Here is a 70,839-nt window from a genome sequence, read left to right as displayed (position 1 = left end):
TCAAAGCAGCGTTATTCATAATAAACCAAAGTGGAAAGAGCCCAAATGTCCATCAGTTAAGAACTAAATGTGTTACATACATACAATGGAATATTAATCGGCCATAAAAAAGGAATGACATATGGCAGCAACATGGATGGAGCTAAAGATAGTCATACTGAGTGAAGTCAGAGGCAAATATATATCACTTATATGTGGAATCTACAAAATTGGTACAAATGAACTTATTTGCAAAACAGAAATAGTCACAGATGCAGAAAACAAACTTATGGTTACCAGCAGGTAATACACTGGAAGATTAGGACTGGCAAATACACACTACTATATATAAAATAGATAACTAATAAGGACCTACTGTATAGTGCAGGGAAATTGTCTCAATATTCTGTAATGACCTACATGGGAAAAAAATCTAAAAAAGGAGTGGATATAGGTATAAGTATAACTGATTTGCTTTGCTGTACAGCAGAAATGAATACCAGCTTCCCTGATGGCTCAGCAGTAACGAATCCATCTGCAATGCAGGAGACATGGGTTCAATCCCTGGATCGGGAAGCTCCCCTGGAGGAGGAAATGGCAACCCACTCCAGTATTCTTGCCTAGAAAAAATGCCATAGACAGAGGAGCCTGGCAGTCCATGGGGTCACAAAGAGTTAGACACAACTGAGCAACTAAGGAGAAACACAACATTGTAAATCAACTATACGCCAATAAAATTTTTTTAAAAAGGAGTGACTTACTGACATGTTACAACAGATGAACCTTGAAAACACAATGCTAAGTGAAAGAAGCCAGTCATAAAATAGCACACGGTATATGATTCCATTTACATGAATTGATCAGAATGGACAAGTCCACAGAGACAGAAGGTCAATTAGTGGTTGTCAGGGATTTGGGGGATCTTGGAAGGAGGGGTGGGAATGACTGCTTATAGCAGCACTTCTTTTGTGATTGATGAAAATGTTCTGAAATTAGATAGTGGTGATGGTGGCCCAAACTTGTGAATATACTAGAACTCACTGAATTGTATATTCCAAAAGAGTGAATTGTATGGTATGTGAATTACATCTCAATAAAACTGTATTAGGTCTGGAATCCTGCAGTCCATGGGGTCGTAAAGAGTTGGACGGGACTGAGTGACTCAACAACAAAAGCTGTATTACAAAAATAAAATAAAAGCCTCAGAAAGCATTCTCAACTCAGAACAGGAAGTACCAAATGGAGGTTGGGGACTGGTGTCAAGAAGCTTCAGGGAGCCCCTCAGCTCAGTCTAGTACACTGTGAGCTGAGAGCAGCCAGATCTGCAAGTGGCAGTGCTGGGGACAGAATGAACGATGATCCAAAACCCCCCACTCTTTTCCTCGCCCAAGAGGGTACAGTTCAGTTCAGTCACTCAGTCGTGTCTGACTCTTTGCGACCCCATGGATCGCAGCATACCAGGCCTCCCTGTCCATCACGAACTCCTGGAGTTCACTCAGACTCACGTCCATCGAGTCAGTGATGCCATCCAGCCATCTCATCCTCTGTCATCCTCTTCTCCTCCTGCCCCCAATCCGTCCCAGCATCAGAGTCTTTTCCAATGAGTCAACTCTTCGCATGAGGTGGCCAAAGTACAGGAGTTTCAGCTTCAGCATCGTTCCCTCCAAAGAAATCCCAGGGCTGATCTCCTTTAGAATGGACTGGTTGGATCTCCTTGCAGTCCAAGGGACTCTCAAGAGTCTTCTCCAATACCACAGTTCAAAAGCATCAATTCTTTGGCACTCAGCTTTCTTCACAGTCCAACTCTCAAATCCATACATGACCACTGGGAAAACCATAAACCTGACTAGACGGACCTTTGTTGGCAAAGTAATGTCTCTGCTTTTCAATATGCCATCTAGGTTGGCCATAACTTTTCTTCCAAGGAGTAAGAGGGTACAATGGTGTGTATATCAGGATAACAGCATATATCCTAACTTACCTCCTCTAAGAATAAATAATTTCACACTTTACTACTAGAAACCAATTGTTTTGCAGCCAATTAAGCTGATCATGGGGGCCTGGTGCAATGGCTGCAAACAGCAGCCTCCTCGGCAGTGTATGCAGCCTGTGCAGGTTGCTCAAAGGGATCCTGGAGACAGCCCCTTCCAGGACCTTCAAGACTGGCATGCTGTCCCCAATCAAGGTTCCAGACAGGTAGGCTCAGTGTCTTTGGAAGGCCCCAGTGGTCAGGGTCTACGTTGGCCAAATTATAACGTCTATCCGCACCAAGCAGCAGAACAAGGAGCATGTGACTGAAGCCCTCCTCGGGGCCAAGTTCAAGCTCCCTGGCCATTAGAAGATCCACATCTCCAAGAAGTGGGGATTCTTTAAGTTTAATGAGGATGAAAACATGGGCACAGAAGAGCGGCTCACCCCAGATGGCTGTAGGGTCAAATACATCCCTAATCATGGCCCCCTGGACAAATGGCAGCCCTTGCGCTCGTGAGAACCATGGCGCTGTCTCCTCCTTACTCATATCCACCAGTAAGTCCTACTTCCCTGTCCAAAATAAAACTGCGAAAAAACACCTCTCACCTGATTGTCAAGGGGGATGATATGTAAAGTGATTCATGTTCATTTTGGACAAGGAGTAAACCAAAATGTATTCTTAAATCCTTCCACCGAAAATAAGTCTTGGGTCAGTAAGGAATAGGGAAGACTTAATGTTCACCAGAGCTAAAATGATTAATGATAACAACAACAAAGGTTAATATTTGCCTAGTAATTACTATGTGGCAGGTAATGCCTATAGGCTAGGTGCTAATATCCCATTTTACAGATGAGGATACTGAGTTAACTAACTAGCCCAAGGTTATATGGAAGTAATCTGGCTCTAGAGTCTGCACTCTTCAACAATGCCAGTTTCAAGCATCTCTTCTTCTGGGATACTACCATGGAAGGGTGGTAGTTTGGGCTTGAAATTAAACTTGTGTGCCTCACAGCAACTGGCCAAGAGCTCCAGGCCACCTGCCTGACATTCTCGAGGGGACCACAAACCACTTCTTTTAGCAGATGGGCAGGCATTTCTACCCTCTTCTGGCTACAGGCTCACTGCCCTTGGGTGAATCCTGCTCCACAGCAAAGGGAGCAACCAGTTTACAGACAGGGAGGAGACCTCTACACCTTTGAGGAAGTAAACTGAAATGTTCTCCAGGAGCCTGTGTTAAGAATCAGAAGACATATCTTCAAGGATAAGCAGAAGCTGCAGGTGAAGAAATGATACTCATGTGTGTGGGGAAGTAAGCCCTACTAATGGGAATGTGAACTGATACAACCATGTTGGGAAGCAACTTGTCACTCTCGGCCCTGAATTCCAAATGTCCACACGTTATAACCCCATAACCCCCAATTCCACTTCTAGGAATCTAGCAAACTGAAGACAGAAATAAGTGCAACAATGGTCACTATAGCACAGCGTGAAAATGCAGAACCTTGGACACAATGTATGTTCATTAATGGAGGGGTGGTTAAATAACTTATGATCTCAAACTGTAACATACAGGCATTTAAAAAAAAATCACGAGGCATAAAGAAGTCTGCAATATATTTGGATATATGTATTTGTAAAACTGATTTGCTCTGCTATACACCTGAAACTAACACAATATTGTAAATTCAATAAAATTACATACTCCAATAAAATTTAAAACACAAATGAAAGAAAACAAAGAATGCTACCCATACCAACAATTTCATGTATTTTATGTGTATGTAACTTTATACATAGGAGTTACATTACTGTATCTATAAATATGCAGCATAAGCAGAAAAACCACCAAAAATATACACCAAACCACAAACTTTCAATTTCTCCTCTAAGTATTTTTGTATTTCTCTGTTACTTACCATTGTTATGAGCCATTGTTATTTTTGTGTAATTAAAAACTGATATGAAAAGGTAATTTAAAGCCCAAAGAAAAGCAGCAATCGGGTCTAAGAAAGGCAACGGAGAGACAGCCAGAGTGGACCTTCTGCCGCATCAGGCCAGAGCAGGTTTTCTGCTCCTTGCCCCATCCACTGCAGCCGCAGCAAGGGGATTTGCATATTTAAAAACAAGGGACCTAAGAAAATAGAAAGAAGTATTCTTACACTATTTAACTCTATATTTAAGTCCCAAAGAGCTACAGTGCTCCGACATCCCAGAGCAGAAAGCCACATATTAACTTTCTCTCCCAAATAAACCACAAATATGTAAATCCAATTGATAAACTAAGCTATGGTGCTTTCATTCTGTGTTTGATTGGTTTTTAACACAACCAGAGTGAAATCGCCAGGTGAAATCTTAGGTGAAGGATATAATTTTTAAATGGCGAACAAAGAACAGTTATGAAAAATGATTATTTTCTCCATGAAAGGCATGCCTCTGATCTATAAGAATGTATAATAAAATAGTGTTACAACACAATCTGTCTTGCTCCATACTTAAAAATCAAAACAGATATTTTTTCATAACTTCACTCTAAGATCCACACTTCCGAGCCACAAATATTCTTACATTTTACATTCACTCTCATCTCTTCAAAAACAAATTTAAATTCTTTAAAACAAGATCGTGAATCAAAACTGAGCCGTGACACTATGAGAGTGACGATGGCACCAGGAATAGAAGATACACAGCTCATCTGCTGTCCCACAGACGAAAGTATGGAAAGATGAAAACCAAAAGTAAATAAATCCGGCTATGGGAATGCAGCTGAGTGAGTGAGAGGATCCAAAAAAACCCCCTCCAGGCAAGACTCACAAGTATGAGAGGATGACGGACTTTAATTCCCACACTGGGAAAGCCCAGAATTGTATCAACAAGCTGCAGAATTCAATAGAATGAGATTTGTTTCCCTTTTCCTTACCTCCCAGGTTGCAGTATTCTGGATTTATTTGTATTTCTTTGTTTGTGGTTTCCACATTGCATGTGGGTTTTTGGCCAGACTTTGCTCCACCTAGTGGATCTGTAAAGGATGGGCCAAAAGGGCGGTGCCCACGGCTGTCTGTTGTCTGCTGCTGAGCAGACAGGTCAGAGTAGTGGACCCAGATCCACTGTCACCACTCCTTGTCCCCCAGTGGCCACGCTGTGTGGTCAGAGTAGGCTCGGTGGCCCCAACAAAGCCTACCATTGAGGCTGCGGGGCAAGGAATGAACCCGCGTCACTGGACTACCCGGTCTTCACGGTCCCTCAAACATCAGTCCAGCTACTTAGGCAAGAAAGAGGTGCGTGACTGGGCCAGGCATTCTATCGGAGTTGGAATTTTAAATCCAAACCCATCTAAGTTCCCCACAGCACCCAGAGTAGTCAGCCTGTGCCCGGCATCCACAGATGAGCTGCGTCCTGGGGCCTGGCAAAAAGGACTCTCCTCCAGACACAGCCCCGCTGAGGTCCAGGACCGTGAGCTTCCACTGTGGCGACCGGAGGACATCTAATGGTTTCTGCAGGCTGAGCGTGTGTGAGAACTAACATTTGTGAGGCCAAAAATGAGAGGAAAGCGAAGACTTGGAATGAGCAAAGGAAAAAGTTCTAAGAACATGACTCAGTTCAGAGTGATTACGGGACCATGGAGGACACAGAAAAGGAAGTAACTGGCCATCCCGCTTTCACTGGGGCGAAAACAAACATGTTCTTAAAGTGAAACCACAAGGGTAGACCAAAGTGAGAGGAAAGAAAGTTCAAGATGGGGTCACTGAGGGAGGCTCACCTGCTTACTGAACCACAGATTGAAAAAAATGTGCTTCTGTCAAAACTGTTGATGTTGGCTGACTGGTAAGGTATGTCAACAGGACAGAGAGTAATCAAGATTCAGGACATCAAAGCTTTAAACTGTCCCACCTGAAATTTGTCAGAGGTTATTTCACACACATCTCTTCATAGCAAAACTGACCTCAAAAATCCCAAGATTCTGAACAGGAGCCGGTAAGGGGACCGCAGGTACCACACAAGGGTCCCTCCTACCTTGGCACTACTGACATTTTGGGCCAGACAATTCTCTCTTGTGGGGGGACTACCCTCAACGTTTAGCATCACCCCTGGCCTTCACACAACAGATGCCAGTAGTGCTCCTGAGTTATGACAGTCACATGCTTCCAGGGACTTTCCTGGTGGTTCAGTGGTTAAGAAACTCATGCAATGCTGGGTATGTGGGTTCCATTCCTGGTCAGGGAACTAAGATCCCACATGCCCTGGAGCAAGCCCACATACCACAATAACTGAGTCTGAGTACTTCAACAAGAAAGCCAGAGTGCCACAACTAGGCCTCGATGCAGCCAAAAATAAATACTTAAAAAAAAAAAAAAAAAAAGATTCCAAACACTGACAAATGTCCTCAGGAAAAACTGTTCCCATTCCCAATTGAGAATACTACTCTACACAGGTTCACCATGAAAAGTTACCTACACAAGTAAAAGATCAGAATCAAACTTAAATTCAAATAAAGAACAGGATCAAGGAAGTCACTTCAAACTCCCCAAATCTCAGTTTCTGAACCTAGTTTGAGAGGTAACACCAACTTACCAATCACAATGAACTCTGAGGACCCTCAAAAATAATAGTAGTGGTGAAGTGAAGTCACTCAGTCGTGTCTGACTCTTTGCAACACCATGGACTGTAGCCTACCAGGGTCCTCTGTCCATGGGATAAGTATTATTATATTTAATAACCATTAAGTATACTCCAAAAGCTTTACATACAGTATGTCTTTTCACCTCCCAACAAATCTATAAGGTATATGCTATTACTATACCCATTTTACAGATGAGGAAACTGAGGCACAAAGAAGTTAAATACTTTGCTCAAGGATAGTAAGTGGAAGAATCAAGTTTGGAACTCACGTAGTCCGCCCCCACAGCCCATGACTCCACCACTACATTAGACCATATTCCAGCTCCACACGGGAAAACTGTTAGATCTGCATTATCTAATAGGTGGTCAGTAGCCACAATATCATACCATATCAATCCAGACTTCTGGAAAACAGTCTGGCAGTTCCTCAGAAGGTTACACAAAGACTTATTAGACCCAGCAATTTCACTATTAGGTATACACCAAAGAGAAATGAAAACATATCTACATAAAAACGTGTACATCCATGTACACAGCAGCATTATTCATAATAGCCCAAAAGGGAAAACAGCCCAAATGTCCATCAACTGATGAATGGACAAATAAAATGTGGTACATTCATACAACTGAATATTGGCCATACAAAAGGGAATAAAATGCAGATACATGCAAAGAAATACCAATACATCAACATGGAAGAAACTTGAAAACATGATGCTAAGTGAAAGAAGCCAGTTACAAAGGACCACATGGTATATGACTGTATTTATACAGAATGTCCACAATGGGCAAATCCAAAGAGACAGAAGGTAGATTAGCAGTTGCAGGGGCCGGAGGAGGAAGGGGTGTAATGGGGAAGGGGTGCTAATGGTTATGGAGTTTTTGTGTGGAGCGATGAAAATGTTCTAAAATTACATAGTAGAGATGCTTACACAACCCTGTGACTTACTGAAAAATACATATTTTCTGTACCCTTTAAAAGGATGGAATCCTTTGCCAAGTGAATTATCTCTCAATAAAGTTGATATGAAAAAATTAAATGTCTTTAAAAATTCAGTTTCTCAGTTATCCTAGTCACATTTTAAGCGTTTAGTAGCCACACATGGACAGCACAGATACAGATGATTTCCAACATCATATAAGTTCTACTGGACAGCACTGCTTCAACAATGGATAAAAGGCCTCCTTAACCATCTAACTGCAGCCCACAAGTCTCAACCTACTCTCACAGTCCTCTGCACACCCACAGGCAAAGCTTCCACCACAGACTGTGTGCCTCTTCCAAAAACTCCATTCCCACTCTTTCATACTGGAATAATCACCACCAGTCCCCACCTCCTGGTCCACAGACATCCTACTTAATCTTATCAACCTAGAAAGCCCTGTCCAAATGCCTCTCCCTCTATGAAGCACTCCCTAAATCCCCACCTTCCCACAGTCCTAGCCATGGTTCCCATAGTCCTTTGCATGTACTCCCATTATAGGGACTCGTTACATTCCTTAAGACCCTTGGACAGCAAGGAGATCAAACCAGCTGATCCTAAAGGAAATCAGTCCTAAATAGTCACTGGAAGGACTGATGCTGAAGCTCCAATACTTTGGCCACCTGATGCAAAGAGCTGCTTCATTGGAAAAGACCCTGATGCTGGGAAAAACTGAAGGCAGGAAGAGAAGGGGATGACAGAGGATGAGATGGCTGGATGGCATCACTGATTCAATGGACATGAGTTGGAGCCAACTCTGGGAGACAGTGAAGGACAGGGAAGCCTAGCATGCTGCAGTCCACGGGGTCGCAGAGTCGGATATGACTGAGCAACTGAACAACCATGACAGCATTGATCCCTCCAGATTACAAATCAGTGTTTGTTATCTGTCTTTCTCACAAGATTATCATCTCCTTGAGGACAGGGAGCTGGTTACTCATTTGAGGGTTCCCAGTGCCCAATGGCACCCCACTCCAGTACTCTTGCCTGGAAAATCCCATGGGCGGGGGAGCCTGGTAGGCTGCAGTCCATGGGGTCGCTAAGAGTCGGACACGACTGAGCAACTTCACTTTCACTTTTCACTTTCACGCACTGGAGAAGGAAATGGCAACCCACTCCAGTATTCTTGCCTGGAGAATCCCAGGGACCGGGGAGCCTGGTGGGCTGCAGTCCATGGGGTCGCACAGAGTCGGACACGACTGAAGCGACTTAGCAGCAGCAGCAGCAGTGCCTAGGAATAATAATAGCCTGCTGCAAAGAACGAACGTTTCAGTAAATGTTTGCTGGAGTCTACTGAAAGGATTTACATAAGCAACTCATGGTGTTGATTTTAGACAACTGCTCACTTTGGTGTATAAAATAGGCTAAGAAAGAGAAAGAAAGAGGATAAGAATTTGTAAGTCTCATAACTCACTATTCTACAAGAAGGAATGAGTGTGGTCACACTATAATGCTGTATTTAGGAAACAAGAGTGGAGCAGGGCTTCTGTACTGAGAACTAGGGCAGCAGAGATTAAAGGTGGGGGGAAGGGATACACTATTGCGGGGTGTGGTGGGAAAAAACAAATCATGAGCTAGGGCCCCTGTCCAACTCAAAGTTTGAAGCATGGCAGAGGGAAGGTAAGGACCACATCTCTACAGATTTGTGCCCAACCCATCAGTTTGATCACTTTATGGAAAAAGACATTTCTACTAAAACTTTAAATACTAGTCAGACTTTTCCAGTTGAATCTAACCAACAAGAGAAAGAAAGAAACTCTGTATCTCCATCATAATTCAACTGAAAAAGACAAATGTCAAGGCCTTTCTGTTTGGAGACTCCACGGCTTTTTTTTATCCTTCATAGATTCACAGAATCACATCTGAGTTGCAAGGATCCACAGGAGAATTAAGTCTAAGTTCCTAATCACAGAGGGAATTAAACTGATGAACTTATCTGGGCAGGATGGCAGGAAATAATTGTTCCAGTGCAGAGCTGGAACCAGAGAAAGAAAGCTGCCAAATATTATCTGATATGAAATGCAAGTTTTTAAAAAAGAGATTGTATTATGAAAAACAATTTATCTGTATATACATATATACATGTATGTTTATATACACGTAAGTATATACACATGTGTACACACAAATGTACATACACGGTTATGTGTATATATGCACATTTCTATACACACATATGTGTGTGTTAATCACTCAGTCTTGTCTGACTCTCTGTGATCCTATGAACTGTAGCCCACCAGGCTCCTCTGTCCATGGAATTCTCCAGGCAAGAATACTGGAGTGGGTGGCCATTTCCTTCTCCAGGGATCTTCCTGATCCAGGGACTTGGGTCTCCTGCATTGCAGGCAGATTCTTTACTGTCTGAGCAACCAGGGAACTGAGATACACACACATATATACATAATTGAATCACTTTGCTGTACACCAGAAACTAACACAACATTGTAAATAAGTTCAGCTCAGTCATGTCCGACTCTTTGCGACCCCATGAAATCGCAGCACCCCAGGCCTCCCTGTCCATCATCAACTCCCGGAGTTCACTCAAACTCATGTCCATCGATCCAGTCGGTGATGCCATCCAGCCATCTCATCCTCTGTCGACCCCTTCTCCTCCTGCCGCCAACCCCTCCCAGCATCAGAGTCTTTTCCAATGAGTCAACTCTTCACATGAGGTGGCCAAAGTATTGGAGCTTCAGCTTTAGCATCAGTCCTTCCAATGAACACCCAGGACTGATCTCCTTTAGAATGGACTTCAGTTAAAAAGATTGTATCTGATAAAGCCATGGCAAGAGAAAAAAAATGCAATGAGGTACCCATACCACTTTCAATACGGAAGGAGTACAGAGAGTCCTCCTCAATTCAGAGCTAGCCAGAAGCTACTTGTTGAAACAAGGACAGCGAGTACCTGAAGTACATTCTATACCAAGTGGTCTCTAATTTTCTTTGTCTTCACTGATTTCTGTAAACTAAAAAAAAAATCAACAAAAAACAAAAACTAAATTGACTAAATTGTGGGGGATTCAGAGTTAATTATTATAGAGTAACTTCCATTTCAAAGGTTAAAATTCACAAAACAATTCTCACCATAGATACTGAGAAAGAGAGTCTATAAGATGAAGGCAGTAGTGTTAGGGGGAAAGGGTCAGGGGGATAGACTACTCATTTCAGAAACTTCCCCTTCTCTGCAGGACCTGTAACAACCTAGTAGCTGCCGTCCGGCGTTAGCATCCATCCAAACGGAACAAAGTACAAAAGCCGCCCTGTCCCCCAGGTAAGTATCGGAAGTGCCAGAGAGATGATAAGCAAACAGCCTGTGATCCACAAACGGCAGCTAGGGCATTACACTGACGACCCCTCCCATGTCTTCTCTCCACCTCCTAGGCTTCCATGACCCGGGAAGGAACCTCCATTTTCCATCCGGTTCAAGAAACGGCTCTGGTTCCCACCAGATGCCAATCACTGCTCTCCACTAGGGAGATGCAGTTCACAGGCCCAGGGAACCCAGCTCCAAAGCCTGCACTGTTCCTAAATCAACCCCCTAGTAATGCTAATTACTGGTTATTGGGAACAGTCTTTAGAGACACTTAAGTACAGGTGTAAAGGAAAAGCAACAGTTTGTTCTATATTTTGCTCTCTCAATATCTACACTTTTTGACCAGTCCTAAGGGTAGTAACTTTTCTAATAAAGAAAACTTATTTCTCCTGCCAGTTTATGATTTTAACTGAGAAAAGAAAGAACCCCAACAAAGCCTCGAACAGAAGAGTCCCAGCCCAAGAAAAGGGAATGTGCTGGGCCAGAAAATGAGCTCTACTCCTTTCATGTTATTTCTAATATACAAAAATATAGCCTTTGAGAAGAGCAGGTGATATTTCCACAGACAGATGAAACAACAAATTCTGAAAGAGCCACAGAATGGAGTATTATTCACCCATAAAAAAGGAAAGAAATACATGCTACAATGTGAATAATCCTTGAAAACTTTATGCTAAGGGAAAGAAGCCAGATACAAAAGGTCATATATTGTAAGATTCCATTTACATGGAATATCCTGAATAGATAAATCTATAGGTACACAAAGTAGACTGATATTTTCCAGGGGCTCCGGGGAGGCAAAACAGGAAGGAACTGCTTAATGATAGAGGGTTTTCTTCCCAGGTGATGAAAATACTCTGGAACTAGATCGAGGCAGTGGTTGCTTAACACTGTGAATATACTAAATACCACTGAATTGTTCATCTTAAAATGGTCAAATGGTTTTAAACGATTTATGTTATATAAATTTTACCTCACTTAAAAAAAATTAATGTTTTAAACAGAGGATACTAATGGGCATAACATGATGCTCATAAATTCCTAGGAAAACCGATAAGTATTTTTGCTGGCATTCTGCTTCTACTCTTGACCACACCAAGTTCAAGTGCTAAGCTATACTATATAGATTCTGTCATCTTGCTGTGTGTGTGTCTGTGTGTGTAGGGCTTTCTGAAGAGACAGAGAAAACAGAACGGTAAAGCCTTGCCAAATGCAAAGAAGGGAACGAGGGTGATTCCCCCCACTGCACCCCACCCAACTTGGCACCAAGAGTAACGCTCCCATTAAGAGTTTCGAAATGCCAGCAGCGGCTGAAATCTGCACAAGCCACCTAGCAAGAAAATCTAGGGTGCTCCATTTGTTGACCACATTGGCATCAGCACCACCCTTTGCTCAAAACTCTGAGCTGGCCCAGGACAGCATCAGTCACTGGCTTCCCCAGTCCAGTCAACCTAATAGTAAGAACTTGTTAGAGCTCAGGTGTGCGCTGCTGCTGAGGGGTTCCAGGCTACTTCATCCCACCTGCCTTCCGAGAGCAAAGCCTCCAACACCACTTAAAATGGGGGTAAGAGGCCCCTAGAACATACCCCGATCCAGCTGGAAATAGATATCCTCTCAGGCCGGCTCAATAACCCACGGACCCCTACCCGCACCGACAGACACGCGGCACCGCTGCCTCACAGACCTGCTCCACTGGAGGACACGAATGCGCACCCCACACACGCCCCGCTTGATACCACTATCCATTCACAATCACTCCCGGCCCACCTGACTGAACTGCCACCTCAAACGCCCCTCAACTCACTTGGCAGCATGCCTCTGCCGCCTCCCCGATACCAAAACCGTCACAGGTGCTCCTCGGCTAAACACCGACGCCCCCTCAGATCCTGTCCACTCAAGCATGGGTGACCGTCTCAGGAGCCTGCAACTCTTGGTGACAATGTTCCTTTAGGCCCTGTCCAGCCACGCCTCGACGACCCCGAGGCCCCCAGCCTGGCCCCTCAGGCCGCCACACGACCCTCCCCCTTACCTGCGGGGGTTCAGCCCTGACTGACAGGGGGCCGGGCAGCGCCTGGAGGAGCAGGAGCGCCATGCCACCCAGGAGCCTTCTCCTCGCCATCCCCCTCCTGCTCCTGCTCCTCCGCCACGGCGCCGCCACCTCCCTCCTCCTCCTCCCTCTCCTCCTCTTCCCTGTTCTTCCTTCTTCCCTTCTTTTCCTGTTTCACTCTCCCCTCCCGTTTCCGGCTCCGCTTCACCCCGCCCCAGCCCAAACGCCCTCCCAGACACTGGGGTGGTTCTCCAGTTCCTACGCCTCATTGGCCCTTGCCCTTCGTCCATTGGTTAAAAAAGCTGTCGATCAAATCGAAGTTCCGCCTCCTTATGAAGACGGAAAATCGGAGAAATTCAGCCAATGGAAAGTAGGAGGAAGCCGGGCCATCTTGAGTGCTGGGAGGCAGTATAAATGCGTCCGCTCCGCAGAGCGTGGCGGAAGTACCTCCGACAGGGGGCGGGACCGTCCAAAACGTGGGTTGAAAAGTCTAAGTCTGGTGTTTACCATCTTGAGTGTGGCGGAAGTACTAGATTTCCACGGTTTAGCAAAGAGAAGAGGTTTGGTAATTCTAAAGAGTGTTGGAAAATAAGTTACTTTTAGAAAGTAACCGGGCGCTCTCAAACAACGCTACTGTAATCTAAAAATGTCTTGATGTCTTTTCAGCACAGCCCCAGTACCAGGGTCGGTCCCTCTCTTGGTCTCAAATTGCTCAAGCAGCAGCTTGGGTCAATTTGAATTCCATGTCAGATATTATCTTTACCTAAGGCACAGTGCTTTGTCAACCCAAGTTATCGAGGGAGGAAATTCTATTGACTCTACCTCAGAAATAGCTCCAGTGTTTCAACCTGTTTTCTCATTTTCTGGCTAAATAACAGACAGGCTTCCTGCTGCCCAGCCAGTTGCTAATTCTTCCCGCTTGAATTTCTTTCACAGGTCAGAACACGGGTGCTCTACTACCTAAAAGCAAATATCATTGTCTCAGGGCTTCCCCTCTCAAAATATTTCAACTACCTACAGAATTTATCATCCAAACTTATCAGTATGGTCCTTTCTGTGTCCCAGCCCCTGCATACTTCTTTATCTCACTTACTGCCATTGCGTTTTCTGCACGCTCTGCTCATTCCCCACAGTTAAGAGATCCTCAGCGTACTGTGCTACACAGTACACTTAACTTCATTTACACATTCAGTTCAGTTCAGTTGATCAGTTGTGTCCGACTCTGCGACCCCATGAAATCGCAGCACACCAGGCCTCCCTGTCCATCACCAACTCCCGGAGTTCACTCAGACTCACATCCATCGAGTCAGTGATGCCATCCAGCCATCTCATCCTCTGTCGTCCCCTTCTCCTCCTGCCCCCAATCCCTCCCAGCATCAGTCCTTTCCAATGAGTCAACTCTTCGCATGAGGTGGCCAAAGTACTGGAGTTTCAGCTTTAGCATCATTCCTTCCAAAGAAATCCCAGGGCTGATCTCCTTCAGAATGGACTGGTTGGATCTCCTTGCAGTCCAAGGGACTCTCAAGAGTCTTCTCCAACACCGCAGTTCAAACGCATCAATTCTTCAGCGCTCAGCCTTCTTCAGTCCAACTCTCACATCCATACATGACAACTGGAAAAACCATAGCCTTGACTAGACGGATCTTAGTCAGCAAAGTAATGTCTCTGCTTTTGAATATGCTATCTAGGTTGGTTATAACTTTTCTTCCAAGGAGTAAGTGTCTTTTAATTTCATGGCTGCAGTCATCATCTGCAGTGATTTTGGAGCCCCCCAAAATAAAGTCTGACACTGTTTCCACTGTTTCCCCATCTATTTCCCATGAAGTGATAGGACTGGATGCCATGATCTTAGTTTTCTGAATGTTGAGCTTTAAGCCAACTTTTTCACTCTCCACTTTCACTTGCTGTGCTTATTAGCTCAGTGGTGTCCCCCTATTTGGGACCCCATGGACTGTAGCCCACCAGGCTCCTTTGTCCATGATGATTCTCCAGGCAAGAATACTGGACTGGGTTGCCATGCCTTGCTCCAGGGCATCTTCCCAACCCAGGGATGGAAGCCAGGTCTCCTGTGTTGCGGGCTCATTCTTTACCATCTGAGCCACCAGGGAAGCCCAAATACACACCCAGTTTCCCCATTATAAATTCCCAGTTCCCGCCCTCTTGTTTCTTCTGAGTTCACAAAAGAACACAGTGTATCTATAGTTTCTACCTGCCTGACCCGTCCCACTAAATTTATAGCTTTTTGTATGGCCATACCATGTCTTACTTTTTTTTTTTTTTTTAAAGAAATCCCTACAACCATGTACAGGGCCCAACCATGAGCTCAATCAATATTGGGAAAATAAACAAATGAAGACTCACAGCAGACAAGCCAGCTTCCTTTAGCTGACAAGTTCCTCTCAAAAGCCTGCCAAAGCATTTTAGAGCCTGGCCGCGTCTAGCCCACAGCTGAGCCCAAGGGAGTTTGTTCTTGGCTTAAATGGTGGCAAAGCAGGAAACAAGTAAGTGAAGAAATTGGTTCTGTCTCTATGTTGATCCTACTTTCCCAAGTGCTGCAAAGAGTGACAAGTATTTTTGCCAATCTTAAATTTCTTAGAAATGCATCCATTCCACAATCAAACTCCCTGGAGGAGAAGAAAAGATCGAATAACAGGCAGGGGCCATATTATTCTCTTAGCAGAGTCTCAATCCCGGCCTCAAGGAGTTTTAAGTCCTCCACAAAAAAGTCAGTTATCAATCACAGGTGGCCAAAAAGCACACAAAAAGATGCCTGACATCACTAATTGTTAGAAAAATGCAAATCAAAACTACAATGAGGTATTCCCTCACACCAGTCAGAATGATCATCCAAAAAAAAAAAATTTACAAACAAAAAATGATGGAGAGGATGTGGAGAAAAGGGAACCCTCTTATACTGTTGGTGGGAATGTAAATTTGTACAGCTGTTATGGAGAACAACATGAAGGGTCCTTAAAAAACTAGAACAAAATAATGCCACTTGCAGCAACATGGATGGATCTAGAGATTGTCATATTCAGTGAAATAAGTCAGACACAGAAAGACAAATACCATATGATATCACTTATAGTAGAATCTTTAAAAAAAAAAAAGGGGGTCCAAATACTTATTTATAAAACAGAAGTAGAGTCACAGATGCAGAAAGCAAACTTATGATCAATAGGGAATATGCAGGGGAAGGGATAAATTGGGGGATTGGGATTGACATATACACATTAGTATATATAAAACAGATAACTAATAAGGACCCACTGTATAGCAGAGGGAACTCGACTCAATACTCTGTAATGACCTATATGGGAAAAGAACCTTAAAAAAGAGTAGATACATGTATAACTGATTGACTTTGCTGGACTCCTGAAACTAACACAACACTATAAATCAACTATACTTCAACAAAATTTTAATTAAAAAAAAAAAAAAGCCAAACCTCATTATCATTAGGCAACTCCAAAGGTTTCAATTTGACAAACAGAAAGGAATTCTGTCCTTTCTCAACTTCCTTTTCTCTCTTTACCTGAGCTTGAACTGAGCTCCAGGACAGGACAAACATGATACCCTGCCCAATTTGAACTAGAACTTCTCACCCTGAGACATTTTAGTCACCCTCATCACCTCGTTCCACACCTATAGGAGCCAACTCAAAGAAATGGGAGGCTTTTACAAGATAGAACTGAGATGCAGTTTGAATGAACTTTTTAATCTGCCTCTAAACGGCAGCCACTCTCTACTCCAGACTTTTCCAAGAGTAATCGTCTATGAAGAAAGGAGGAATGCCAGGAGGCTTAAGGAGCTGGAAAACTAAGACAGTTGCAGATTCTTGAAAGAACCTCAGCTCAGAATTGCTGCCGAGTTTCGGCCAGCTCTGGTAATGTTTTTCCTATTTGCCTTTGGAACTGAGCAAAGCTGAAGGCAAATCTCCTGTCCCAAGGAAGCCAGCTCCAAAGACATAGGTTTTTCTGCTCAGATATCAGCCCAAATTAAGTTGCACATGTTACAGAATAGCTTAACTTTGAAAATACTGAGTGAAAGAAGTCAGACACAGAAGACCACATACTGTATGAGTCCATCTATATGAAATGTCCAGAATAGGTTAATCCATGAAATGTCCAGAATAGGTTAATCCATAGTGACAGAAGATAGATGAGACGTTGCCAGGGACTAGGGGATGAGGATATAATGAATGACTACTAATGAGTACAGAGCTTCTTTCAGGAATAACGAAAATATTCTGGAATTAGAGAGTAATGACAGTTGCATGACATTATGAGTATGCTAAAAACCACTGAACTGTATCTTTCAAAGGATGAATTGCATGTTTTGTGAATTGTATTTTAATTTTTTTTAATGGGGGAAAAATCAAACTGATGTCAATACTTTGACCTCAAGGAGGAGGCCCTTTCTCTTCAGAGCAGTGGTCCTTCAAAGTGCTCTGCAAACTAACAGCATCAGCATCACAATTACCAGACACACAAAGCCACAGGCTCCATCCCAGCCCCACAGAATTAGAAATTCTAGGGAGGGTGCCCTATAACCTGTGTTTTGAGAAGCCTTGAGGGTGAATCTCAGGCATGTTTCTTCGGAACCATTACTCCAGAGTAGGGGACACTGTGTAGAGGCCCAAATAGTAAATATTTTCGATTCTGCATGCCACCCACTCAGGGTCTTACACAGCCTTCTTTTTTCACAACCTTTCAAAAATTTAAAAGTCATTCTCAGCTCCCAGGAACATAAAAACAGGCAGATCTGCCCCCTCAAGCCATGGTTTGCCAGCTCTCGCCCTCAAGCAACACCTCCAGTCCAGCAAACACTCTAGAACCTCCAGCAAAGGCAGGTAGATTTCTCCTCCATAATAACGGAGACGAACAATGGCCTCTAGGCACCAGACAGGTTCCCCTTAGAGTTGTGATACCCTCCTCCATGCCAAGGCCAAAGAACAGATCTTGCTTTCCATCTAGGTTTTATTAACTCAGTGTGCAGACAGTTCATTGTGCTCTTTCAAGAAATGTATTCGATTGACAGTGATACCCTCTGATCAGTCAGTAAATTCTGCTAGACAAAACTCATAGACATTGGCCCCAGGTTGGCTACAGCAGCCCCCTCTCCCTCAAGGGCTTCCAAAATAACCTAGAGCACCCTGGCAGGGAAGGGTGAGTGGCTGTACTTAGCTGTGTGTCCTTTAAGGCTCTTTGGTCCTGGTTGGTTTCCTCTCAGAGGCATCCAAATAAAACTTCCCTTTCCTATTCAGTCCACACCAGTCTTTCTTTGGTGTTTAACCAAATAGGCTGAGGAAGGGAGGCAGCCAGGAAATTATACCCACTAAAACATGCAGTTAATGCTTACCTACGTCCTTTTTACTCACAGTCAGTGGTTTTATCTTTCAGACACAGAGAAGCAGAATCAGATACGATTTTAGGAGAACAAAGCCAGTGTCAACAGATAGGGTTTGAAGCACCATGAAAACTGTGCTGCCTCACTATGTCCTGTTTTTTTTGGGGGGTGGGGGGGTGGGGGGGGTGGGCGGTGCTTTACACTAAAAACTCTTGGGTGCCTGATAAAAACTCTCAAGTTTAGCAAGACTCCCAAAGAAGCTTTCTGCCCAGGGGGCCCTGGGGAGGAGAGTGGGCAAGAGCAAAGAGGAGGTCCAAGATGGCCCAGCCTCTCCCCTCCCTCTTCCTGATGGAGCCAGAACCAAACCCCCTCCTGACAGGAAGGGTGCCCTTGACTGAGAACAGATGAGGAAGAAGAGAAAGGGGGCCCTTCCTCAACCCCAGATGGAACCAGAATCCCAGGTTTCCTAATTTTTCCAAATGGTTTACTTGAGTGTCACCCTCAGGACCTAACACCTTCTCCCTGAGCAGGGGTCTTAGCTCCTGGTCTCCAGGAGATGGGGGTTCGGGGAGAGCAGATAGAAGCCTTGGCCTCTCTCCCCTTGGTTGCTTTTATCCCCTGGAGTCCAATAAACCCAGGAACCTGGGTAGAAGCTTGAGGCATCCTCCCACTGCCACCCTCGCCACCCGAATCCACGCTGGCCTGCAGGCCCTGTCGGCAAAGAGGAATGAGGCACAGGAATCCACAGCAGTTGAGGAGGAGCTGGTGTATGGACTGGTCCGTGCTGGGGTGAGCCCTTCAGAGGCCCTTATTGAAGTAGACATAAGGCATGGGTTCTCTGTACTTGGCCTTGATGGTGTCCTGGAGCTCGGGTTCCAGATAGGAAACCGGCAATTCACTGAGAAGAGAGAAGGGTGTTATGAGCCTGCCACCTGGACGAACAGCAAATTACCCTGAGATAAAATCCAACATAGTTGCCACCTCTAAGAAGCCCTTGCCCATTTTTTCCATCAGAATTACAAATCGTTTCTATACAGCACAGTATGTTGCTTTTTACTTTTTTTTTTGCTTTTTACTTCTGTTGAGCTCTGACTTCATTCTCCCTAGTGCCAAACATCTACCTTCTCAAAGATTGCAAGCACGGTGATCAGAACACAGGAGAGGTGTAGGTGACTACTGAGCTGGGAGTACTAGGAAAAGGGAGATGGGCACCTTCTCTGTATCCATTCAGGCTACGCCTGGTCTCCTGGAGTCAGTCCTCTCTGCCACCCTGCCCCCTGCCCCTGACACCTGTCTAATGCTTCTCTGTCCCTTTGCCATCATCTCTTCTCACCCACCCCCTGCACCCTTCCCAGGACACCAAAGGGAAGCTGAGAGGTCCAAGGCATCCACCCTTCAGCAAACATCAGCCAGAGTAAGTACCTACCCTCTTGTTTGATTTCAAAGACCAGATCCAGCCAGGGGAGATGGGTCTAACAACTCAACCAGCAGGGACAGGAAGTCTCTTACTGTTCCCCTACCATCTTTCCAAGGCAGCCTGTGCTCCACTGGGAGTGAGCGACATCCCTCTGCCCCTTGGAGGTCTGTTTTGGTTTCCCACTCAACTGGAGGCAAGAGGCCCAGAGTTCACACAGACAAAGTTCACACTTGTTCCCGAACAGATGCTGCCCTGCCTGCCACTCCCTCTCCTTCAGGAGAGTGGGCCGGTCAGGAAGAGCAGGGACAGGCAATTCAGTAAAAACAAGTGGGAAATGAACAGCTGATACCATTGCTGCGGGAACAGCCCACACGCCACTGGCACCATGAAGATGAGACTGGAAGAAAGGAGAAACCAAAGCATCAGGGGGTGTCTGGCATCTCACAGACCCACCCACACCCCATGGCTGAGATTCCCCACAGGATGGGGAGCTGAACCCGAAATTCCTCTCCCTCCAATCCTGTTCCTGGTCTCTTGGCGCCTGGAGACTCACTCCAGCACAGGATAAAACCAGCCCCCTGCACCCCTCACCCCTATCCATCCACTGTTCTCACAGATGAAGATGGGAATGGAGACACCAGGGGAGTGTGAGCAGCGGCGCTCATAGCCACAGGTGCCCTCTGGTGTTCAGGGAAAGCAGGAGGGGTGTGAACTCAGGGTCAGGCTCCTGTACTTGCTGAACCCCCAGGTTGCTGGAGAACAGTGAGGGCAGAGCCTCTGGAACTTCATGGGGCACACAAGGAATTCTAGGAGCTTGTTCAAATGCAGTGCTAATTCAGCAGGTCCAGGAAAGGGCTTGAATCTTTATTCTCACAAGTTCTCAGAGGATGTGGGCCCAGGACTGTATTTTACAGAATCTGGGATTCTAACAGACCTGGGGTCGAGTCCCAGCTCTGCCACTTCTTAGCTGTGCCATCTGGGGCAAGCCCCCTCTGAGCCAGCGGAGGGAGGGCAAGAGTGCCTACTTGGCAGGGTTACTGTGAGGGTTAAACAAGGTAACACATGGGACACATTCAGCCCATGGTATGTAACCGCTCCCTCAGTGGCAAATCAATTCGCAGAAGACACTCTGGTGGGGACTTCTCTGGTGGTTCAGTGGTAAAGAATCTGCCAGCCAGCGTAGGAGACATGGGTTTGATCCTCGATCCAGGAAGATCCCACATGCCTTGGAACGACTAAGCCCAGGCACCTCTGACTACCAAGCCTGTGCTCTAGAGCCCAGGCAACTACTGAGCCTGCTCACCCTAGAGCCCGTGCTCCGTAACAAGAGGAGCCACCGCCATGAGAAGCTCGTGCACTGCAACTAGAGAGTAGCCCCTGCTCACTGCAACTAGAGAAAAGCCTGCACAGCAGGAAAAAAAGAAGACAGTCTGCCATAATGTTAGACTTATTAAGGATCCAATCTCAGCTCCAGAAATTACCAACTAGAGATGCTTGGGCAAGTCTCTCCATCTGGGAAAGGAGACGCTGACAGTATATATACCTCGAGGGCTCAGGGAATCAGGTGAAATTATAGACGTGAAACATCAGCACAGTGGGGGCACACAGGAAACATCCAATACACAGGAGCTTAGGTTGTGGTCATTAGCTCACGGCCTCACAAAGCACGCTGAATGCTGGGACTTGTCCAGTCCAGGGCAGGCACCTAAGACCGCTGCCGGGAGTCATGGTGCTTTCTGCCCGTGTGAGCCTGAGACACGTGACAGGCCTAGGCTGTGTCATTTTCACATCTCACCGTATCCGGATGTACTGAGATATAACTGACATGCGCATGCGTGCATGCTAAGTCACTTCAGTCATGTGCAACTTTTTGCGATCCTATGGACTGTAGCCCACCAGGCTCCTCTGTCCATGGGATTCTCCAGGCAAGAATACTGGACTGGGTTGCCATGCCTTCCCCTCCAAGGGACCTTCCCGACCCAGGGATTGAACCCGCATCTCTTATGTCTCCTGCACTGGCAGGCAAATCCTTTACCACTGGTGTCACCTAAATTCACCACTGGTGTGAGCTGACCCCTCTGTCACCTCACATAGTTCTTATTTCTCTTTTGTGGTGGGATGATCTTATCATTGTTGTCTCTTCTCTAAAACTACTGCAGACCTAAGGTTGGAGGGGAGACCCCGGGGATAGGAGGACATCCAAGGGTTCTCCTTTCCACCCCAATGTGTGCACAGGGCCAGCCCAGTGCCCTTGGAAAGATGGGACAAGTCAGAGGGGCCACAGGTGTTCAAGCCTGGGTGCTTTTGAAGTCAGGTAAAGGAGTACATGTCTTCCCACATGGGTGACACAGGAAGACAGATCTTGAGTGCCCCACCACAGATGCCAACTGAGAAAACACGTTACTCACAAGCATCCAGACAACAGAACCTGCAAAGGCGCGTGCAGAACCTGGATTCTCTGTGCAGAAACAAGACGAAAGAGAGACCCACGTGACTTACATACTTAGAGGTGAACCCCATCGGCAAGCCAGCTAGAAACCCACAGGCAGGAAACCCTGGCTCTGCAGCAGAGGTGGGAGTCTCCTTGCTCTTAGCAGATAAGGCTGAGAATCAGACAGCCAGGGTACTGGAAGGGGCCTTCCCGGAGTGCGGTGCGGGGATGGGAACGAGATGGAAGGGTGAGAGGGTCAGGAACTCCCAGCACAGGTGTGGTTGGGGCCACCGGGCAGTGAAGGTGCAAAGCAGAGTCCACTCACCTGCATGAAGCGCAGCTTCTCCAGTCTTTCCATGAGGACCGGCAGCAGAACTAGAAAAGGCAGAGGAAGGGCTGTGATGCTTGCCCTTCTGAAGTCAGATCACAGACTGAGTGGTTCCCCCTCCTCACCCAGAAGTTCCAGAAAATACTTTTCACTGGGGAGAAGGATGTATAGGCATGGCCACACCCACTTCTTCCCCAAGTCCCAGAAGAAGGTGCTTCCCAGACTCCTCAACCTGCAGCCCTATAACCACAAGAGGATGGGTACCATGGGCCCAGAGCACCCTTCTTACAACCAACCATCTTTCAAGCAAGTTTTGTATCCTGCTCCGTAACCTGTCCCTGCTGGAGGCAAAACCAGGACAGGGAACTTATTTTCTCTACCACTATCTCCCCAACACATTGAAGGAACTTAAGGAATATTTGTTAAATGAAAACAACTTTCTCCACCAAATCTTGATTAACTGACATTCCAGGATTTACGGTGTGACTCTCCAGTGGCTCTCGACACTCAAGCAAACCAGTTTGAGAAGAATTCCTATAGAGGCTGGGGTCCCACCCCCCACCCCAAGTGTGGCTGAGGTCTCCATCACATGAGCCACGGTCCCCCAGGATGGGAGGGCTTCCCCGTCTTACTCATGCCAGGGGCTGCCATGGTGATCCGAGAAATAACCACTTGAGTGATGCCTATGGCTGCAGCTCTCTGAGGACAGAAAAAAGTTAGTTGTCAGTTATGACTTTATGCAGAGTCAACAGGCTGCACCAGAGAGCTGGGCCAGGGTCAGAGTCACGGTCAAGTCTGAGCTGGTAAAGGGGAAGGGATGGACCTGTCAGGGGTTAAGTGACCATACCTGACCCTCTCCCACCCAACCAAGTTCTTACAGCTTCAGGACCAGAAATGACATGAGCAGAGATATAGAGGGAAAATCGATGAAGAAGGAGGATGGCTCCAGGGAAAAGGTTTTCAGCCCAGGCCTGCTCTGAGCACTAAGAACAGGACAGGGTCCGAGAGGGAACTCCCTCCTCCCACCCCCAGGGCAGGCCTCTGCTCACCCGGGAATCACCGATCTCATTGTGGTTCCTGTCCTTCACACAGATTCCCTGGATGAGTTCCCTAAACACAGACAGGAGGTGCTGGATGCGGGAAGGGGGTGTGTTGGAAGCCCGCCAGCGATGTGACACACGAGGGGACCGGGGCCAGGCCATTCCAGCTCTAGGGAGCCACCTCCTGCAGCCTGGCCCTTGGAGTGGCCTTCCCCACTCCAGAGAGTGATACCGATATCTAGGGGAGAGGCTCAGAAAGCGAGCGCCAGGTCCCAGCTGCCTAGGCTGGATCTGGAAGCTGCAGAGCAAGTGTATGCTCCTGAGCAAGTTCCCTAGTCCTTCTGAAGACACAGTTACCCTCATCTGCAAAATGGGGATAATCATGGCGCCCCTTCATAGGACTCAGTGAGGATTAAACGGGATGATGCCTGCCAAGTGCTGGGTCCAGTGCCTGACTCCATGACCCAGCCAGAAACAGGAGCCGCTCTGGCTGTTATATTCAAGCCAGCACTCCATCCAAGACCAGGTGGGTGGTGGGGACTCATTCATTCGTTGGAAGGAGCAACTGGATGGGGGAGGGGAAGAGGAGTCAAGTAGAGTGTATGCGTGGCTCTTCCGTGGTGTGCTCTTTCTGCAAGGGTGATTGTGATCACTTTCCATCGACTACTAGTCCTAAGAAAATGTGCCTTACGACATCAGTGATGACCAGGAAGCCATCGATGGCAACTGTGGCAACAGTAGCTAACGCTTAATATTACATTCCAGGCGCTATTTTGAGCGTTTTACATCTATTACATCATTAAATTTTGTAGCAGGGGAACATCTTTGCTTTCTCTAGTCAAGGAACAAAAGCTGTGAGACATAGTGGGTTTCTCCTTTCCCCTTTCCTGCTGTGAAGTTTAGAGTCTGGCAGCTGGAAAACATCTATCTACTCCTCTGGCTTCCCTCAGAGCCTCTTGGTTCTGTTTTATCTTTGGATACCTTGCTCTGCTGCATTTCATTTTGTGAGCCATCCCCAGGGCTCTGGAAGTAGGCCAAGTTCACGACTTAAATACAGTTGTAGTTGAAAGGACGTCAGCTGGTGCCAAACCCCGCAGGTCCACACTAAACCTCCAAATCCATTCAGAGAATGACTCCCACAGCATTCATCACAGATGAAACCCAGGTCACCCATCCCTCCTGCAGCCATCACTGCTGGAGCCGCCCGTCCTCGGAGAACCTTTGGAAGTGCAGCCCGCCCCAGCCCCACCTCAGCCGCCAAAGCCACCCTCTGCCTTGGTCTCCTGCCCTTTCCCTGCTGGTCCTTGCGGTTTACAGAGAGGAAAAAGGATCCCTGTACTCACTGCTGGCGCATCATAGGGATGTTGACACAGTTAGCTGCAGCCACGGCGGCAAAGGGCACCCAGCGGCCCACCAGGGCCGGAGCGCTCTGTGGGGGAAGAGGACAAGGGGAGCAGGTCAGGTCCCTGGAAGATGGGGGTGGAAGGGGCTTTAGGACGATAAAATAAGAAGTCAGACCTCACTACCACCACATATCCTGACACCCAGCCAGGGCACCCAAATTCCCTCAAAGGCCCAAGAAAAACCAACGTGGGACAGCCCTGCTGAACCTCCCACTGCTTGGCTAGGCTCTGACCCAAACCCAGCTCTTCCAGTCTGGGAAACCACCCATACCTGGGAGAAAAAAAGTTTTCTCTAGGACTTTGCTGCCCCCTTGTGACCACCGTGTCCACAGCAGCCCCAGACCGTACCTTTGTCAACATGTTCACGCCCACAGCAGTGGCCACTGCAGTGGTTGTGGCTGTGATGTAGGAAACACCCATCTGCCTAGTGGAGGAGAGAGATGTTTGGGAGTGGGGACTCCAGGTGGCTGAGGGCAGGACCAAAGCTTGAGTGATAAAGGCTGGAATTGTGGCTTCTTGCCTGAAAACCTCGGCTTCAGCTTGGGATCTCCCTCCAACTCATTCAGATGCTCCTTTCAGTATGTTAAACACACCAAGTGCCTGCCTGCTCAGAACCTCTGCACGCTGCCACTCCCTCTCCTGGGAATCTTTCCCCGGACTCTTGCATGGCTAAATCCTTACCTTTCAAAACTCAGCTGAAATGTCAGCTCTGCAGAAAGGACTTCCCTGACCGGCCTATCTGTACAGAGGCCCTTCTGCTGTTCTCCAGCATGTCATCTATTTATTTCCTTACTGGCAGCTATCACAGACTGAGATCATTACACTTATTTTCCTAAAAAGACCTTAAACTCCAGAGACCACACGTCTTACTCAAAAGTATCCCCCGCCCCTAGAGCTCTATCCAACACCTAATATACACTCTAGACATAATTGTAGCATGAATGAATGAGTGAATGTTGAATTCATCTAGGAAGAAGATACTCTCCTAGTCCGCCTAATACTTCCAAACCCTGAAAAGAAACCTGGTCACCCACCCAGGGCAGGCCCCCCCGCCCAGGGAGGACAGACGGCCCCGGAACTCCTTAAGAAGGGCTGTTCCCCCTCAAGGCAAGAAGGCAGCCCCAGGCCCACATAGACAGCCAGGGGTTCAGGCCTCCTACCTGACCGATGTGGGGGAAGCCGCATTCCTGTTGGTATAGTTGACTAAGGCATTGAAGGACTGGTTCACCCACTGCCAGAAGATCACTGCCGGCATCGTCCTACCAGGAGAGAGGCCGGGAGAGGCAAAGAGGTGGGAGGGCTTGGGGACACCAATCAAACCTGCCACTCCCCAGGCCATTCCCAGGCTGTTTCCTGCTCTTCTGCACTGGCTGCCCCTCTGCCTGGAACATCCACACCCCCAGCCTCTTGGTATATGGCTGAATCCTGCTCTCTGGAGAGATCTCTTCTTCCTTGGAACCTTCCTGACCCCTTCCACTGTCCTTCCTGAGACACAGTTAGTCATTCTATGATGTCTGATCCCACCACCCCATATTCTGCCGCCAGCCTACCACTTGGCAAGCTAGACTAACTGTTTCCTTCTTGGTCTCAACAAAACTGGGTGCTCCTTGAGGGGTGGGCTTCCCTGGTGGCTCAGACAGTAAAGAATCTGCCTGCACTCTGGGAGACCCAGGTTCTATCCCTGGGTCAGGAAGATCCCCTAGAAGAGGGCATGGCAACCCACTCCAGTATTCTTGCCTTGAGAATTCTATGGACAGAGGAGCCTGGTGAGCTACAGTTCACAGTATCACAAAGAGTCGTACACAACTGAGAGACTAACATTTTTACTTTCTATCTGGTCCAAGATCTGGCTCGACAATTGGCTAACCAAATGTGTCAGGGAGGGAAGAGGGGCAGGGAAAAGAGGAAGGGGAACAGAGAAAGTGTTCTCTCTCCAAGTGGACTGAAAGTGTCTTCCCATTTTTTAATTTTTTGAATATTATGTTATAAAAATACACTAAATTCATTGTTGAATAAGTACTTTTTAAAGGAGCAGAAGAGTTCAGTCATTGAGTCCTAGAGAAAACTGCCTCAGTTCATATAACCAGGCACCACTATCTCCTGGCTGGTGCACTTGGGCAAGTTACATAACCTCTGTAGAACTGCAGGTCTTCATCTGTAAAGTGAAGATGAAAACAGTACCTCTCTGTAGGGCTGCTGAGATTAAATGAGGTGATATATGCGAACAATTGAACACAGTGTCTGCTATCTGGTAAGGAATCAATACAGACGGCTATTACTATTATCCTCCTACGGCTCCCTCCTTAGCAGGTCTAAGTGGTGCCCCTGGCGCTGCCTTGCTCCCCAGTCGCACCTGTAGAACTGGAGCATGAAGCCCGTGATGATCATGCCACCGGGGACCTGGAAGGACATCCGCCCAATGACGTTCATCTTGTCCCCAGTGTCAGGGTGGAAGGCTGAGTCGTACAGCTTCTTAGCATAGAAAAGCTGCTCCACCTGGGTGCCCGGGGGCACAGTCCCCATCCTGTCACCCAAAGACAACAAGCTGGTGTTACCTCCCAACCTCCACCCTGAATCATCCTGCTCTTGGCTCCCCCACCTTCCTGAGCTCTCTGACTACCCCCTCATCTTCCATTTCCACCTCTCCCCTAGGGCACCCACCGATGCTGCCCCGGTGCACCCAGCCCGTCCCCCAGCCGCTCACCTGCTCTGCTCCACCATCACTTTGGCCCAGTCTAGCTCCCGCTCTGGTACCAAGATGGTGCGGGGGTCTGTGATATTGAAGAAGTGCTTCACCCGCCCCAGGAAAGTGCACTGGTCCCAACGGGGGGCATCGATGTTAAAGTCAGACAGATCAGCCTCCATCCTGCCCATACACAAAATTGTGAACTTCAGAACAGAGGAAAAACGAGGACTGTCCCCCAAATCAAAACCTTCCCCGGAGGCCCTGAGGACCTCCCACTATAGGAGACGGACAGCTCACCCCAGCCGCTAGCATCATCCCACTCAGGTCAGGAAGAGCCCAGTGAACTTTCACCCATCTGTGCCACTGGACACCAAATGTTTCCTGAGTGCCTGCCAGTGGCCAGCCCAGGGCATGATCATGCTGGGGGCAAGACAGGGGAAAGGGACAATACAGGGTCTGTCCTTGGGGAGCTGAGTCTGACTGGGGAACAAGAGCCCACCTGGGGAACAGCAGATAACACGGAGGCCTACGATAAACACAAGATGAGAGGAGGCTGAGTTGGGGGCGGGATCACAAAAATCAAGGGGGGGCTTCCCAAAAGAGGTGGAATGTGGGTGAAGCCCCAGAAGGTAGGAGAGATCTATCTGCAGGAGAAGAGGCATGGGGTCACATCAAAAGTAGAAACAGTCACAGATAAAGACAGAAATGGGGTCTTCCCAGGTGGTCCAGTGACTAAGACTCCTGTGCTCCCAAGGCAGGGAGTCCGTGTTTGTCTCCTGGTCAGGAATTGGATCCCATATGCCACTAAGAGTTTGTATTTCACAATGAAAAGTCCTGAATGCCACAACTGAAGATCCCACATGGTGTAACTAAAGATCCACATGCCACAATGAAGACCCAGTATAGCTGAATAAATAAATAAATGCATATTTTGAAAAACTGAATGTGAGTTTCCCTGGTGGTCCAGTGGTTAAAAGTCCCCCTGACAATGCAGAGGATACAGGTTCAATCCCTGATAAGGGAAGACCTCATATGCTGTGGGGTAACTAAGCCCATGCACTGTTAACTACTGAGCCCGCATGCCTTACAGCCCATGCTCTACAGTGGCACAGCAATAAGAAATCAGTGCACCACAGCTAGAGAGTAGCCCCTGCTTGTCACAACCAGAGAAAGCCTGTACACAGCAATAAAGACCCAGTGCAGCCAAAAATAAAATAAATAAATCTTTACCTTAAAAAAAAAAATGAAAGAATGACAACAATGCTATATAGATGGGATGGAGAAGCTGGGAAGACTCTAAGGTACTTGGACTACCCGTGACGTGGGACAGTATAATTTGAAAGTGGGCTTGGATTAGTTGTAAATATATACGGCAAACTTTTGGGCAACAGCTAAAAAAAATTTTCAAAAGACATATGATCTATATGCCAGAGAGGAGAAAAAAGTAGAGTCATGTAAAAAAGCTATGGCTTTTGAACATCTGCCTGAAAGTGTCAGGAGGCCACTAACAAATTTTAGGAAGACTGAGAAGATTAGATGTGTAGTTTAGATAGATCAGTCTAGGCAATTACATGGAAGTAAACAGGGTGAGGCAAGACCTCAGGGGACACAGAGACCAGCTGGAAGGGAACCCCCAATAATCCAGGCAAGAAGAAATGGGGCTCCAGTGAACCGGATGCACCAGAACTGGAAGGAAGACCAAAAGAAGAGAAGCTTTTAAAGTAGCCAAATCTGAGGATGTGCCAAGTGACTGGGTACAGCAGGAATTCTATCAGTCAGGGCTCAACAGAAACAGAATCGATAGGAGATCCGCCTACCTGTCTGTCTACCTACCTCTCAGAATTCCTAACCTCAGGTAGGAGGGGGCCCAGCCCTTTTTTAAAGGGATTCCATCTGATTAAGTCAGGCCATCCAGGATAATCTCCCTTTACATTAACTCAAAGCCAACCAATTAGGGACTTTAATTACTTTTGCAAGATCCCGTCACCACAGCATGTGAATCAGCACAGTATGTGAATCAGCCTTTGGTCTAATAACCAAAAGAAGGCATGGGGATGTTACAAAGTGACTACTTCTCCCTCAGCAGCCCCTCAAACTGGAAGCAGAGCAGAGAGGGAGTCCTGGCGAGTTCCTCTGGCCATCCCAAATACCTAAAGTGATACCAGGGTTTCTGACTGGAGAATACAGAAAAACTGGCTTTAAGGGAGAAAACATTGAGTTAGACTTTCCTCATGTTGAGTTTCAAGTGCTACGAGACTTCCTCAAAGGCAAGAGGCTGCCATCTCTCTCAGAAAGTGAAGTCGCTCAGTCGTGTCCAACTCTGCGATCCCATGGACTGTAGCCTACCAGGCTCCTCTGTCCATGGGATTTTCCAGGCCAGAATACTGGAGTGAGTGGCCATTTCCTTCTCCAAGAGATCTTCCCAACCCAGGGACTGAACCTGGGTCTCCCTCAGTAGGCAGACACTTTTTACCGTCTGAGCCACCAGGGACGTCCTCATGCTTCTTCTTTGCAAATGCCCGTCCAGGATGCTCTTCCTCTCCCTCTTCACTAAATAATACCTGCTCATCTGTTGTTTTTTTTCCTTAAGGAATACTTTTTAGACTTAACTTCTATATCTTCTTCTACTATGTCATTTGTCTTTTTTCTTGGAAAAAAAAGAATGACCTGACAATCTTCCATATATATTGAATTACAAGTTCACAGGCATGCCTTGAGCAAGATTTAAAAAGCAGTCTTCTGCAAAGTTTGCTGAGGTGCTGCCCCCTGAAGGGCTGGCAGGCGGGAAACTGGATGCGCTGGAATGCTGAGTCGGAGGGCTGATGAAACTCACCAGGAAGCCACTGAGATTCTGGGAAGCTGCGTACCGGGATGCTGAGGGAACTCAACCGGAAGCTGGCAGGTGGGGTGTTGTTGAAACTTGACAGGAGGCAAGCACCAGGCACCCGGAAGACTACCCCTTCCTCATCGGTGCTCCTCCAGCGCCCTCTACTGGTAGAGCTTAAAATCATATCAGAGGGCAAAGGAAAAAGGTTTACAACGTACAGGATCACAAGACATGATGAAGAAGGGTAGATCTGGAGCTAAGGAGCAATAAACTAACTGGCACTGATACACAACTGACTTTTTTTGCTTCATATCTTAGAGAATTTTCCATTTTATATATATAGCTCCATCTCCCTCTTTTATATTATTACATACTATTCCATGTGCCTTGATTTCATCCTTTGGTAGACATTTGGGTTATTCTCAGTTTTTCACTGCTGAGAGTATCCTTATACACATTACTTTGTGTATATGGCAACTATATCTTTTTTTTTTTTTTTTGACTGCACTGTACATCATGTGGGATCTTAGTTCCCCGGTGTATGTGCAAAGTTGCTTCTGTCTTGTCCAACTCTGCAACCCCATGACCTGTAACCCACCAAGCTCCTCTGTGGGATTCTCCAGGCAAGAATACTGAGTGGGTTGCCATGCCCTCCTCCAGGGAGTCTTCCTGACCCAAGGATCAAACCCACATCTCTTATGTCTCCTGCACTGGCAGGCAGGTTCTTTACCACTAGCGCCACCTGGGAAACCCCTTGGTTCCCTCCCAGACCAGGGATCAAATCTGCACCCGCTACATTGGAGGTGTAGTCTTAACCACTAGACAATCGGGTAAGTGCTACAACTATACCTTTAAGACAGATTTCTAGAAGTGAAATTGCTGGATCAAAGGACGTACATGTTTTAAATGAAATCTTTATAAATATAATTCAAATTGATTTTTCCACCAGTTGAATATGATAATGGTCCCTTAGTCAAACTTTTACCAAAATGGATAAATAAATCTTTTCTTTCCAATATGATGGGCAGAAACAATATTGTTATTTTCATTTATATTTCTTATTAAAATTTATTTAAAAAATTTGGGGGGGGGCAGCACTGTGCAACATGTTGGATCTTAGTTCCCTTACTAGGAATCGAACCTGTGCCCCCTGCAGTGGAAGTACAGAATCTAAACCACTGGACCATCAGAGAAGCTCCTAAATTGTATTTTCTTGATTCTTAATGAGATTAAGCATCTACTCATATGTTTTTGGCCATTTGTTTTTCTCATTCTGAAAACTTTAAGTTACAGAATTTTTGTAATAATTCAGTGCCAAAGTATATAAAGTGAAAATGATAGTGGTTAACATGTTTTTTAAAAAAAAGCTAGGTGGACTTCCCTGGTGGTTCAGTTTAAGACTTCACACTTCCACTGCAGGGGGTGAGAGTTCAATTCTTGGTTGGAGAACCAAGATCCCGCATGCCATGTAGTGTGGCCAAAAGAAAATAATTAAAAAACAAAAGCTATCTTCTTGAGTTATACAATCATGTAGATCCAAGGCACTCACAACAAAGCCAGGATTTCATATTAGAGAAACACATGGCTGACGGAAGCCACAGACCTAATAACGAATAAATGTTTTATATTATATCGTAGAATGAAAGGGAACTTCCACTCAAGACATTACCTCAGTAAAGACCCATGGGTTATTACAGCTGCAAGGGAAGTTACAGCAAAGTCACCTCAGAATAAATAGTAGCCTTAAAAACAGGTGCATTAGCAAGTAATCTCAAGGACTCCCCTGCCCTCCCCGCAAAAGTAGCCTTTTGCTCTGCAGAGACAGTCTGAATGATAAGCACCTACCCATCCTTCAGATCTTGGTTGAAACCTCCTTTGCTCAGAGAAGTCTCTGAAGGACCCCTTCCTCCCTCTCATGCACTGCTATGAGTTCCTGGCTCTGTACTTGTCCTTCAGAGCCATGCCATGTGTGATACGCTGTGGTTTTACCTGAATTAATGCCCACCGTCCCCCACTAGGCCATAAGCTCCTTGAAGCCAGAGTGTGTCCATTGCTCACCACCGTTGCCTCAATGCCTAGCATAGCAATTTGAGTATTTGCTAAAGAAGAGGTCTAGTCAGTAGACAATTGGATATTTAGGCTTAAAACCCAGCACGGAGATCAGGGTTAGAAGTAAAACACTGAGGGAGCAACATGGGGGTGGATTAAGATAAAGTTTTCCAAAGAGAAAATGCAGACTGGGAAGAGCAGTGATCCAAGGAAATACCCAGGAAGACCACTATATTTAAGAGGTAACCCATCAAAAATCTGAGAACAACTAGAGAGGGAGCAGGCAGAAGCAGCCAACAGATGAGGCAGAGCGAGAGCAGACATCAACTCTTAGACTGTTTGTTAAGGTGGGGGAGACGTCCCCCTCTCACACCCTACCAGAGCCCAGGAGAAGCTCCAGGCTCTGTCCTTTAAGGACAGGCTGACGTGGCTCCTGCAGGGGGGCTGGTCCAAAGACCAAAGGCATTTCACCCAGTCCCAGCTGAAGCCAGGAGGGGGAAAGAGTTTCATTTATTCTAGAGGAAAGAAAAACAGTAAGCCTTGACTTATAGAGCCCCACACTTGCACCAGATGGAGACAGTCCCAGTGCTATGCCTCCCCTTCAACACACACACACACGACACACACACTTCTCAGCCATCCCTCTCCACTCTCAACTGAACAATCCAACACTGGAAAATCCTCTTTCTTTCACAGTGAAAGCACTTCTACCATGAAGGGGTAATCATTTGCTAAGTCATGTAAGAATCTTTGCCTTCATTACCAAGGAACATCCTTGTCCTGTCTTATGTAAAACATGAAAGGAAAAAAATCTAAATTCTATGTCTTAACATTTTTTCCCATTCCATTGGCCCCTAAAGGGGACAGTTCTGTGATTCCTTCAGGGCAAACTCAAGCCCTTCGGTTACATAATCCCATATTTGCAGCACGTGGGGCTTTTGTAATTGTCACTTTCTTGATGTTTATTAGTGTAAAATCTGCCTCCCCTGACAGACTGTAAGGTGCATGCTATAGTCCTCATCTACCCTCTAAAAACACTTACTGCCTGCCTGGAAAGCATTCCAACTTATTCTTGGGTTCTCCAGGCATCAAGGATGTCCCCTACATCTTGTCTTTTTTTGTCAAACTCAGAACCTGCCTTCTTTACAAAAGTAATAACAGGCTTTCTTTCATGAAGATGCAAACTGTCTACCCCTCCTATACTGAGTCCTACTGGTCGCTGAGTTTTCAGCAGTTACGCTCCCTCTTCCTACACAAGCCATATCTAATACTTCCTAAAAAGGTGACTATGATATGATATCCAGGGTTCCCCTACAGGGAATGGGGGAAAGGTGGAAATCAAACAGGTGACTGATCAATACTTCCCTTTCCTTCCAGGATTAGAGAATGTCACAGCTCAAAAACATTAGGGATCCAAGATCTCAGCTTACAGATGAAGAAACTGATGCCGAGGAGGTCCCCATGCATTGAGCTAGCATGGTGAGCGTTTATGGCATACATGGTCCTGCACTGCGGCAGATACAAATGTGAGCAGGAAACAGATCTAGTCCTATTTATCCAATAATCCAAACATTACAGCTAGGGCCGTATTTTCCCAAGGTTATAAGACTTAGATAGGAATTCCTTGACGGTCCAGCAGTTAGGACTCCACCCTTCACTGCCGAGGGAGCAGTGCAGAGTGGACAAAAAAAAAAAGAGAGACCACAAAGTCATAAGACTTAGTCACCTAGACAGGTCCTCCTATCCACTAAAAGGTGCTTGTCTCAAGAAAGAGAGAAAAGGAGGGAAGAGGGGAAAATATTGAAAAAATTATGTAACCTACTACCTCTCCTTAAGCAATGCTTGTCCTTCCAGGGAGAGGTGATTTTCTCAAGCAGATAGTATCAGAGTTTGGGAAACATGCTTTCCAAACTCTTCTAGAGTATCCTTTTGCAAGGGCAGAGGAAGCACCCAAGATCTCCTATTTGAATCCCCTACTAGGGGAAAAAACAAAACATCATTGCTAGTACTCCCATCAGAGGAAGATCAAGGCAGTCCAAGACTCAAACAGTTCAAACACAAAGTCCACTGAGATGTCAAGGGCTGGTGTCAAGGCTACCTAGCTCAACCTGGAGAATGAGACTAATAATTAAACCAGTAGGCCCTGGTAGTATATGCCTATGTACAATCAAATGACTCCCTGGCAGCCATGATGTTAGACTCCAGGCAATTTTGGAAGAGAAGTCTGCTTTGCCTTTTTCACAGAAGAATCGGCAGGCTAGAGATAGGTGGAAACTTGACTTGAATGCATAAAATGTTAAGAACCATTCAGGGAAAAACTGCCTTCATTCCAACGATCTTAACTAGGCTGAAAACCTGCTGGTCTTAAAAGCAGCAAAGCCCAAAACCTGGAGGAAACTATTAACAATAGCTAAGGACTTTCCAGGCATTCCAGTGGTGAAGACTCTGCTTCCACTGCAAGGGCACAGGTTCGATCCCTGCTTGGGGAGCAAAGATCCCCACATGCCACGCATGGAGCAGCCAAAAATAATAATTCCTCAAGAGTCAGAAAGTACTGGATTCAAGTCCCCACTTTAACCCTTAAAATAATCAATTTCTAGGGCTGTGAGAATGAAATGAAATCTTGTATGAAAACCATCTCACTAGGAAGGATGTAATTTCCATGAGGGCAGATTTAGCCCCCTGCTGTGTCCCCAGAGTCTAGACTAGGACCTGGCACAAATATGGTAATTCTTCTCTGCACGGGGAAGGGGTGGGAAATAGCACCCAGAATCTCTCATTCTTTCTTGTCTAGAAGTGGAGGCCCATTTTTGCCCCCTTCAGGGCTGCAGACGGCGCACCGACCCTGCCAGCTTAGTTCAGCAAAACCATCCATTCCAAACGCCTTTCACCCCCGTAAGCGATCACCTCATCCCAGCCCTCACGGCCAGTCCTCAGGCAGCTTCTTGCCCTCCGGTAGGCAGCCTCCCACCACCAGGACTCCTCCAGCCTGGATTCTAACACGGATGTGTGGAGACGAGTGAGCAACCCATGACGCCCCCGCTCCTCAGCCTGGCACACGAAGGTACTGGAGGCCATAAAGAGGTCCACAAGTAGCTCCTTCTCTTGCCACGTGGCTTTGGCAGGTGCAAGCCCAGCCCGCGCCGCAGCCTCGCCAGGGCAGAGTCAAGACAGAAATGCAAACTCCCTCCTGGGATGTGGGGAATAAAATCTGGCACAGATGTTGCAGAAGGCCTCCTCTCAAGATCCTTACCTGGACCCGGGAGAAACAGACTGACACAGCTGCTTCCAGAAGCAGACCGCTTTGGCAGCCAAGCCAGGATGCACTTCTGGCCTCCGCCCGGGAACCTCCCCTCGCCCCGCCCTCACGCCCTCCCTCTGGACCAATCACAAGCCGGGTGGCCCCCGCCAGCCACGTGGGCGAGGTTTCACCATTCCCCAGGTCTATGCAGCCCGCCGCCTTCTCCCGCCGCTCCAGCAGCCCGCCTGCGCAGTGGGAGGGCACACTGACGCGCTTGCGCACATTGGGGAAAGCGGCGCTGGACCCCGCCCCGTTCTGCTGCTTTGCTCCTCTGCCGTGCGTACGGGGGACGTCGGGGGCGGCGCCGTCGCAGTTGCCCCTGGTAACGGGGGAGGCAGGAGGAGGAGGAGGAGGGACTCGGCGGGAGGATGGTGAGTGTGGGGGCCTGGGTCCCTCCGGAGCTGGTCGGTCACCTGCCTCCCTTCCCCTGGCCCAAGGCAGGGCACTGCGCTTAAAGACGGGAGGGAACGGACTGGCGCTCAGCCTGATGTCCGGGTCCTGGATTGGTTTCGGGGGGCGGCAGGGAGCCCCGAGTGTGGGCCCTGGAGGGAATCTGGGCCTGGGGAGGAAGGCGGAGCTTGCAACCTGTCCGAAACTAGGGGAAGGGGCTGGAAGGGTGCTGGGTTGTCGCGGTACGGAGCCAGGGCTCCATCATTACTCTGGGGATTGGGATGAGGGCGGATCCAAGGAGCTGCGGAGAGCAGCTTCTGCACGCAGGATTAAATCTTCCCAAGGAATCGGCCTCCCAGTGCCGCAGGAAAGTGGGGTTCACCGGTGCCCGGCTAGAAGCGGGGAGAAGGGCCAGCGCTACTGTCTTTGAGGTCGCGCTGGCAGTACCAGGGGAGATGGTAGCCTAGCTCTCCTGTTCCTCGCGGTGTGAGGGCCTCTGGGGGGTAAGGGTGTAAATCCCCGGACACAAAGAGGTGCCGCTTGGAAGGGATGTCTGGTGTATTTTAAGCCGTCTCGGTGTCTGCGTGGCGGGCGCGCTTCTGCAGTCCCGAGTTTTTTATTTCCTGAGGGTTCTGCAAGGTCTGGTTGTTGGTGATAGCCAATCTCCTGTTCAATACGTGTTGGTGGAGGCAGATTTGCTGCCTGATCCTTAGTATTTACTTCGGACCTGTTGCCACCTTCCTTTGGATATGACCACACCAGAAGCAAAGGCCTTAATCTCAGTTTGGAGTAGATTAAAAAGGGAGAGTGGCCATCAATTTGGGGCTAGACTTGTCTCTGTCAGGCCAGAATAAAGCTTTCCCAAATACGTAAATTATGTGACGTATTTGACGCTTGACACTCTGTTCCTTGTTGATTTCTCTGCACTTAATTGGAGGGTATTAAAATGAAATTGAGTGGTTTTAAAACTAGTGGGAGAAAAAATTTATTTCGGAGCGTTTGGAGCAGACTGATAAATTTACCAGCTGCAGAGAGCTAGCACTCAAGCTTACAGTTCCTTCCCTGTCCCAACTCCAGTCCCTTTTTGACTTTTATAACTGTTGAACCACTTCTATTGATTTATGAAGTAAGAAAAAGCTAGATGTCCAGAAGGAAAAAAAAAACCACATGTACACTTGGTTAGATTATCCAGTGAGTAAATTTTGATAGGAAAAATGTATTTCAATTGATTTAAAATTGTCACGTTGTTAAAGAAGTAGCATTATTGGATCTGAAGTTGCCAATCACATTTCAACACTTGCTACAGTGCAGTTTTATTAACCTCAGGCTAAACAGATTTTTACATGTTTGCTTTTTATTAATCGTTTATACATGAGCTGTCCATTTAAAGGCTAAGTTTTTCTCAACAAATGAGTACAAACATAAATATTTACACAGAAAATAACTAGAATTGAAATGAAAAAGGCATGCCAAACCAACAGAGAAAGGGATGGCATCATAAAGGAGAAACGCATGAGAGCGGGCTAACTTTTCCCAGTTTGTTTATCAGTGAAGTGGACTGTGTAATTTCATGATTGTTTAATGTATAATTACAAGCCACAATAAATTAACCACTGTTTATGTTTCCAGGTACAGAAAATTTATACAACAAATTGACAGTGTACATAACACTATTGTATACAACTGTTGTATTCAGTGATCAAGACAGATTTTATTTTTCTTTTTTCAATTTTTTTTCCTACAATAAACAATAAGGAATTAGGGCAGATTATTCAGGAGTCTTCATCTGGTTTCCAAAATACACTTTTTTTCTATCTCCAAAAGTATGAGCTATTTTTAGAACTTGATAAGTGGAACATGGAATTTAAAGGGTCAGTGGTATGATTAAGTATGTCATATCTGATATCCATGAGTCCCCATAGTAACTCTATAGGAGTTCCAGGTTTATTTATTGTCTTAATCCTTCAGCTATGACTAATACGTATTTATTCTTTTAAAATTTGGAATACAGCAACAAAAACCCATTATTGATTTCTCTGAACCCCTAGAAGTTCAGCTATTTTACCCCTGCCTTAGGATACCAAGTCCTTGGTGAAATACTAAGTTGACAGTAATTTTTGTGCATAACTAATCACTCTTGCCTGGAAAATCCCATGGACGGAGGAGCCTGGTCCCTGGAGTCACTAAGAGTCAGACACGACTGAGCAACTTCACTTTCTCTTTTCACCTTCATGCATTGGAGAAGGAAATGGCAACCCACTCCAGTGTTCTTACCTGGAGAATCCCAGGGACAGGGGAGCCTGGTGGGCTGCCGTCTATGGGGTCGCACAGAGTAGGACACGACTGAAGCAACTTAGCAGCAGCAGCAGCAGCAATCACTGTTATTTAATAGATGAGTCCTCCATTCAGGAATTATTTATGGAGTAATTTCTGAATATATAAAGCTAGTGATATTTATCAAGCATGTTTGACATTTGAAGATTGTTCCCAAGATTATGTTTTCTGGTCAGAAATGGTCGGTGAAAAGTAGAAACATATAAACACAACTGTTTTGAGTTCCCTCTATGTGCATGCTTCATACATCATCTGATTTAATCTTCATAGCATTTTTCTTGAGATATAAGTATTGTTCCCATTTTCTAGATGAAACTATGCTGGAGGTTACCCATCGGGATGTTGAATAGAAGTCTATGAAACTCTAAAGCCCATAATGTATTTTTCATTAAGACTCTGATGAAGTAAGAACCCACTCCAACTGAGGAGATGCCAGTATTTTGTTCCTCAGGGAACATTGTATTTATTTAGTAAAGAGATGAGAAAGAAGATTTGGGTAAAGTTCTCCCTAACAAAGCTATAGGAGTTCCTGGAAATTAACAAGCCCTCATTGGGCAGCACCAATGTTTTTTTGGTGAGGTAAAAATAAGTTGAAGTCTGTTCCATTTAAGCCAGTTATGAGGAGTGCATGTACTTGCCAGTTGGCTTATTAATTTTAATACTTTTAAGTTTTAGCTACTCCTCACAGCCACATATTATTTTCCATGTACCAACATATTCCTCTCTCCCTCTCCATCATCCCAGTTTCTTTGAATGACCTAGTTTGTATCATTTTAGGTCAGCACACCAGGCCTCTGCCAGTTGCTGAGTTTAAACTGAGGCAGATAAAATATCCATCGTCAACGCATATCTGTTCATGATTTGCCTACAGAAAACTGTTCAAATGTTTTGTGGCTGAGTCAGACCACTTCTGTCCACCAGGGTGCAGGTAACTTGTGTGGATACATTGCTGATAACCCACAATACCCAATTAACTAAAGTTCCTCTTTCTTAAATTGCCTTTATTTCATGTCATAGGAGTATACATCCTACACAGAGATCCTATCTCTGTTGCTCGCCATTGCACTTGAAGCACCTTATGGGTGTTTAAGATAAATGAATGAATAGATTATGTTGACCAAAAGTACACTAAAAATTCATCTCCTTGTATTTCAAGTTGGTAATGGGAGGGAGGCCTGGCATGCTGCAGTCCATGGGGTCGCAGAGTCGGACATGGATGAGCAACTGAACTGAACTGAATACCTCGAAACTCAGCCCCATAATAAAATTAACTTATAATGGCTGTTTCCTGTTGTTTGACATTAAAATATAGATATATATGAATAGAAGCACAGAGTAGACTTATTCTTCACTTTTGTCCAATCTCTTAAATCGGCTTACTTTGTCCCTTTCAGGCAGAACCCTGATATCTATAAATACCCCCTTCCCTATTTAGCAAACCCTGATAATCCTGTGATCCCCTGTCCTCAGGAGTTGGGTTAATATGATGCTGTATTGTATTTGCATTTGTCTTGCTGAGACCATGCTTGAGATGCCATTTGTCATTTGCTGGAAGAAAATATTAGCTGAACTTTCCATTTCTCTATAATTTCATTTAAAAGTGAAACATGTGAAGTTATTGTCTTCTGATGAAGAAAAATTGCTCATTGGGAATGTCAAGATATTATTTTTTTATACCATTAGATTAATAATGCTTAGCTGTAGTTGGAATGTTTTCTTTCTCACCCATGCTTTGCTTCTCTCCTTTCAAGATGAATAGAAATTATATTTTTATTTTAATCATTCAATTCAAACATAATAAGTGTGTAAAAGCTCTCAGCCTATAGAAAGCAGTATTTGTATTTAGTGATTTTTTTGAAAAAGACACATGAGGAAAAGCAAAACATTTACTTTGAACCTTGAAAATTTTTATAGAAAACATACCTTTTTTCACAATTTCTTCACTAGTAAATGATGCATGAGAAGAACTTTCTTTTCTTATACTGTTGTTTAATGCACCAATGGGATAAATTCCAGCTATTTTAGAATTTTATTGGAAGGGGTAATGAGGACATCTAATCAGAAACTCAGAAGGAATAGTACAATGTATTTTCCCTGTTCTTAGCCTTTTTATATCACCAGTCCCCTGAGGATCTCAGAATTCTAATTTTAACTGTTCTGAAAGGTGGTATTATAAATGAGTGATTGCAATATAGCTAATAGAAGCTAGGGAGATTGCTCATAAAGAGAGTTTTAAAAAGGAATAGTGTCAAATAACTCAAGGCTGGATTAGATGAAAAGAAAAAAAAAATGCCATTAAAAAAAAAAAACAGCTCTTTCCGCCATTTTTCCGTGCCGCCATAATGGTGCGCTTGAATGTCCTGGCTGATGCTCTCAAGAGTATCAACAATGCTGAGAAGAGAGGCAAACGCCAGGTCCTTATTAGGCCGTGCTCCAAAGTCATCGTCAGGCTTCTAACAGTGATGATGAAGCATGGTTACACTGGCGAATTTGAAATCATTGATGATCACAGGGCTGGGAAAATTGTTGTGAACCTCACAGGCAGGCTAAATAAGTGTGGAGTGATCAGCCCCAGATTTGATGTACAACTCAAAGATCTAGAAAAATGGCAGAATAACCTGCTCCCATCCCGTCAGTTTGGTTTCATTGTACTGACAACCTCAGCTGGCATCATGGACCATGAAGAAGCAAGACGGAAACATACAGGAGGGAAAATCCTTGGATTCTTTTTCTAGGGATGTAATACCTACAAATAAAATGCCTCAGAGGGGGAAAAAAAAAAAAAACTTGCTTTTCTTTGTTTATTTCAAATCTGTTCATTCTCTATTCTCAAAATCTTGTGGGATAGAATTTGTCTCTTAAACTAAACCTTACATTTTATTGCTGGTAAAAATTGAGGCATGGAGAGATTAATGTGATCAGTTTGAATACAAGACTAGAAGTGGTAAACAAAGTGTATCTGAAGCAGAAAGGAATTCTTTATAATTATGCATATTTGCATATCATTGTCCAAAGTCTCAACTGTGGAAAATTATTTCACAGAATTAACATTTGATCTTAGTGAACCGACTGGTTTCAGTTATTTCCTGATCCAAAGTGGATAAAAACATAACCATTTTATATAATTTTAAGACTCAGTTTGAAGGAATTTCCACTTGGGCTGGGAGATTAGATTATATGCCCTTTAAACTCTGGGGTTCTTTGATTCTTGATGTAACTATGCCTCACTGGAAAATGACTTTCAGCTGCAAGACACAACAAATAACTATCTTATAAGAGTTTCCTTATGTTTTTAGCTAAAAAGCAACATGACTTATTTCCATCCATTAAAAGAATAATAACAAAACCCAGAAGCGAAAATATTAGATAACTAGTCAAAAATATCCTGGTTAAATTTTGATATTTTTTGCTTCATTGAAAGGAGATGACCTTTCAATTCCTCAGTGTCTCTGTTGTATTAAATATTAGATTCTTCATCTGGAGAACATAGATAAATCTGTATTTGTGCAGGTATCCTGTAAGGGTCATGTGAAAGTTAGAAGATGGTAGAGTATTTTGAACGATGAACGATGAAGGCTTAAACAAGAACTGAAACAAAGTATTTTTTCTAAAAGCCCAAGTACAATTTTCTACAACTTTTGAAATAGTACCTTGAAATCATGCATTAACTTGGGTGGGTAATTCTGTTTAGTTCAGCAACTATCATGGTGTCTAATAAGTGCCAGGCATTGGGGGAGATGAAAGCTATAGTTCTCACCCACAAGAAACTTCACTCTAGTATAAAGGAGAAAAATGCAAAAATCAGTTTCCTACAGTCAGATATGGTGAATGCTGTACTCTTAAGTGTACATAAAGGGCTTCAGGAATATGAGTTGGTTACAAGTACACACTGTCAGGAGATCTAGGGTAACTGCTAAGCTGGATTAATAAGAGGAACAAGAATAAGCTAAGCTATTTATTAAGTTGCTGAATTCACTAAAGTGCTTCTGCCAAAAACGTATAAGCAAATGGAATAAATGATGTTAAAGTGGGTAACAGTAAGCTCTCCACAACCAAGAACTCTTGTCAAGGAGAAGACGTTCAGATACCCAGTAATATCAAAGTCACTGCCCCCAAAGTAATCTCTGTTCTTCATGGTTGTTCAAGGGCTTACTCTCAATTCTGCGCAAATTGAAAAGTGCACCAGACCAGGAGGTGAGAATCCTTCTCCTGGGCTTGGATAATGCTGGCAAGACCACTCTTCTGAAGCAGCTGGCATCTGAAGACATTAGCCACATCACACCGACACAGGTGAGCTCTGCCTCGCCCCCATGCTTGCGTGACACATGGAAGATGCTAGTAGCAAGTGAAAGACAAAATGGGGAATAGAGTTGTGTCCGTTTGTAAGTTTTGTTACTGAGAAAAGTCTATGCAATTTCAAAATAATCTCATATTTCAAAAACATATCAAGAGATTCCATTTATATGAGATAGTTAAAGTAGTCAAATTCATAGAGACAGGAAAGAGAACAGTGGTGATTAGTGGGCTGGAGATGGGGAGGGATGGGGAGTTATTGTCTAATGGGCATAGAGAGTCAGAGTTGCAAGATGATGGATGGATGGCAGTGATGGTTACACAACAGTAAACCAAAATTAAAAATGGTTAAAATGGTAAATTTCCTGTTATGTATATTTTACAACGATTTTTTAAAAAAGAAATCATTTAAATGTATGTGTCTATACATATCAACACACATCAGTTCCCTCAGATCTAAGTGATTCCTTTTTAGAAATAGCCTTATCTTCTCTGATTTCAAAATCAATACATGTGGAAAATACAGAGAGCACATAAAGAAAAAAAAAAAACAGAGTACCCTGAGAAAAACCACTTTTAGTATATATTTTTCAGACTTCATAAATACAAATGTATGTCAATTTTTAAAAGAAAAAACCCAATTACTTTTATTTTTTTAAGCTTACTTCTTATTTTATTTTTATTATTTATTCAGCTGCTCTGGTTCTTAATTGCAATATGTGGGATCTACTTCCCTGATCAGGGAATGAACCCAGGCCCTCTACATTGGGAGCACAGAGTCTTAGCCAGTGGACCACCAGGGAAGTTCCTACCCATATTTTAAAATCCAGTCTCATCAACTCTCCTCTTTCCTAAGCCTAAGCAAGCAAAAGCCAAGGCTGGTGGTACTCCCAGCATGGATATTGCAGACAAGTCCTGCCTGGAAGAATCCTCATAGGTTTCTTTCGGTCTCCTCTCCTACAAGGAATCCTGAGAAAACTTGACCTTTGGCCAGCCCTTTGGGCTTCCTAACGACATCCCTGTTCGTCTTACTTTGCAGCGTTTGAACAAGAGGTTTTAGCAAAACCAGAGTTGTTCAGCATTTCCTGTCGCTGTCCTGCGATGAGCTCGATGTCGTGTTTGAATGGCCATGCTCGTGTATATACTTGACGGCCACTGAGTCTTACTGATTCGCAGCTCTTTACAGAAAAGTCATTTCAACTGCTACCAAATGAGCAATTTTACAGCTTCTGAACAAATTTAATGTATAGCCTGAGGAGGAGCAAATTACAGTAGTTTAGCCTAGACAAGCTGAAAACACCTATTAGTGTGTCAGGATTTCTGCCAGAAAAGAACTAAGTTGTTGGGTTTTTTTTTTTAAGTATTAGAGATAGGCTGTCTCTCTCAAGAGCACCACTGAAGTGAGGAGGTCAACACTGAGAGCAGGAACATGAAGTCCTAGTTATGGACCCCAAGTTCCAGTTCTAATTTTCAGGCTCTGTTTGATGTGTTACTATATTACGTCAAGGTTTTGTATTTAGAACAAATGTATTTTTGTATTTAGTCTTTTAAAACACACCTATGATGTGTTTTTGTTTCACGTTAGAAAAAATAATAGATGCTCATGGTAGTAAATTTAAAATATGTAAATATGTAAAATCGAGAAACTAGGTATCACCTATAATGCCCAGTCAGACATAACCACTGTTAACATTTGAAACTGTATCCTTTTAGGTTTTTTCTTTCCCCATATATGGTAGGTATGTTGAAAATAAAAAGTGAAAAATGGCTCATACAGAGTATACTATTTTGTATCATCTGTTTCACTTCATAATAACGTCTTGAACATCTTTCTACGTTGTTCTGTATGTCAGTACTAATACAGTACATGTCTCTAAATGTTTGCACCCATTCATTATTATTTCTTTAGAATAATTTCTAGTAGATTTGTTAGGTTTGGTGACTTACAGACTTTTAAAGCAGTTAACATATGGTCAAATTCCAGGATCTACTCATTTATTCCCTCATTCCAGAAAGGATTCATTGTTACTGGGTCTGACATTTAATAACGTAGTTAAGTGTGGGATTTTTAAATGCATAAAAGTGGTTTTGTCAGTGAGTCAGAATGAAGCTACCTCTTACAATAAGCATAAGCCACTTCCCTTAAGAGTTCTAAAACTTCTAATTCACTCAGTCATTGGCATTTTCGAGGAGCTGTAGTCAGCACCATCCCTGGTTGTCCTCCAGTGACTGACTATCCTTGGTGGGAATTGGGTGGCTGTGTTCCCCTACCCTTGCCTGTGCCTTGTCCTTCTGTGCTGGCAACTTGCCCGGAGAGGCAAATGTTTGTGGAGGCATCTCCAGACCCACCTAACTCCAGCTCTTCTGGATGAAATGTCACTTCCATGGGAGCAAGCTGTTGATCGGGTTTTTCAAATCCTGATTTCACGATGTCGTTCTTGCCAGAAGATTTTTTTTCTTTTTCTTTTTTTATTCTTACTTATAAAATGCCTTCTCTTCAAACCCCAGAGTTCTTGTTAGTTTGTTTCTCTGCACCTAAACTCCCAGCTCACCATTCTGTCTGCCCCCGATTGGTTCCCTGGCCCCAAAGTTCCACCTGGCGTCACTGTCCTGAAAATGAATCCTCTCAAGTTCGTCAGAGATACCTGCTAAAGAACAGTTTCATATGCTCATTACCACCTGCACGAGGGCTACTACTCCAGTTACAAACCAGCCTCCCCCTCTGTGTCCTGAATTCAGCTCTTTCCTTTTCCTGATCGCTTCATATGAGAAAATTTTCTTTCATTTTGGGTTGTTCTTGAAGAATCCAGTCTTCCAGACTGTAGCTCTTGACTCTTTTTAAATTTCGCATTTGTTCTGTTGAGCCTGCAGATTCAGCTTTGTTAGTTACATGTAATAGCCTGTTAAATGTTACCATCTTGAGGACTGATGGGGATTGGAGGTGGTTTGTGTTGATTATCTGAGTAATTCTCATTCTCAGTAGTGACACGTGTGTGTGCACTCAGCATGATGTCATGAACACCGACTCCGCCCCGAGTGATGGGAACATGTGTAAATATATTTTTCTTCCCTATCAGAGCAAACTGTTTTCAATATCATCTGTTTCTTATCCTGCAGAGTATCTCAGAATTAATAAATAACATAGCTGCTAAATGTACCTTTGTCAGAAATGTGATCTCAAAGTCTAGTAAAACTTGGTGTGTTTTTTTTTTAATTGAAGGATAATTCCTTTACAGAATTTTGTTGTTTTCTGTCAAACCACAACCTGAAGCAACCATAGGTATACATATATCCCCTCCGTTTTGAAAAAACTTCGTATTTTTGTTTCAGGGTTTTAACATCAAAAGTGTACAATCACAAGGTTTTAAACTGAATGTCTGGGACATTGGCGGACAGAGGAAAATCAGACCATACTGGAGGAATTATTTTGAAAACACTGATATTCTTGTAAGTACTCCTTCAGATTTATCAGTTCATAATCTCTTCTGCCCTGTCTTACTCATATTCACCCTGTGATGATCTATCCTGTCAATAATTCCATCGCCACAACATTGCTGTCTGCCACAATGAATTTAGGGCTAGCAGACAGATTGTGGAGCTTTGTGTAAGATATTTTGCTGTCGCTTGGTAACAGTGTAGTGCCCACACCCACGCTGGCAAATAAAGTATTTACTAATTACCATAGTGATTGGAACAACAGAAAAGTCAGAGGAGTGAGCCACTGACTCTGTCACTCCAAGAAAATCAGCAAGTCAGGTATATCCCAAAGAGAGCAATCAAGACAGTGAAGGTCCTAGAAACCAGGATGTATGAGAAATGGTTGAAAGACCTGAAGATGTCCTTCCTGGAAGAGAAAGTGCTTAAAATTGTTTCCAGTTAGTTTCATTGTGACTAGTTCCAGAGGACCGGGCAAGGAGCACTTTGGGGATTGTTAGGGTTTAATGCAGAATAAGGTCAAAGTTTCCTATAATTGTGACTGTCCAGAAGTAGAAGAAGCTGCTCATACACTGGGATTCCTAGCTCAGGCAGCATTCACGCAGGCAGAGGCTGAGTCGAGCTCCCTGCTCACTGCCAAGTTCTCTAGAACTACTGTTTTAGGATTCTTGGAAATTTCACTATGTATGATTTATCCGATACTTCAGTCTCAGCTCCTTCAGCTCCCCTCCAGTGAGCTTGTCACCCACCCCACCTTAGCCACTCACTCTCATGGTCATATCCTAAAACCAGGGCCTCTCGTGAGCTTGGGTAGGAAAAAATGTTGCATAATATTTCCATTAACCTCTGACTGAAAGCTTGAATTTAATTATGATGAGGGACAATAAGCTGCAAAACACATTGATATCTTCAGAGCCAATAGAACTCGCCTTGCATCTCAGACAGCTTCCCTCTGTAAGACTGCTTCCTAACGGGTCTCTTTCTACCCGCTCACTCCTGTCAGCATGCACACATCCTGTAGTTGCTCTTGTTTAAAACAAAGAGCTCGTCTTCCTGTACATCCCCCCTCTAGATAATGTCCCATTCCTCAGCCTCTCTTTATAACAAACTCCTTGAAAGAGTTTTCTGTGCTCTCTGTCTTCACTTCCTTTCCCTGCAGGCACTCGGAACCCTCCATTCAGGCTCACTGAGAATCCTTAGTGCCGAGTCCCATGTTCAGGTTTCATTACTTATCTCACTTGAACTGTCAACCCATGAAACAGAGCTGGAATGCTGTCCTTGAAGCACTGTCTTTCTTTGGCTTCCAGAATTCCAATCTGTCTTGGTTTTTCTCTTGTCTCACTGGCTTCTTGTTGTCCAGCTGCCCAATTGTGTCTGACTCTTTTCCACCCCATGGACTGCAGCACGCCAGGCCTCACCATCTCCCGGAGTTTGCCCAAGTTCATGTCCATTTCATTGATGATGCTGTCCAGCCATCTCATCCTCTGACACCCACTGCTACCCGTCCTCGGTCTCCATCACTGTCTTTTCCTTATCTCCCAGCCTCCAAATGTTGGAGTGCCCAAGTTCAGGCCTGTGCTTTTCTTCTCTAAGTCTCAGCTTAGGTGACCTCATCCACTTCCAAGGTGTGAATGACCACCTATGTGCTGCTGAGTCCCAAACTGTTCTCTCCAACCCACAACTCAGTTTCATATACAGCCAGCTAACTATTTGACATCTGCACACCAGTGGCTAGTAAGTCCCTTCAATCTCAGTGTATCGAAAGCCAAATTCCTATCTTCATCCACCCGTTCCCAAATCTGCTTCTCCTCCAGTCTTCTCAGTGAATGGCAGTCCCATTCATCCCAAAACATTGGACTTATCCTGGGCCCCTTTTCCTCTCACTCCCCGCCTCTGCTCTGTCAGCCAAACCTGTCAGTTCTACCTTCAAAGCGTTTCTGGAATCTGCCCACCTCTCTCCACCTCCACTGCTAGCGTGCAATGGTTGCTGCAGTTTGATTCTAACTAGTTTCCTAAGTTCTGCCTTGCCTCCCCGAAGTCTCTCCTCAACACCATAGCTGTAGTGATCCTATCAAAACATATGCTTCCCAGCTCGGAGTAGAAGCCAAAGTTCTTGCAGTGGCCCACAAAGCCCCCCAGCTGCTGGCTTCTCTTCCCCTCTCACCTGGTAGATACCAGCCACACTGGCCTCCTTGCCATTCCTAGAAGATAGGCATGCTCCCACCTCCGGGCCTTTGTCATCACTGTTTCCAATGGTAGAATTCTTTTTCCTTAGATATTCTCATGGCATGGTCCCTCACCTCAATCTTTATATATTGCCTTTCTCCCCGACTGGAATGTAAGCTCCATGAAGACAGGAACTTTGCCTTTTTTTTTTTCCCAACTGTTGTATCCCCAATGCTTAGAAAAGTACCAAATAAATGAAATGGATCATCGTTATAGATGGATTCCGACATTAGGTAGAATGTGGAGGTCTATAACTTCTAAATTCCCTTTCAGCTCTCAGGTTCTGTGGTTCTGTATCATTGTGGCCAAGTCCAGGGGCTTATTAATTCTGTGAACTGGATGGAGCATCTGCTTCACAGAGGGTTTATGAGAAATAGTAAGTTTATTTATTTATCACAATTCTTAAATGGGAAATAATACCAAAATATAATATTGAACTATCATCAAATCAGTAAACGCAGCTGAGGTACTGAGATGGGCATCACAAAGGCTCATCCTATTTCTGGCCTGTGGTGAAGATAAGTTCCAGTATATTCCTGGTGCCAAGTTGAAGATTTAAATGGATAAGAAGAAGATGAGACATATCCATCCATCCATTTATCCATCTATTCAGCGAACTATTCTTCCAAAATGTATTATATACCTTCTAGGAAAACAGAAGAGAAATGTTGGGGGGAAAAGAAAAATTTTCCCTTTAATACAGAAAGAGACTTCTTCTGTAATCTCAGATAATGTATCTGGCTTTGAAATATCATTTTAGAAATTTTCAAATTTATGTAGAGGTCAAAAAAGTAATGTAATGAAACCCTTAATTTCACTTCTGACAATCTTGTTTCATCTCCCTTACCACCACTTTATTTTTTAAAGTATTTAAAGCAAATACAAGCCATCATATTATTTCACTTACAAATACCTGAAATGTAGAAATCAGTCTTTAAATTGTGATACGAAACTACATGTTAGAAAAACTAAACATTCAGTCTTTCAAATCCCAAAACTCAACAAGGAAACTCCTGGAACTAATAAGCGATTATAGCAAGTTTGCAGGATATAAGGCTAGTTTAAAAAAAGCTATAGATTCAAGTCAGATAATTATACCATACACCTTAAAGAGTGCTCTATGCCAATCATATCACAATAAAACTGGAGGGAAGAAAAAGCTATAGATTCTCTTTTGCTTTTTTGAGTCAAGAGTAGGAGAAGAACAGGTGATTGAGAGAAATCACAGTTCTGTCTGTTCCCCTGCTCCATTAGGTGCTTTGAAAGAAATGTCCAAATAAGAGCTATATGTAAGGACGTTAATGTCTGCAAGGCTCCATGAAAAGGTCTCAGAAACTTCTAGGTCAGGGTAACTTTAAATTATTCTAACACCTTGAGGATAGACTGCAAGGGAGTTGTGATATGATCCTGGATTCTGCACTCCCCATTAGCTGAGAGAGCATCTGGGAATTATCGTAAAATCAGTTCAGAATAACCCTACAGGAGCTTTCTCCAGCTATACTGCACTGCCAGTATCCAACAATATTTTGGATTCAGAGTCAAACCTTTTGTTATTTTCCAGTGTCGTTTGAGATTAAACAAGCCTTGAGGAGCAGCTGAGTCCCCAGGGTTAGATTCTAAGGCCCTGTAACTCTTAGCCTGTCTGGTCGTTTTGCAGCAGCTTGGAGTGGCAGTGGTGATGGGTTATATTGGTTGGTTGTCTGTATTTAATAGTCTTCCACTGTTGGTTGAAAAGACCTATTATCCTAGACTCCACGCTGCCTAGAAGACCAGGGTTGAGGCTGGACACATTTCGTTGCCTGGTTAACTCTTTTCAGTTCTTTCTAGAGTGCCATAATAGATTCTTGCTTTAGAGCAGGTGTCGACAAAGTGATCCAGCCTGCCTCTTGTTATTGTATAGCTTGTGAGCTAAGAATGGTTTTCACATTTTAAATTATTGGGGGAAAAAATCAAAAGAAGAATAAGATTTCGTGACACTTGAAAATGATATGAAACTCAAATTTCAGTGCCCATAAATAAAGTTCTTAGAACACAGCCATGTCCTTTTTTTTTTTCTTTACACACTTTTTATGGTTGCTTTTGCACTGCAACAGCAAAGTTCAATAGTTGTGAAAGGTTGTATGGGCCACAAAGCTGAAAATATTCACTACCTGACCCCTTACAGAAAGAGTGCCAGCTCTCACTTTCGAACATTGTATGTTTCTCTGGAGGTTTGAAAGAATCAGAGCAACTCCTAAAACTACAGAGTTATTCTCAGGAATGATGACACTGAGAACATCTGACTTCAGCTTTATTAATTGGAGGGAAGTGACTAAGAAATTAACCCTGAGGTATGACAGAAGGGAGGGTACAGGATGCCTTCCCTTTCTCTCATGCCAGGAAATAACAGCCTTTTGATAGGTTAAAATCACATCACTTTTTTTCAAGGTATATGTTAATATTACTACCAAACTTCATTTACTTTATCATTATTAGTCTTATGTTTAAGCACAAATAGTTTATAAAATTTGTCATCATTTTCATATCCAAATGACATCAAGTGAGATAGAGCTCCACAACTGTCTCTTGTATTATCTCCATCATATCAATGCTCACACTTTGAGCGTCAGTACTACTAGAGCACACATAACTGAAAACCACAGATTATGCAGAAAACTTCCCTGTCAGTCAGGTTCAGCCTCCTCTTAGACTTTTGCTCAGGCTATCAATAAAAGGCTACACTTTTTAGTGTCATCTCTCCTTGTCTCCGCCTACCCCTCTGGTGGAAAAATACTTAGGAGCAATAACTTGGCCAAAAGGTGGCAGCAGGAGGGAGGAGGCCCAGAAGCAAGAGGAGAAACACAGAGCCCTCCATTCACATGCTGGATAATCAGTCTCCAGATAATGCAGAGTTGGCTGAACTTCCATCCAGAAGAAAATCTTTTCCTCTAGGTGATCTTCCCTCAACCAAATAAAAATGTCAAAGTCGTTGCCAATGAAGGTGTGAACTGGCTTTGCTTAAAGCATCATTCTCATTCTGAGTGCCATGGATTATAAGTTTTGGAGTAGGTTTATGACAGTTTTTGAAGATCCATAATGTTTTATAAGATCAATTAAAAGCACTGTATTTAACTTTCTCTGATACTGAGTGTTTTTTGATTATCTGTTTTTGGATTAAATTTAAATATATATATATATATATATATATATAGCATGACTAGCTTAACACCTATGTTATTTTTTTTTAATACCTATGGTATTAATGAAAAAAAGAAAGAAAGAAAAAGATGCTCTTCATAACCATAGCAGGGAGCTTCCCTGACGGCTCAGACGGTAAAGAATCTCCCTGCAGGAGACCTGGATTCAATCCCTGGGTCAGAGAAGATCCTCTGAAAAGAGAATGGCAACCCACTCCAGTATTCTTGCCTGGAGAATCCCAGGGACAGAGAAGCCTCTGCCCACAGGGTTGCAAAGCGTCAGACACAGCTGAACAGCTAACACTTATCCTTAGCTATTGCCCAGAAACACACTTCCATGAAGAAACTGGGCAGTGCTGGGGAGGGGGTTACTAGGAGAAGCATGTGCCACCACAGAAAAATAGATTTATGGGATCACTAGAGACTGGCTTGTGCTTATGACTTCTTCACTTGGCCCTTTTAATAAATGGGGCAGTGTTTTATAGCCTTCCTCCTGGAATTATGGTACGGTAGTTTTCAAATTTCATAAAAGTTATATGAGAAAAATGCTAAATGATAGGGAGAATTTATGTATAGCTTAGGAAAATCCTCCTTTTGAATCTTTTAATGAAAATGTTTTTGTGAAATTTCATGTCAAAGCAATAAATAGTAAGTAATTTGAAAGTGAAAGTCGCTCAGTCATTTCCGACTCTTTGCAACCCCATGAACTATACAGTCCATGGCCTTCTCCAGGCCAGAATACTGGAATGGGTAGCCTTTCCCTTCTCCAGGGGAACTTGCCAACCCAGCAATCGAACTGGGTTCTCTTGCATTTCAGGTGGATTCTTTACCAACTGAGTTATCAGGGAAGCCCAACAAGTAATTTAGCAAGTAATTAAAACTTCCTTCTTATTGACTTTAAGCCTCTGAATTCTTTGGTATTTGACTGGTCATCTTTCTTTGTCTGCTGTTAAAAACTCTCTTTCAGTTTCTGATTATTCTCTCCCATCTGTCTGTTTTTAATCTTATCAAAGATTGATTTTTTTTTTAAGTTTATTTATTTATTTGACTCGGAGAAGGCAATGGCACCCCACTGCAGTGTTCCTGCCTGGAGATTCCCGGGGACGGGGGAGCCTGGTGGGCTGCCGTCTATGGGGTCGCACAGAGTCGGACACGACTGAAGCGACAGCAGCATTTATTTGACTGCATCAGGTCCTAGTTCTGGCATGCAAACTCTTAGTTGCAGCAGGGATCGAACCCAGACCCCCTGCTTTGGAAGTGTAGTGTTAGATACTGGACCTAACTGTATCTTTTTTTTTTTTTTTGGCCTCGCTGCTCAGCTTGCGAGATCTTAGTTCCCTGACCAGAAATTGAACCTAGGCCCAGGCAGTGAAAGCCTTGAATCCTAACCCCTAGACCACCAGGGAATTCCCATTAACTATATCTTTAGTTGTGTTCTCAGGCTCTTCTACTGTTACCTTCTTACTCACACTTTTTGCTCCCAAGCACATGTTTTCCTGCTTTGTAATCTGAGCCCACGTCTCCCTCCCAGGCATCACCTGACCCTTCTCCCCTCCCAGACGTCATCTTCTCCTTCTCTTGTCTGAGTGAATATCATTTTAATCCACTCTAGACTCCCAAGTAGTTCTCATCAGCTCTTTTGTATTGAGGGTCACTCTCCCATTGCATTCCTTCTTTCTACATCTGTGTTTATACTGTGTGTGCTACTTGGAAAAATAAGCTACCAGCATGTTCTGCAAAGTGAATCATCACACAGTATCAAATTTTGTATCTCTGTGGTATGCACTGACATTGAGTCAGAGTAATATTAACAATAACAATAATAAGACTACAAATAAGTACTGAGACCAAACACATCCATCCTTCCTCTTCCTGTGATTCTCCATGAAGGAAACACAAGTGGAAACATAGGGTAGTCTTCAGAGAAAAGGCTGAACCTGGTCCCTGGTATAACATTTAACACTAGCGACTCTAAATGAGAGTGCAGCCTGGCAGGCTACAGTCCATGGGGTTGCAAAGAGTCGGACACGACTTAGAGACTAAACAACAATAACGTAAGCAAAGGAATTTTAATTTTTTTTTTCTTTTAAGAGAGTGCAAGTTTTCAGAGTAGCACAGAATTATAAGCCTCGTAAGGGTGGGAGCTGAAGATTGTTTTTCATTGTGTTTTTAAATGAATGTTATTTTAAAAGGATGTTTCCATTATGCCTTTAGTTTAATAACAATTCTAACTTCCTTAAAGAGAGTTTGAAATTTTGATAACTTTTAAGATTAGCAACTGGGAGAACATTTAATACACTGATTTAAAAAAGGACTAGAAAATTATATACCTAATTTTCTTCTTAAATTTCCATATGAAGAAGAATTAGAAGGGAACTTTCATAGGAAATTAAAATAATGAATGTTCTTGGGTTCTGTAACTATAGGTAATTTTTCTTTCTTTTTTGGTCTTACCTAATTTCCCTTATTGTTATATTGATGTTATTTATGCAATAAATAAAATACAGTGATGGGAGAGAAAGCTTGGGATTTGTAATTTACAGTAAATCTCAAAACTTTTCTTACTCTGGCAAAGCCTCTATACCTGCTGTTTGTAGTATTTGATCTTAACCTCCCAGCCTCTGAAGGTGGGAATGGGAGGGACATCACTGGAACCTGAAGACAGCTTACAGTTCATAATTAAAATGGTACTTCCAGAAGGATGACGTTCAAGCACTACAGGATTTGTAAATGCCTCCAAGCACCATCAGAACAGCAGAGTGTTTAAGAACAACTGAGGGGACCTCCCTGGTGGTCCAGTCGCAAAGACTCCATGCTCCCAACGCAAGGGGCCCGGGGTTTGATCCCTGGTCAGGGAGCTAGATCCCACATGCTGCAACTAAGAGTTTGCATGCTGCAACTAAATGTTGCACATGCTGCAACTAAAAATTCCGCAACTAAGGTGTGGCACAGCCAAATAAATTTTTTTTTAAAAAACTGGGTACTTTACTGTCACGTATGCCTGAGTTTGAATCTCCTTTTTGTCATGTACTAGATGTGACTTGGGCCAAGTTACTTAACTTCTTTGGGCTTATGTTTATTTATGTATAAAATGGGATGAAAATGAAATCTAGGGACTTCCCTGGTTGGCTGAGTAATTAAGACTCCACACTCCCAATGCAGGGGCCTCAGGTTCATTCCCTAGTCAAGGAACTAGATCCCAAACGCTGCAACTAAGAGTTTGCATGTTGCAACTAAAGATCCTGCATTTCATAATACAAGTAGACCTGGCATAGACAAATAAATAAAAATAGATATTAAAAAAATGAAATACATCTCATGGAGTGATAATGAGGATTAATAAAGTAAATCTAGGATAAAGAATGCTTAGTGAATTCCCATTAAATGTAGCTATTTTTATTCTGCTTGGCTCACCTTACTTCTTACTTTGGAGCCTTGCCGGAGGTATCTTCTGGGCATCTTAATTAATTAATCAGTTTATTTTGTGTCCACTATTGACACGAGTGACCACCTCAGCTTCTGTATGCTATGCTAACATGAACTCTGCTGATGAGGAATCATCTGCTCCTTCGCTAGAAACTGCCCTGTCTTTTTCCATATCTGCTCATTGAAATAACCTTCTTCTTTCACTTTACAGATATATGTAATTGACAGCGCAGACAGAAAAAGATTTGAAGAGACAGGTCAGGTAAATAATTGTTCTGTTGAGATATTTCCCAAACAACTGGGTATTCATTAATTGACTTTGTAAATGTATAAGAGTGAGGAAAAGTATTTTTTGTTTAACCTTTGCAGTTTAAACAAGACAGTCATTCTGGCAAGCAGGCAAAATACCACTTGCCTAAAAAGAAATTAGTTGAGAATTCTTTAAACAATTTTTCGTTTAAAGGCTTTTAGTTTTAATCAAATTAAATAAACAAGATATAAGCAAATGGAACTTACCACCATGCCCAAAAGCTCTCCAGATTTCTTCCCAGGCCACAGAGAAGTGAACCCAAAGGACAGTTCACCTACCATTTCTATGTGCATTTTTTTCAATACCAACTTAATTGATCCGAGGGTAACTGGGACAAATTAGAAGGTATGGGAAGAAATATGCAAGCCAAGACTAAGCTGCTCTTCTTTCCAAGCCAAGAGATAGGTATACTTGGAATATGGCTTCCAGTGCAGGGTGCATGTCAGTGTGATTACATGATACAATTAGCAAAGGCAATTTTACATAGAGACGCAGTGGATATAGACCATTTTACCCAGGCTGACTAGTAAGTGGACGTCTTTGGGGAAGCATGCTTATATTTTTACTTTTTAATACAGCCCTTGGCCAGTGACCTAAACTACCACACATGGCCTTCCAAAGGTAGCAGAGTCCCCATATTTATGTTCCTTTTCCCTGGAAATTAGTTTGAGAACTCGCCTGGAGACAGCCCTTCTCCCTTCTGTACCTTGATGATTTCTGGACCATCACTCATGTGAAGCAGCACTACGCATGAACTTGGGGCTGAAAGGTGTCAGACAGGGATCTGCCCGTCAAACCATCCAGTTCTCTCTGACAGCTCCAGTGTTTAAGTGGCTAAAGTGTGGGTCGAGGGAGGAAGGGATGGGTCCTGGCTTTTAGTAAGTATATACCTTCTCCCAGACTTGTTGCAGACAGAATTAACATGCAGTTTAGATCCCAAACAATCACCTAAAACTCAGAAACCTTGTCAGGTAGACTAATGCAGTTACTTTAGGATGTGGATTTGAGGAAATGTAATGCACATGCATGCATGTTTTGGAGATAGAGATTGATGAACCAGAATTATAGTCTCTAAAGTAACTGTCGTTTTTATCCAAGTTTTTAAAAATATATATGTATCTGTACATATATACATATGTATATGTGTGTATATGTATGCATTGAGTTATTTGCATATAATAACCTTGGGTAAGTTTTAAATGTCTAACCACAACTATTGTTCTCCCTTGAGTTTCTCTAAGTATGATTTATGAATCCCCCTATAACAGAACTACCTTATTAGTAGGAGCATATGCAGATTCCTGGGCCCTGGCTTAGACTTTCCAAAGTCAGCATCTTTGGGGTGGGCCCAGAAATCTGCCAGGGGATTCTTCCACATGCTCAAGTTTGAGAACCACTGCCCTTGAAAGTTGCTAGTTGATCAGCTTAACTTTTATTTAGTTTCAATTCAAAGTGCATGGTTAAATATCATAGATTTCGTCCCCCCCTTCCCCATCTATTCCCCAAATGATCCAGGAACTAGCTGAATTACTGGAGGAGGAAAAGCTAAGTTGCGTGCCCGTGCTCATCTTTGCTAACAAGCAGGATCTGCTCACAGCAGCCCCTGCCTCTGAAATTGCAGAAGGACTGAACCTGCACACCATCCGCGACCGATTCTGGCAGATCCAGTCTTGCTCAGCTCTCACGGGAGAGGGCGTTCAGGTGAGGTTACCGGAGGGCTCGGTCACCTGGCAACCAAGGTAGCCTGTCTCATTGGTTACGTGGATCTAGATAGAAAAAGATATGAAACAAATAGCCTTTGATGGGCAGATGAACCATCCCAGGATGTGGAGGGCCTGGAGGCATCTGATTCTTTCCTACTTAGCAACCAATCTGATATCATCAACTGGTCCAGGAAAGCCAGAGATAAACCACCCCACACAAGCAACAAGCTGCCCCGTTGGGGAGGAGGTCGGAACAGAAGATTTCAAAACTGCTTTCCCAACTCTGGGATTCTCTGATGACTGGGCTGAGGGTTTTGTGTTGCATCTGGTATTATGGATGCTAATACCAATGCTCTGTTACCTGGCACTCTCAAGGTAGCAGAGCCATCAGTCACATGCTAGTTATCCTAGAAGTGTTTTGTTTTTTTCTGTTGGCTGTCTCCACTGTCCTCAGGGTTGGTGTCTATTTCCTGCTGCTTTGGGTTAGCATCCCACAGCGAGGCTTCTGCCGCCTAAAAGCCTTATGCTTTACACCGAGGAACTGTGTACTGGAAGAGCAGGCTCCCCTTCATTTGATATTAATTTGGGACAGAACATGATGGTAACCCAGACACCAGAGAGGCAGTATCCTCAAAGAATGATCAACAGTTGCAGCTCCCATGTGTCCTGCCAAGCAACCTCAAGCCAGTCAACCCTTGAGTCAGCCCTCTAGGACCACTTCTTGATTCTGAGGCCCCCAGCATGCCCCGTGTGCCCCATTTTCAACATCTGGTATACCTGCCAGGGTGGTGACGCAGTGCCATGAGAACGGGACAGCACCGCTCCAGGGTGCTGTGAGGGAGCAAGTGTCTCGAGAGATGGCGTCTCCTGCATTGCCGCAGGGCACGTGTCTGGTAGTGTGGCCAGTTTGCTTTTCGGTAATCTTGGTGGGTTGGGTTTGGTTCTCCATCGTCGTCTGGCAGCCTCTTTCCATTTCCCTCCTAACACTCTTCTTCCCTTTCCCTGCAGATATTTGACAAATTTGATCGCTTTTATCTCCAGCAAATACTCACTTCCTAGAGTTATCCCCTGGAGAAGGAAATGGCAACCCACTCCAGTATTCTTGCCTGGAGAATCCCATGGACAGAGGAGCCTGGTGGGCCATGTCCACGGGGTCGCACAGAGTCGGACACGACTGAGCGACTTCACTTCACTTCACTTAGAGTTATCTCACTTGTTCCATCTGTGCACTGCCTGTTTTTTCCCTTTGTGTTACATAAACTGCCAGGGCCCCTTCTGTGCTTTGCCGCTGGATCTGAGGGCAGACCAGTTAGCGCAAGACAAGCGCCCCTGCTCCAAACCCTTCCATACCTGCTCTCAGAAGCTCTTGGGGTGTGGGCGTGTGTGTGTGTGTGTGTGTGTGTGTCAGAAGCTCTTGGTGTGTGTGTGTGTCAGAAGTTCTTGGGGTGTGTGTGTGTGTGTGTGTGTGTGTGTGTGTGTGTGTGTATGTGTCAGAAGCTCTTGGGGGGTGTGTGTGTGTGTGTGATGTAGCCAGAGGTTGTTTCAGCTATGTCCCCAAAAGGGAAGCTGGAGCTCTGTGAGTCTCTGTGAGGTTTTAGGTTTGGGGAGGGAGCAAGTGTTAAGTCTCATCTATTTCCTTTCTTCTTTACTAGATTGTGGTTATAAAGCAATATATTCTTGGGAATTCCCTGGTGGTCCAGTGGTTAGGACTCCGTATAGGGGGCCCAGGTTTGATCCCTGATCAGGGAACTAAGATCCCACAAGCCCCACAGTATGTTCAAAAATATGTAAAGCAATATATTCTCATTGTTAATCATATCCAAGTACTACATAAAATTAAAAACTAAAAAGTTCTTTAATTTCCTCTAATCCCACTCAGCAATGAAATGATCATTAATAGTTTTATTCTTGTCAGGTCTCCTCTATAAAATTACAGTCACGTATATGGTTGTATGTATCTATCAGGTTTTGAATTAACTGGGTATTTTTCAGCTTAATTTACAAGTTGGTCCAACAAGTCTGTTACAACCCAGGATGTTTTTGAATAGGTAAATTCTGATCATTTTATTTAGCTTTTCACTTTTAAACAAAAATCAAGTTTTACCTAAAGTATTTCTCTCAATTGTGCATAAGATGGCGCTCATGGGGCCTAGGGTTATTTTGGGGCAGGTAAGGCCCAGGAAAAGAAACAGCTTTCTTGTGTTTGTACAGACCACTTCAGCAAGAGGACTATGTCTCTCTAAAATTGTTTAGAGCCCAAATATAGAAAGTAGAGGATCTTGAGTCTGGGGACTCTAAAGGTGGAGGTTAAGAAAAGAAATACATTTTGTATGCATACTCCTAAGAAAGTGGGAATTGACAGCTGTGTGATCTTTTTTCACTTGTCCAGAATGTCAAAAGGAAGAAAAACCAAAGCTGGAATTAGCAGTGAGGCTCTTGTTTCTTCAGCCAGCCTTAGGGATATGAAAAGGAGGAACTAGGCTCCCCTCAAATCATTCTTTAGAGGCGCAGCATTCAGGTCAAGTGCTTCCTCGGAGGAGGTGGGAAGACGCGGTGGTCATTGTCTTCCCACCCTACACCCCTCCCGCCCTGGCTAGGCAGAGATGAGAGTGGACTCCCTGCTCCCAGCTGTCGAACTGCCATAGAAAGGGAGTTCCCTTTAAGCCACAGGATCTTCAGGCTGGGAAAGAGGCCTGAGCTACCGGACAGAGAGTGGGGGCAGGCAGGAATCAAGTCAGACAGTCCTGTATGGTTTAATTTTGTTAGAAAGTTCTTCCCGGATCAGGGACCTTCAGCAACTACGTTCACAGGAAGTGAGAGATCACGAGAGATCCAGCAAAGAACCATGAGCAAGAAAAATAATGATCTGATATGGAGGAGAAATAGTTTGAAGGTCACTTAATTAGTTTAGTAGATAGTACCATGGTGTATAGAATTGGGTAGTTAAGACTGGGATTTCAAGGTTAATGAGATTAGATTATGGTTAATAGAATGATATAAATTTAGAGAATTTAACCATTATTTGAAATGGGTTATTTAATAAAAATGTTAATTAAGAAGGGGATCTGCTGTCTATTGTCCTTTAATGGCAACCTTTGGGGACTGGAGAAAGGTCGTGGAGTTTTCCGTGGAAACAGCATTCATTGTGAGGCACTGATGACCACGTCCCTCTTAGGTAAAACCTTTGACCTAAGCTCTTGCCCACTCAGCCAATTTCTTGTTTTTCATTTGAAAAAGAGTTACCTAGAATTCTTTTCCCTGTATTGCTTAGTTCAAGAGCAGGCCTTCTAATGACTGGTACTAATTAAGGCTTTAAGTATTCCTAAAAATGAAAGACTTTACTTTCAGACAGAGATTCTGTGAAAAAGTTACTTAAAATTCCTTAACTTCCTATCTCATCTTCCCATTCTACCTTCCCGACCCACGGCCCCCCTGAAAGCTGGTCTGCAATGGGGAGAGCTACCAAAATGCTCAGTCGTGATGGGGGTCAAGCAACTGGGACCACAGCCCTAATGACCCTGAAAGAAAATATACAAAAGTCAAAAAAAAAAAAAAACCTGGAATTTCTGTTACTGTTCCAGATATTTAAAAACAAGTGTCTTTTTACATTGTGTTTATGTGTATGCCTGATCAAATGCATTTGGGAAACCTGTCCTGTGGTGATAAATAACCCTCGAGTGAGTCGGGGGAACAGATCTGCTAGGTGAGGAGACTACTTGGGCAGGGACCTCATTTCTCTTTAGCCAAGCAGCTTAAATACAGGATTTGAGATAGTGGAAGTTAGTGATTCCTGAGATGGATTTCAGGTTCTTGTTCTACCTGATATTCTGATGGCAAATACGTGCAGTCGTTATAAGGAGGACAGGCAGTTCCTGGCTCTGGATGTGGAAATTGGCTTTTGCAGGCTTCTAGAGAATTGGGACGGAGAAGGCAATGGCACCCCACTCCAGTACTCTTGCCTGGAAAATGCTATGGATGGAGGAGCCTGGTAGGCTGCAATCCATGGGGTCACAAAGAGTCTGACACGACTGAGAGACTTCACTTTCACTTTTCACTTTCATTCATTGGAGAAGGAAATGGCAACCCACTCCAGTGTTCTTGCCTGGAGAATCCCAGGGACAGGGGAGCCTGGTGGGCTGCTGTCTATGGGGTTGCACAGAGTCGGACACGAATGAAGCGACTTAGCAGCAGCAGCAGCAGCAGCAGAGAGTTAGGAAACGGTCTTTGTTTGCCTGACTGATGGTGATGAGGAGGCAGCCCATCACGTAATTAAAGCAGGTTTTCAGGGGAAGCTGTCGAGAGCAGAGGCAGGTAAGGGGCACTAAAAGCTGAAGGAGAGCATCAGTCTTGGAAACGCTGCCAGGGAGAGCCCCGTAATCCAGAGGAGTGGTCAGAGAGACCCAGTTATGTCAAGCAGATGAAGGCAGGGCAAAGAGAAACTGAACTGTGTCCGGGAGGGAAAAGCCACGGCCCCCTCCGGCAGACCCCCTTGCAAACATGGGGCAGCCTCCATCTGCATCCAGGGTTGCCAGGGCTTCTCGTAAACAACACCTAACCCTGGGACTCTTCTCTGCTTTTCCCTGGGTGTCTGGAAAATAGTGAACAAAGAATCTGGCTGAGAGTCAGAGAAAGGTGTAGAGAAATCAGTCCCTCTTCCACCTGCAGACCTGAATGTGAACCCCAAACCACAGCTCTCCCTGGCGGTGGTAATTTCAGGTGTTTGAAGACATTGCCTCCCCAGAACATTGTGTGTGTGTGTGTGGTGTGTGTGTTTAATTAAAATTATACTGCTTTAGAATTTCCTTTCAAAGCAGAGATCAGCAGTTTCAACCTGGGCTCTAACCTTAGTCGTAACAGAGATCTGCCTACACCAGTAGCTTCAAGCTAGCAGAAGGTTCTCCTGGGTATCGCTCTCCATGCCCCCACCTCACGTCCATACCTTCTTTTCACATCGCTCCCACATGCCCTGTCTTCCTTCTCCGAGCAGGAGCCATAATCCGGCTCACAGAGCTCTCACCTTCACAGAAAGGGCCTCTAGCCAGGGCCTCTAGCCATCTGAGTCCTGACATGTGAGCCGGCCTTCAGAGTGCCTCACAGATGAGCTCTAAATATTCACTAGCCCCTGTTCTTGTTTTTGTTTCTTTTTCCTTGATCTGAGGAAACCTTTTTTTTTAATAAGCCAACAGAATTTCAATATTTTTTTTAAAAAAATAACATTTACAACTTCTTTCTAGGCCTGGTTCAGTTATTTTTGACTCCCAGGGTGTATGGAACTCCTTATCTGCAAGTCAGACCTCAGGTTTATTTTTAAATTTTCAACCCTCTCTGTAGACTAAGAAAGCAAGCTTGGGCCATGCAATTTTGCTACCTCTCTGGGGCAGTGCCTTTTGTCACCAGAAAAAGTATTAATAGCAAGCAATATTTTATGTATGCTGCCTCCAGCTGCTCCTTGACCCTGGGGGCCCAGTGGCACAAAGGAATAGGCTGCATTGCTCAGCACGGGCCTGAGCAATTACTGATGTGACGGTGTAGTCCTCGTGGCATTAAACAACCAGACCCACCCAACCATGGCTGCCACTGCTCCTTTCCTACCCCTGAGCAGTGACGGATGCATTGCAGAGAGATCAGAGTATGAGGGGTGCACTCTTCCCATAGAAAGGGCATCACGCCTTTAATCCCGAAATGGAAAGATCTGTGATCAAGTAGGTTTCCACCCATGTGGTTAGGGGCCACCTTCCATTTTTCCCAGTGGTCAGTAGGGAATAATCCCATGACATGGTAGAAGTTATTTCCTCTGCAAGAGGCCAGAGAAAGCTCAGTATTTGAGGTTCAGTGTCTCTCCTTAGTCTCTAGTATTGAATTGAAGCCAATCAATTCAAATTCAGTTTCAGCAAGGTTGGTCAGGGGGAGGTGCAGTGAAGGAAGAAAGGGAGGACTATACCATGAGATTGTCAGCCCTGTGAGGAAGATCCAGTTTGCAGAAATTTGGTCAAACCAGTTGACAGTAAAGGTTCAGCCCTTAAACAAACCTACGAGTTCATGTCCTTCTTTAGAAACAGAGCAGTAACCTGCTTCAGGTAAACTATCACCTTTTTCTCAGTCATCTGTTTAAAAGAAAATCAAAGCCTTGCTAAATTAAGGCCAGAGTGATGTGGCTGCTGATTTAAGGTTCCTCCTCTTGCGATGATGTTGTCTCTAAAGAGAGAGATTCCGCTGGAGATGGCAGGCTTGCAGAGAGTTAATATGCTGGGATCATGCTGCGAGATAAAAATGTAGGATTCCACAAGTATCAGTACGTGGCAACCTAGGAATCTTGAGAGGTGAGTGGCCAGAAACAGCTCCTGGCAACTTCAGAGCTGCAGCAGAGCCACGCCGGGTGCTTGTCTGGGGCTGTTCCATCTCACGCCCCTGTGTTCAGCTGAAAGTCATGAGAAAAAAACCTGCAGTTGCTCCTTCTGCCAACTTGAGGGTAAGCTCAGCTTCTCCCTGAGCCTGAGGCAGAGCTCCTCCCCCGGCACTTGCCCACAGTCATTGAGAAACCGTCAGCGGTGCACTAGTGCAGGTGCTGGGACTAGATTGCCTGGGTTCACAGCCCGCCTCTGCCATGCATTCTTCTGTGCCACCATTTCCTCATCCCTAAGTACCTACTTCACAGGGTTGTTACAGAGATTAAAAGAGATCAATTAAGTGTCTGCTGCTGGGTTGGGAAGATCCCCTGGAGGAGGACTATGGCAACCCATTCCAGTATTCTTGCCTGGAGAATCCCATGGACAGAGGAGCCTGGCAGGCTATGGTCCATAGGGTCGCAAAGAGTTGGACAGGACTGGTGACTTAGCAGGCAGGCAGGCCAGCCATCATGCGAAGTTCTGTAAACACCACCCCAAGCCAGTCTGGCATGGACCCTCCCCTCAGGAATCTTTCCTTGCCAGTGGGCACCTTAGAGGTAATATCCTTGTTGACTGTTGCCTCCCTGACACCTCCCAGCTCCAGTTCAGGTTTTCCTCTGGGCAGTAACAGGAAAGGCGCAAACCCCCAGCCTCCAAACACTTTAGATGGGACAGCCTTCCCGAACCAGAGCAGAGTTAAGTCTTCCCAGCTTCCCACACTCCAGGTTGCAGGCAGGGGCTATGGAACGTGCCCCGCCCGCTGGCCCCCTGCCAGCAGGTCAGCTGGTGGGGCCCGACCTCTGAGTGCCCTCTGCTGGCAGGACTGGAGCTCTCACACACACATCTGGAGGACACTGCCCCTCAGCAGGGCTCCCCATTTAAATCCCCTCTGCCTCCATAACAGATACCCAATAGAAAGCCGCCCCTCACCCTCCACATTCTGCCTTGGGTTCCTGCAGCTGAGTAAATATTTTTCCTATCTCTTTGAGTGCATTCATGTTGAGATACATACAATAAAAGAAGCCCAGCCCCCTCTGTAATCAGCCGTAAAACAAGAGGGAAGACAGTATTCAGTGGGAACACTGCTCTTGATTTCTCTAAGATGATTTGATAAAATAGTGCAAGTCTATAGAGCAGGAAATATTGAGGTACGCACCTTTGATGGTGTTTGTGCGGGTTCCTACAGATGGAAAGTGCCATGTAAGTGCTGAGCTATTCACCTTCGAAGGCAAAGAGAAGATGGTTATCTTATTCATCCCTCTTTTATTTGTAAAATCTTTTTTGTCTCCTGGCAGGTGATCTTTATTTTTTTTCCTGGAAACCAATTAGCTCCTAAAATTAAACATCCTTCTCTTTAAATTAGTCCTTTTCATAAAAATGTTCTTAAAATTGGCCTCAGCTTTTCAGAGTAAGCGGCTGACCCACTTGTAATCGGAGTCCACCTTCTCCCACTTCGCCACCCCCCACCCCGATCCCTGCTGCTGCCAGGTGCTGTCCGCCTTCGTGTGGTTGTGTGCAGTGGGCCATGGCCAGCCTCCCCTCAGGTCTGCTCTGGGACAGCCATCAGATATTCTGCTTCTTCCAACCAAGTGCTCTGATGGCAACTGGCGGAGTTTTAATCACTGTAAATTCAGGTTAGGGTCAGATTAGCCAGGAGATAGGATGCCTGCTGGTTGTTTTGCCGAGATGTATTGTTTATGGGATTAATGCTCCGAATGGCCAAGGGTGTCAGCTGATATTTATTACTTTAAGCTGTCTCAGCTGTTCAGGTTCAACGACTAGCTCCCTGGTCACAGGAAATGCAGGGCTCTGAATGTCATGCATGCCCTGAGATGTCCATGTGTGACAGAAGCAGGGGAGAAAGAAGGGGGTGCCTTGCAGGAGCCTCCTTTGATTTTATTCTGGGCTTCTGAGAATTCCGCACAACTCTTGGGGTCACAGAGACTCTGGGGAAAGAGTGAGCGTTCAGGGATGGCTCCTAAGGGGGTTGAAAAAGAGGTCATCTCTGGGGGGCCTGGCATCCACAAGATACGCCACCTGCCAGGTGGCTGTACGTAGACATTGTGTGGATTTTACCTCTGTCCTCCTCCAGCCTTCTAAGAGAGGACACGTTCAAGGTTACTGTGCCTTTAAGGGAACCTTCTCCCCAGTCCCTCTGCTTGGTACTGCTTAAAGCTGCAAGAACTAGGCCAGGCCCCTTTAAACCTTCCCTGCACAGAGAGTGCTGCACAGAGAGAAATGAATACACATTGCCCCAGTGTGTGTCTAGTAACGCGCACTGCAGTCGGTTTGTTTTTCCAAAAAGAAATTTAATTTAGCCCAAGTGTACACTGTCACACTGTAAACACACCGGGGCACCAGAAGGGTGGCTTATTATTGAATTTAATGCCCTAGCAAAGGTCAGCTTTTAGAAAAAGCCAAAAATGGCTGGAATCTGTCCTGATAGCTCCTCAATCAGGCCTGGGATCCAGGCAGATGTGTTTATTTTTTCAGAGGGAGTTCCTGAGGACCCATCTCAAGTTCAGGCTCTTGACAATCCCCCTCCCATCTCCCTTCAAGCTCTCAGAGGCCTCCCCACTCCTCCCTAGAAGGTCACTGTCCCTGGTCACCCAGGTGGGCCCCTGGGCAGGCAAGCGCCATTGAGCCCGTGGTTGGGGAGGGAGGCCCCAGGACCCTCTCTCTTTCCCCCCGAAGGCTGGAGTATGTGGTGCCTTACTTACAACTAACACTGCCTCTCTACCCATTTCCCTCAAAGGACGGCATGAACTGGGTCTGCAAAAATGTCAGCGCAAAGAAGAAATAAAATCTCAACAAATGGAGATGCGGGAGCTGCGGGAGCTGAATTCTGTCCTGAAAAACACTAATTTGCTGCTTTCTGACCAAATGTTTTTCCATCTGTGTACAGCTACAGCTGTATGAAGAGAAGGAGCAACATCATTTCAAAAGAATCCCCATTCCAGCCGTAGATTTAACTGATCTCTGAGGTTCAGTATCATTTTTCAAATAAAGGAATTATATTATTTCTTCTGCATAATTGAAATAGTATTAAATGTCTCAAAGCACATGATTAGAAAATGAGATCTTTTAAATGAGCAAGAGATTGCATTGCAGTTTACACAATTCCAGTGGGCTTTTTTCTTTAAAAAAAAAAAAAACGGTGGGGGAGAGAGGAAGAGGACCACAGCTTAGGCTGTGGTCATTTATTTCCTGACCTGTCCTTACTTTCCCCCGTGGTTTTGAAGTCAAGATAGTGTTTGCTCGAGCTGGTCAGTGATTTCTACCATCACCCATTACCAGGGCTGCAGCCTGTCTGGGTGGAAAGCTGCAGGGGCCAGGGAGAGGAGGGGGAGGTGAGGAATAGCAGATGATTAAACCATCTTGTCATGCAGGTAAGAGACTGTGTAATCCTCACCCTTTGGAAAGGGGAGAAAAAAAGCCTTTCTTGCAGACAAGTCACCACAGAAACATACCGCGTCCCCAACCCCCCAGCCAGCCACACAGGGAAGCAAATTCTTACCACTTTTGACTGTAATGACATCTGGAATGTAAGGAGAGGTGGGAGGTTTAATTCCAGAAAAATTACAAGGTCCTTAAAAAGCCCTCACATGGAGGGCTCAGGCTAGCGTAAACAGGCTTTCTCCAGTTCAATGGAGCAGTGAGCAGCTGACTCTGAGATTAGCTGCCTTCTCCATGGCCGTCCCATAGAAGGGATTTCTAAAGCTCAAAGAATTCTATGTTTAAATGATCACAATAGGCCGCTGCTATCAGATTTTAAAAATAAATGCAGCTTCACCATGAACCTGCTCCACTGAGAAAAGCCAGGCAGATCGATCTTCAGAAGAGATCAATTTTTACAGTGCTGGCAACTTGGTGGTGTGGGCTGCTCAAGGGTGAAGAGGGCTTGCTGCCAGGAGGCGCTTAGGTGGGTAGGGTTGTGGGGGCCTTGCCCAGAGAAGCCAGAGTCACCCCAGCTCGTGGTCCCCTCAGCCTCTCTCTAGCAAAATGTGTCCTCTGTTGATTGATCAGAGAGGAATGGCAGGTGATTTCTCCTGCCCTGTGTTGCAAAAAGAGCTTGTTTCCTTGAGCCTTAAGAAATCCCCAGCTTCAGACAAGGGAAGGTGGGCCAGAGCATCCTTGGCTTCCCAACTGAGCTCTGTTCTGGTGCCTGGCCTCTAGGGTTTTCAGAGAATGAATAAGAGACTGTCCAGTAGCTGATGGGTCCCAGGCCAGCTGCTTTTCACATCACAGGAGGCAGCCCTTTCCAAACCCACCAAGGCATGTGAGCAGACTGAAGGGGTTGCTCCAACCCCTGGCCCTCAGTTCCCAGCCTTTCTGGACCAAGTTGTGCCCATGAGGCTGAGGCATGGCCCGCTTCAAAGGCGGTCTGGGGTGAAAGTCATTAACAAGGCCAGACATGAAAAGGTGCCCTCGGGTGGCTATGGACAGACCTGTGAGGACTTGCAAAACAAAAGGTGAGGGTTTTTAAACCACTGTGAGCTTGCTGCTCCCTGCAGCCTCCGTAGGGTTGTCTGTCTTACCCAAATGCCTTTAAAAGGAGGCAAAACAGAATTACAAGGGACCAGAAATCCCCCTTCTATCTGGCTGCAAATATGGCTCTAACACGTGAAAATGTTTTTTCCCTCCGAATAGTGCAGCACGGATGTTATCTGAGAGGCAAAATGCCTGCTTTGAGGTCTGCGATTTGCGAACACAGCTATGTGGAACTTGGACTCTAGCAGTGGATAATCTGTGAAATATTTTTGTCCTTTTACCACCAACTTAGGGAACTGTTTGAAAGGGCACCACCCCGCCCAGGGCCTCGGCCAACAGGCAGAAGCCACTTGCCTTCATCTGATAACAGCCTCTGTGAATGTTCAGCTTTGCTTTTCAGCTAAAGACACAGAGACACTGTGGATGTCACAGGCTTTCATCTTCCCTCTGAGCCCTACCAAACCCTCCCGGGGCTCACAGGGTAGATGAGAGGCGCCTAAAAATCGCAGAGTTTGAAAGCTCGCATTTGTAAAAACAAAATGCTTCTAAAGTCCCCTTTCCTCTCTCCTTAGTACCCGCCCGCCCCTCGCTGTGGAGGACAAAATTGGAAGCTAGAGGGGGATGCTGGGTCTTCCCACTCCCAGGGAGTCTCAGTGGTGAGACTGGCTCTGGGCACGACTGCATCTGAATGTGCAGAGGGAGGGGAGAGGGGTGGAGGCCAGAGGGCAGGCCAGGCCTGGGACAGGGGCCCCAGGATGTGTGCTCAGACCAGCTGTGGGAAAAACTCCTTCCCTTCCCTTCCTCCCACCTCCCCCGTGCGGCTCCTTCTGGCTGGCTTCCCCGAGCCCAGGGCAGCACACCCTTTCCCCTTCACTCTCCCTTGGTTACTATGGAAACAAGGGTGTCGTTGATGTGGGCTGAGCTGGGGAACATGTCGGCGCACAGCTGAGAGTCAGCGATTATGCTGGCGGGTAGAGATGTGCCAGGGTTAAGGTCCGCAGCTCCCAAACTGCAGGAAGGGCGTGCTCCTGCCTCCTCCCTCCCTCCCGCTCACTTCTCTCTCTCCTGGCTTTTAACAAATTTCTTTTATTCCCCTCTGGGCTAAAGCCGTGGCTATTTTTGCGCCACTCTGGGCCCCACCCTCGCTGTCGGCCGCTCCTTATCCGGCCTGGCCCAGAGGGTGACACCATGTCACCCTCGCCAGGACTCGTCCCTTGATTCCCGTCAGAGTTTGCTTTGATTTCTCTTTCCTTCTCAGGGGCTAGTTCTTACTTCCTTTTATTTTTAGCTCTGCACTTCATGTGGTTTCAGGGTTCAGTCTGCTCCATCGAAAAGTTCTTTTTTTTTTTTTTTAGTATCTTTTGAAAATGATAATCAAAGGAAGGGACGTGGTATTTGGTCATGTGGAAAATTCAATGTATAATTTAGACGTCTGTCAAAAATCCGACAAATAAAATTTAGCTGAAATGAAGGCAGCCTGGAAAGCATCGTGTCCTTTGCTAGAGAGGGGAGAGGGAGGCAGTGAGCTCGTCCTTTCAGAGGTCAGCATCTCTCAAGGTGCTTTCTGCAGGAGGGTGTGACACGAACGCCACCACCACCAATAAACATAACCCTTTATTAAGCCCTTCTCACAAAGCAGACCCTTCATCGATGTCATGGGGCAGTAGTGTTAATCCCACTTTACAGCTAAGGAAAATGAGGCGCTGGCCTGGGTTAAGGCATTTGCCCAAGATCACAGAGTCATCAGTGCCAGTGGGCCGGGAAGCCAGGTCTGAAGGCAGCGGCAAGCTGCCACCGCCCCCCAGGACAAAGACAATAACACAATAAGGGCTCATTGTCTCAGCCCCCAGCCTTCCAAGTCCACACCAGGGGTCTTCTCTGATCAGTGCTGCTGGCAGGAGGGTGGTGGGGGTTGGGTAAGGAAGGGGGGGTCCCCTGTCCCAACTGTTGTTGTCCTCTGTCCCCACGGCAGCAGTTTTTTTTTGTTTTTGTAGCGTCCTTTGCACAAGACAGAAAAAAGGGAGAAATCAGGAAAATTGGGGCTGCAAGGATACTGGCAATTACCTAATACTATTTCCTTTTAGACAGGGTTCAGAGAGGGGAGTAGACTTGCCCAAAGCCACACAGTAGGAGGCAGAGTAGAGAAGAGCTTGTCTTCCCCTCCGGCAGCCTCACTTCAGCAGCCTAGAGACATACCAGCCTGGCTGGTCCCAGGGCCTGGCCTTTAAAGGCAAGCTGTTGGCAGAATAGAGGGGAGCTGGAGGCAGGAAGAGAGAGAAAGTCTAGTGTTGCCAGATAAATGGCAGGACACTCAGTTAAACTTGAATTGCAAATAAAGAATCATTTTGAATATAAGTACATCCCATGTACGATTTGAGACATAATACTCATAAAAAAAGTCATTGTTTACCTGAAATTCACATTTAACTGGCCATCCCAGTTTTGTTTGTGTTGTTTTGCTAAATCTGACAATTCTACCCAGAATGCCCTGCTCAGTACAGCGACAGTGAGATACAATTAAACTGTGTTCCCTGGACTCAGACCCAAAAATCTATCCTTGCCCATCCATAAATCAGCTCTGTGATCTTAGGCAATTTGCTTCCTTTCTTGGAGTCCTGCCTCTTCATCTGTGAAATGGGACAAAAGTGGTAGGGAGATTGAAAAGAGATATAATGGCAATAGACGTAGATAGAAAGCAATAGCTAACACATAGTAGGAACACGGTACCTCAGTTTCTTCCTGTAAAATGAGGTAATCACCTACCTTGTTGAGTCTCCAAGAAACTAAATGAAGTTATGAATGTCTGGTGCAGAGTAGGTACTAAATCATTGGTAGCTATTATAATAACAGGCAAAAATTCTGGAGTCCAGGCTTTCCCAGGCCTCCAAGAACCTCTGCCCTCCCACACGGCCCCCCACGTGTTGCGA

General features: G+C 45.0%; 3 protein-coding genes, 1 long non-coding RNA gene and 1 pseudogene across 7 annotated transcripts; 3 read left to right on the top strand and 2 right to left on the bottom strand.

The window, feature by feature from the left end:
* The first annotated feature begins 2,010 nt into the window (after nt 1-2,010).
* Nucleotides 2,011-2,122, top strand: LOC120874013 (annotated as a pseudogene).
* A 15,750-nt stretch (nt 2,123-17,872) lies between these two features.
* Nucleotides 17,873-35,783, bottom strand: SFXN2 (sideroflexin 2). Of its 4 annotated transcripts, none has more exons than XM_040254311.1 (12): nt 35,695-35,783; nt 27,584-27,745; nt 27,233-27,403; nt 26,040-26,138; nt 25,228-25,303; nt 24,820-24,905; nt 23,486-23,546; nt 23,069-23,135; nt 22,434-22,483; nt 22,086-22,135; nt 20,027-20,074; nt 17,873-19,158 (listed from the first exon to the last, which is right to left on the bottom strand). In XM_040254311.1, the coding sequence occupies exons 2-12, from the start codon at nt 27,742-27,744 to the stop codon at nt 19,059-19,061; spliced, it is 969 nt and encodes a 322-aa protein (XP_040110245.1). In that variant the 5' UTR covers nt 27,745; nt 35,695-35,783; the 3' UTR covers nt 17,873-19,058. The 4 variants fall into 4 exon arrangements, with proteins under 4 accessions (XP_040110245.1, XP_040110246.1, XP_040110247.1 ...); XM_040254312.1 differs by lacking the exon at nt 35,695-35,783 and adding an exon at nt 28,065-28,206; XM_040254313.1 differs by lacking the exon at nt 27,233-27,403.
* Nucleotides 35,784-35,909: 126 nt separating this feature from the next.
* ARL3 (ADP ribosylation factor like GTPase 3) lies at nt 35,910-66,453 on the top strand. Its single transcript, XM_040254307.1, has 6 exons — nt 35,910-36,113; nt 42,613-42,756; nt 46,090-46,206; nt 55,234-55,284; nt 56,848-57,033; nt 66,177-66,453. The coding sequence occupies exons 1-6, from the start codon at nt 36,111-36,113 to the stop codon at nt 66,222-66,224; spliced, it is 549 nt and encodes a 182-aa protein (XP_040110241.1). The 5' UTR covers nt 35,910-36,110; the 3' UTR covers nt 66,225-66,453.
* LOC120873578 (40S ribosomal protein S15a-like) lies at nt 40,783-41,251 on the top strand. The gene has a single exon (XM_040254308.1). The coding sequence runs from the start codon at nt 40,809-40,811 to the stop codon at nt 41,199-41,201; it is 393 nt and encodes a 130-aa protein (XP_040110242.1). The 5' UTR covers nt 40,783-40,808; the 3' UTR covers nt 41,202-41,251.
* LOC120873579 lies at nt 62,680-65,392 on the bottom strand. The gene is made up of 2 exons (XR_005723496.1): nt 64,578-65,392; nt 62,680-63,453 (listed from the first exon to the last, which is right to left on the bottom strand). It is a non-coding gene; the product is annotated as an uncharacterized LOC120873579 (long non-coding RNA).
* Nucleotides 66,454-70,839: the final 4,386 nt, after the last annotated feature.

Source organism: Oryx dammah, unplaced genomic scaffold (genome assembly GCF_014754425.2).
Source record: "Oryx dammah isolate SB20612 unplaced genomic scaffold, SCBI_Odam_1.1 HiC_scaffold_14, whole genome shotgun sequence".
NCBI classification, from domain to species: domain Eukaryota; kingdom Metazoa; phylum Chordata; class Mammalia; order Artiodactyla; family Bovidae; genus Oryx; species Oryx dammah.
The sequence above is the reverse complement of the archived record's forward strand: the minus strand, read 5'-3'. Positions and strand labels throughout refer to the sequence as shown.

Coding starts and splice junctions, on each gene's coding strand:
- SFXN2 (XM_040254310.1), bottom strand. CDS start 27,753: ATGGGCAGGATGGAGGCTGATCTGTCTGACTTTAACATCGATGCCCCC. Junction 24,906..25,227: donor GCGTGAACATGTTGACAAAG/GTACGGTCTGGG, acceptor CTTCCCCCACAG/AGCGCTCCGGCCCTGGTGGG. Junction 19,159..20,026: donor GGGCTGTTCCCGCAGCAATG/GTATCAGCTGTT, acceptor CTCTCTTCTCAG/TGAATTGCCGGTTTCCTATC.
- ARL3 (XM_040254307.1), top strand. Junction 42,757..46,089: donor GCCACATCACACCGACACAG/GTGAGCTCTGCC, acceptor TTTTTGTTTCAG/GGTTTTAACATCAAAAGTGT. Junction 57,034..66,176: donor TCACGGGAGAGGGCGTTCAG/GTGAGGTTACCG, acceptor TTTCCCTCAAAG/GACGGCATGAACTGGGTCTG.
- LOC120873578 (XM_040254308.1), top strand. CDS start 40,809: ATGGTGCGCTTGAATGTCCTGGCTGATGCTCTCAAGAGTATCAACAAT.